The following is a 62,828-nucleotide window of genomic DNA, read 5'->3' on the forward strand; positions in this document are numbered from 1 at the left end:
TAAGCTTGTAACAATATCCTAAAGCAAAATATGTTTACTCCAATTTCATAAGTCCCCATAGTCTATCACAGTCTGAAAAATATTTAAAAGTTCAAAGTCTCTTCTGAGATTCATACAATGTCTCAACTGTAATCCCCTGTAAAATCAAAATTAAAAAACATATCACATATTTTCAACATATAATGACACAGGATATATATTGCCATTCCAAAATGTAGGGAAGGGAGCATAGTGGGGAAATACTGGACCAAAGCGAGACTGAAAACTACCTGGACAAACTCCAAACTCGGCATCTGCATGTCTGATGTCAAAATGTTCTTCAGCTCTCCAACCCCAACTTTGTTGATTGCAACACATTTCTTTCTCTTGGGCTAGTTCTTTTCCTTGTTAGCAGCTCTCCTCAGCAGATATCCCACAACTCTGGCACCTATAACATCTTGGGTTCTCCAAGGCAATCCGACTTCAACTTCACAGCTTCATGCAATGGCCTCTGTAATAGGCTTCCTGGGACATGCCTGGCATAAGCCTGGATGCAGTGGCTTTCTTTAGGCACAGGGGAAAATTCCAAAACCTGTTTCTTCTATCCTTTTTCTATTGATATTTATTGAGCTCTACATTTTTCTCTGCTCCCCTCCCTTCCTCTCCCCTCCCCCCTTCAGTCCTCCTCCAAGATTCACATGATCCCAATTTACTCAGAAGATCTTGTCTTTTTCTACTTTATACTTCCCATGTAGATTAGATCTATGTATGATTCTCTTAGGGTCCTCATTGTTGTCTAGATTCTCTGGGATTGTGATTTGTAGGCTGGTTTTCATCATCATATGCTTAAAAATCACTTATTAGTGAGTACATGTGATAATTGTCTTTCTGTGTCTGGGTTACCTCATTCAAAATAATGTTTTCTAGCTCCATCCATTTGCCTGCAAAATTCAAACTGTCATTATTTTTTTCTGCTGTGTAGTACTCCACTGTGTAAATGCACCACATTTTTCTTATCCATTCTTCAATCAAGGGACATTTAGCTTGTTTCCAGGTTCTGGCTATGACAAACAAAGCTGCTATGAACATAGCTGAGCACATGTCCTGGTTGCACGATTGAGCATCCTTCGGATATATACCCAAAAGTGGTATTATTGGGTCTTGAGGAAGGTTGTTTCCTAATTTTCTGAGAAATCGCCACACTGACATCCAAAGGGGCTATACCAGCTTGCATTCCCACCAGCAATGCAGAAGTGTTCCCTTTTCCCCACAACCTCTCCAGCATAAGTTGTCATCAGTGTTTTTGATCTTGGCCATTCTTACAGGTGTAAGATGGAATCTCAGAGTTGTTTTGATTTGCATTTCTCTGATGAGTAGGGATGTTGAACATTTCCTTAAGTGTCTTTCAGCCATTTTAGATTCCTCTGTTGAGAGTTCTCTGTTTAGTCTGTAGTCCATTTTTTTATTGGATTATGTGATCTTTTGGTGTCCAATTTCTTGAGTTCTTTGTGTATTTTGGAGATCAGACCTCTGTCTGATGTGGGGTTGATGAAGATCTTTTCCCATTCTGTAGGCTGTCATTCTGTCTTGTTGACCATGTCCTTTGCTTTACAGAAGCTTTTCAGTTTCAGGAGGTCCCATTTATTAATTGTTTCTCTCACTGTCTGTGCTGCTGGGGTTCTATTTAGGAAGTGGTTCCCTGTGCCAATGCATTCAAGTGTATTTCCCACTTTCTCTTCTATAAGGTTCAGTGTGACTGGCTTTATGTTGAGGTCCTTGATCCATTTGGACTTGAGTTTTGTGCATGGTGATAGATATGGGTCTGTTTTCATTTTTCTACATGTTGATATTCAGTTATGCCAGCACCACTTGTTAAATATGCTTTCTTTTTCCATTTGATATTTTTTGCTTCTTTATCAAAGATCAGGTATTCAAAGATGTGTGGATTGATATCCAGGTCTTCTATTCAGTTCCATTGGTCCTCCTGTCTGTTCTTATGCCAATACCAGGCTGTTTTCAGTACTGTGGCTCTGTAGTAGAGTCTGATGTTTCTTCTATCCTTAACTCTAAAGCTAGAACCATGTGGCCGTAGCTGCCAAGTTCTGCTGCTTATGGACTGGAACATGATTCCCTCATTCAATTACATCTTCATCAACTTCCCATCCTTCATTGTCTAAGCTTGACTGTCCTAAAACTTGTTCTGTAGACCAGGCTGGCCTCAGACTCAGAGATTTGTCAATTACATCTTCACCATAGGTTTCTTTCCTTAGTTTTCTTTTTATTTTTTATAGTTTTCTTCACTGCCTAACCTTGCTATCCTTGAATTTGCTCTGCAGACCAGGCTGACCTCAAACTCAGAGATTCGCTAGGCTCTTCTGGGATTAAAGGCATGCACCACCTCTAAGTACACTAAGACTTTCTTTACACTTGGCAGTGTGCAGGCAGATGTGGTGCTGGCTACATCTTTGCTTGTGGGCAACAGGAAGTTGATTTAGACACTGAGCAGTATCCTGAGCATAGGAAACCTCAAAGCCCACCACCACAGGGACACACTTGCTCCAGCAAAGTCATACCTAGTAGTGCCACTCCCTATGAGATTATGGGGACCAATTACATTCAAACTACCACAACCTACCTTGTTGCTTGTTATGCCCACCTTGTAACCATGTGTTTCAGGAAGGTTGTTATGATCAACTTGTAATACTTACATTCTGCATCTGTAACCCCACCTCTTTACCTGACAAATCCCCCATTTGGAAACCCCTACTCCTGAGCTATAAAAAACCTTATCTTCCCTTTGTCCAAGGCTGATCTCTTGAATTCCACTTCTAGGGAGAGACAGACTATGTACATGAATTTAAAACAGCTTGCTTTAATTAATTTGTCATGATTTGGGTTGGTGGTCTTTCTCCTCACATCTGCAAAATTAGCAGTCTTTCATCCCAGCATTTAGGAGGCAGAGGCAGGTGGACCTCTGAGTTGGAGGCCTGCCTAATCTACAAAGTGAATTCCAGGATAGCCAGGGCTACACAGAGAAAACCTGTCTCGAAAAACCAAAAGAATGAAAGGAAGGGAGGAAGAAGTGCATTTTAAACAAAATATAGGGTCTCCCTAAACAACCCACGTTGGTATGGCACTCAGGGCCAGGATTACAGGTGTGTGACGTTATGTGTGCCTCGGGAAACATATTTACTGAAACGACTGCACGTGTATTTGCTGGTGTGTGCCAGGGACAGAAAGCACTTCAGTGGCGCGTGCCTTTAATCCGAGCACTCAGGAAGCAGAGGCAGGCGGATCTCTGTGAGTTCGAGGCCAGCCTGGTCTACAAGAGCTAATTCCAGGACAGACTCCAAAGATACAGAGAAACCCTGTCTCAAAAAGCAAAACAAACAGACAAAGCATGTCAGGAAGCAACTGGGGTGGGGTGGGGAACCATCTGTAGTGGGGACTTTGCAGTGCATTCTAGAACTCAAATTCCTCAGATGTGGTTTTCTCAGGGTGTTGCTGAATACCATTATTGTTCTTAATGCCTTTTATAATGTGTGCCTGTTTGAGGTATTTCAAATACAAAGTCCGCCACTTTCTCCGCCATTCAGGCTGACTCACACTGAAAACCTAAATAGCTTTTCAAAGGTAAGGGAAAGAAAGGTCTGCTTTCTTATAAGGACAACCTCTGGAGAGACTCCGAACAAAATTGTGCAAGGTGGGAGGGTCTCCTGTTCTCAATAAAGAACAGGGTCTCTTGTTCTCAGCAAAGCTTGCAACCTTTAAGTACAAAAGCAAACAGCACACGCAGGTGCCTTCTCTACCCATACTGAGCAGTTCTGCCGGGCAGGGGGGCATCCAGAACTGAGCTGAGGACGCTGCTCTTCAGGGCACACTGAGAATCAGCAAACTGTCTGGGAGAGAAAGGGGCGAGGGTAGCACTGTCCCCTCCCTAAAGCCCAGGAGCCTAGTGGTTGTAGACCAGATCTAGAGCGTTCACTTCAGCAAAGGAAGGGAGTTCCTACGAGAGCGCCTGGAGGCCCCGCCTCTTTCTCGGTTCATCTTCTCATTTACTCTGCTACCCAGTCAGTTTTCTTTGACAGACAGTTCTTTCTACTCTGTTCGTGGAGTTTGTTTTGTGTCTTTGAAACACATCGCCCTGGAACTACGTAAACCATACTGGCCTAGAACCTTCAGCAGGTCTGCATCTGCTTCCCCAGGAAGGAACCAGAGGGCACGTGGCACCACGCCCACTTTAAAGGTTTCTGAAATTAAAGAACAACGTTTGTCTATCACTGATGTTATCTGTTTTGTCTCCCCCCCCCCCACCAGCTGAAGACTGAATCCAGGGTCCTACCACTTAACTACATTCCCCCAATTCCCACTGACCTAAAATCTTTACATTTTTTTAAAACAACTTTGCCAGTTGTAGAGGCACGCACCTTTAACCCCAGCCCTTAGGAGGAGGCAGGGTTTGTAAATTTTTATGAGTTCAAGGCCAGCTTAGGCTACACAGTGAGACCCTCTCTCAAAATTAATAATAATAATAATATAATAAAATAAAATTTCACCCTAGAAATTAAAAGGTGAAATTCTTGTTAATCTCAGCTCCAATAGCTGTGGAGGAATCTGGGCATTGTTGAAACAAAAATACAGCTCTCACCTCAGTAGGGATGAGTTAACTTATTCTGAAGCCAGATGTGAGTGACTGTGGCCTAAGAACACAGAGTCAGATTACCCGAAATTCCACATCCAATGTGGTAAATCTGACATTAGATCTCTGAGGGAGCGGAAAGAGACAGAAGGCAGGAGACCAGAGTCGAACTTCAACAGATGGGACTGTTTATTAACACACACAGCAAGGGGCAGTCTCTCTCCCAAGGGAAATGGAGAGGCCTGTGCAGGAAAAGATTAGCTGGGACCCTTGATGGAGGTTATGGGGGTCTTGGGAATAAGGAGCTGATACAACTTCAGGGGGTTACTTGTAGGTCTGTAATCTCCCCGTCCTGAAATTGTTTCCTCAAGGCATCATGGGAGACAGGCTGTCTCAGTAGACTTCGCTTTTTGGTCTGACCAATAGTGGTTGGTCAAGGTCAGCTGTGATCTCAGAGGAATTGTCTGAAAAACTGAGGCACTCTATCAGATAAAGTTTTTATGGCAATTGAACAAAGAAAGTCATAAACCACGGTGCTTTCAAATACATTGGTGGAAAGCTTACGTGGGCAGCTGCAGCAGAGTGGTCTCAAGGACAGGCTTCAGCTCTAGTCTGAGGGCGATGGGAGCTGTATCTGTTATTCAAATGACATTAGATCAGACACAGAGTGGGCAAGGAATGGCAATTTAAGAGCCTTTAGGTAGCCCAAGATAAAGAGTAATTAGGCTCTGGGCCTGCAACTTTCCAATAATCACTGAAATCTAATCAGTTAATCAGCCTGAAGTTGATTTGGTTTCTTTTTTTCTTGGTAATACAAACCTTTCCTGAAGACCTCCTCCATCATCTGGGCTGGATGGGTGAGGAGCCCTGGACGTGGGGCCATCCTCCCAGGGCCTGAAGCCTTCCCGCAGCTGGGTCCCCTGAAACAACCTTGGTAGTGCTGGTAACTTCCAGACTTCAATGGCTTGGATTAACTCTCACAGCAAGAGGACAATAGGGGACCATGTCAAGAAAATCTGAAGCCAATCAAAAGAATTGCTAGGGCAAAAACTCTGACGACAACTGCTTCTCCGGGCAGGAAGTCGGAGTGGAGGAGGCTCCGAGGGGCCTGCAGAAATATTCTGACATCAGAGCCACACAGGGGGAAGAAATAAGCCATCTTTTGGTGCTGAAGTGGCTTAGCTCAGCATCCCAGAATGCACTGGTCAGAACGTTCAAAGAAATCTCACCTTTCTCATGAAGACTGGAACCAGTGGCCAGTTTGCCTTGACAGGGTCAGTATGCCGCCTGTGTCTGGCTGCCTTCGCCACTGACTAGCAGGAAGGGTAGGGATAAGAGATGGAAGTATTCTATATTTATGTCCACAAGAGCCCACCCTTCTCAGCTGCCCAGGTGATTCTCCTTGTGCAGGAATGAGTGCCCCAGTAAGAGCCAGCGAGAGAAACACTGTGGGTGCTCACTGGGACCCAGATTGCTTTCTCTGACTCTCCTCAAAGCTACAGACCAACCTTGAGACACCCCATCCCACCCCCACCTCCACAGAATACCCCCAGATGCTTACAAAGCCCAGAGGTCCAGCAGGGCCACTGTAGCTATGCAGATGGAGCAGCAAATGATACTTTCAGCGCTAAGTCAAGGGCCCCATGGGTGCCTGGGAGGAGAGCGAGCATCTGGCCTTCCTCCCTGTGAAGTGGCAGATTAATTTCTCTCAGTAAGAAGTCACTCCAAGCCCCCAGAGATAAAGGGAGAAGGATTTTGAATGGCCAACCATAACCCTAACTGTCGCTCAAGGATGCGTCGTCCCAAGCAGAAATCGTCCATTGTTTCTATAGGTTTGGGCTATAACATAGTCTTATGCATGCTTTTATCTGCAGATGGTTTTGCAGGTTTCAGTTTAACAGGTTTCATGAAAACAGAAACTGCAAGTTTGAGTCATTATTGGGCAAATGGGAAGATTTGCACAGTAGAGATCTTATCACAGCCATCTTTTTGTTTGTTTTTCGAGACAGGGTCTCTCTGTATAAGTCCTGGCTGTTCTGGAACTCACTCTGTATACCAGGGTGGCCTCGAACTCACAGAGATCTACCTGTCTCTGCCTCCTGAGTGCTGGGATTAAAGGCATGCACCACCATCACATGGTGTATCACAGCCATCTTTGAGACCGAACAGAGATGCTCTTCTAGGCAGCTGATGGTCACGGTCATTCTCTTTGAACTTCCCGGCTGACCTGGGCTCTTTCTGGTAAGAGGAATAGGGCTGAATGACCAGGCAGACCTGGTGAGCAAATTCACCCAACCCCACCAAAATAGGAGGAGATACAAAACTGGGAGTCATGACCAAGTATTTTGGTCCCATAAATTCCTCCAGGTAATGGGGTCCTGAACCTATTGTAGCCTGTTTCAATTCAATTATGAAACTTGATGGTGAGTAATTTATTAGTGTTAATTGTCTGCTAATAGAAGCAGAAAATTTAAAAAAAGGAAAAAGAAAAGAAAAAGTAATCTGAACACTTGGGAAAAAGAGACAGAACAATTGCTGTTAGCTCAAGATCATTCTGGACAGCAAGTTCCATGTGGCCTGCAGCCCCCTTTCCAGGAAACATGTTCTTTGCTTGAGGCTCCACTCCATAGCTCAGAGAGCAATCCAGGAACTGAAGCTTCCTCTCTGCTTGGAGGGGATTCACCACTGAGGCCAAGCCCACCTCTTTCCATCTTGCTCACTCTTAAAATACACACACACACACACACACACGTGTGTGTGTGTGTGTGTGTGTGTGCTGTTCTCAGGCAGGCCAGGGGACCCTTGATGAGGAAGCAAGACTCATTCCCATAGTGGCTGCTGTACAGTTGGCCATGCAGTGGCGGCACATGCCTTTAATCCCAGCACTCAGGAGGCAGAGGTCTGTGAGTTTGAGGTCAGCCTGGTCTACAGAGCCAGTTCCAGGAAGGCTCCAAAGCTACAGAGAAACCCTGTCTCAAAAAAAAAAAAAAAAAAAAAACCAGGGTTCTCCCTTCAGTTCTTTATTTCCACACTTTCTCTCAGTGACTGGGTTTCTGCAGAAGAAATTCCAGTCATTACTGGCTCATATAAGTGTCCAGGATGTAAGTTGCCCCTTATTTCCTTAAATGAGCTGAACCCCCACATACACCTCTGCCTGGGTGTTTGTATTAGTTCCCACTCTGCAGAGAAACAGAACCAATAGCAGAAAGCCAGGGTGGATATGTAGCTCAGTGTGTGTGCCTCAAGCTTGCAGTTCCGTCTGAAACACTGCAAAAAAAAAACAAACAAACAAAAAACAGACCTGCGAATACACAGCTATAACCCCAGCTCTCGGAAAGTAGAAGCAGGAGAATCGGAAGGAAGCAGGAGAATTGGAAGGTTTCTTTGTTTTGTTTTGTTGAGACAAGGTTTCTTTGTGTAGCACTGGAACTCACTCTGTTTGAGCTGGCCTCAAACTCAGTGATCTACCGGCCTCACTGAGTGTTGGACTTAAAGGCGTGTGCTACCACTATCTGGCAAGTCAGAAAGTTTTATTTGGCTGCATGAGCACCCCCTCAACACACACACACACATACAAAGCTAGTCATCCATCTACGTCCAACTGTCCTATTTTTCTGTTGTGATAGACACCATGTGCAAAAGCAACGTGGGGGGGGGGAGATTGATTTCATTTTATAGGTAAGAGGTCATCATCCAGTTAACTAAGGTAGGAACTGAAGCAGAAGTCATGGAAGAATGTTTCTTACTGGTTTATTTCCTCAGTTAGCTTTCCTTTACAGCCCAGATCTACATCTACAGCTTAGAGTTGGTGTCACCCACAGCAAGCTAGGCCCTCCTACATCAATTAGCAATCATATAATAATAATGACAATGATAATGATAATATTAATAATAGGCCCACAGGCCACAGATCAGTCAATCTGATCGAAGCGACTGAGGGTCCCTCTGTCCAGGTATATCAAGTTGATACAATTAGCCATCACACTACCATAATGTTCAAGTGTTCAGTGGCAGAGAGGCAAGCAAAAATACACTAACATCATCAAACATTTAACATATTTGAAAGCCTAAGGCTGGGTAATGGTCTCTCTAGGGAGAGAAGAGTCTGGGATAACCATCTGGGGAATTTGGGTGAGTTCTGCTTCCACGACAGCAAAAAGCTCACCAGGTCATTAATAAAATGCACTCACTCTCAGCCAGCTTTCTTCCTGGCTGAAATGCAGGTATTTGGTTTTTATCTCCTCCACTGCGGAGACGCCTGTGTGATTAACATTGCTGGTTCTCTTGGTGCTTCCTTGTAAGTACAAGGACCTCTGTGCCCCCAACCAGGAGCCATCAGCAGCCTCTTACCTCCCCCACCTCTCAGCACACATTAGTTCGGGGGGGGGGGGGGGTGGGGGGTGGGCACACATCTGTTTAGAAGATCCTACAATGCAGCTGGGCGGGCGGTGGTGGCGCACGCCTTTTAATCCCAGAGTGCCCGGCTGTCATTTATTATTTCATTCTCCTTCCAGCTTCTTGAAGTTGTGTTTTCTTCTAAGTTTCCTCTTATGTTACCCTGAGTTCTGCTTCAGCGGCCCAGCTAACCGTCTACCTCTCCCTAACCCTTTCAGAGAGCTGGGTGTCTAAAGGTCAAAGTACCTTTTTTCTGGTGGGTCAGCTGAAACTAGCTAGATCCAAACTAACTTAAGATACAAAGAAGCTCTACCTTCATTATAATCCAAGCTGCAGGCTAAATAATACTTCCTATCTCCTGGCCATTAATAATTGTCAAGAATCATAAAAGGAATTAAGAGAGACACCCAAATTCCTGGAACTTTTCCAGAAGCCCCAGAAAAAAAATAATATTCCTCTTTTATTAGTCTATTCCCCTATCTTCCTTTTCTCCCCTTGAGATAGAGTCTGGCCATATAGTCTAGGCTGGCCTGCTACTAGATATATAACACAGCAAGGCTGGCCTCCAACTCTCCATCTTCCTGCCTCAGGTCCCCAAGTGGCAGGGTTATAGGCATGAACCATGACACTCAGCTTCCCTCATCCATCACAAAGCTATAATAGCCCTACACCCAAGAGGTGAAAAGTTGATTTTCGAGTCTGTCTCTCATTCTTGGCAAGAACAGAAGTCCCCCTCACTTCTAAGCTGGCACTCTGACTGCGTAGTGGTAACAGAAATGGGTGATCATTGGCACAGCATGAACCAGTGACAACAAAGCAGGGTTTATACAGGCCAAATGCCTTCTTGGACTTCACCCGGAACTCCTGATGGAACCCTGGTTGTTCTAGAGCACAGTGCCTTCCTATGGCTTCCAGTGCTGCCCCAGAGTCCCAACACTTCAACTTCATTTCAAAGACCACTTTTGCAAGGATGTCTGATCCACTCTACCCTTCAATACAGTGAGGTAGCAACTCTCAGGCCCTGCTTGACACTCCTGTCTTGAGGCTGCCGGTCTGCTTTGGATTCTTCCTGTGGCTCAGCAAATCAGAGTCTGGTTTTGCTCATTATTTGCAATGATGGTCAGTGGTGTGTATAGATACGCCCAGTTCCAGGGATGGGAACTTCAACCTGAAGATACCTTGTAGAGGCGGTACACATCTCCTGAATGACTACAAAACGAAGCAGACGGCATCACCTGTCTTCTATCTGAGGCACCTGGGCACAGAAAGGCCATGCAGGCCCGAGACCACCTGACTGGGTCCCGACGGGCACGATTTAACACAGGTATTCTGATTCCCAAACCAGACGCTGGGCTCGGCGCAGAAGAAACACAAAATGAAGGCATATTTAGAGCCATAGGGGGCCACCACACAATGAGAGGGGACCTGAATGCTGAGAACTGTGAGAGCAAGGGAAGAAACTGAATTGGGGGTGGGGGGTGGAAAAACAAAACACATGAAGTGTGCCAGTCATCTCCTGGCCCTGCATTTTACCTGCTTAGGGCTCCAATAAGCAAGTGCAGGGATCCCAGTACTCAGCACCAGGCAGGAGCAGATCAGGCAGCAGTCCTTCAAGAGGCACTGCTGGGCCAGTGCACAGCTGGGCCAATTGCTGGGCTGGCCTGGGAGGGGGGTGTCTTTGGCTGCTCTAGGGCCCAGGGTCTAGGCTGTGCTTCCTGGCTGGTGTTCCAGGAAGGGATTGGTGAATCTGTACCTCTAGATAAGTAGATAAGTTCCTACTGCTCCCTGCAAGCCCTCAAGTACTAGCTCTGAGTGACCCTGCTGCACTCGAGGGATATATAACCACTCACTCACCTAACGTCACAAAATCTGGACATTTGGTTTGATGCTTACTAGTCAGAAGTAATTATCCCAGTTATTAGAAGGAAACAGAAGCACATAGATCCACAAGAATCAGTCAGTAGGTGACAGGGTGTCTCCATCCCTTCTTTATTTTAGGGAACAGATCTCCTTCCACGTACCCTTGAAAGAGGATCGTTAGAAAATCAGCACAGTAGCTCACTCCTGAGCAGAACTTCCTTTGGACAGTCCGTTTCCATTGTCCAGTCCTGGGGTACTGATTGGGGAGGATTTGGACTCTATTCAGTATAGGGTGGATACAGCAGGAATCGGTTCTGATGCCCTAGTTCTTGGTTACCCATCACCTTCCGTCACTGAAGTCTGCCCTGTCTCTATGCAGTGTATCAACCTCTTTTCACTAAGCCAGCAACAAGCTCCCTGACTCCCACTCTCAGGATTGGCAGCCTTCTCTCTCCGTACTCCACGACCGTCCTAGTGCTCAGAGGGACACAGGATGCTACAGCCTTCCTTAAACAGAGAAACAGCACATGATTTCCACACCCTGAAGGCCCTGGCCGATGCTTTGGCGTGCCCAGAGGATCGTCGGGTTTGTATTTCGCCATTCTTGCTGGCCTGGGTGGCTCTAGAACTGCCGGCTTTGAAATGGAATTTTGGCTGGAAGGGGCTGGGCCACACCGGCACAGACTGGATGCGGGTGGTCACAGAAAGATCCCCTTACACCTCATCTCTCCTCCTCCCAATTCTGGCATTCCGCCAGCGCCGCCAGACCGGCCCTTCCCTGCGCCCACACAAGAGGAGCGGGGAGAAGAGCGAGCAAGGCCAGCATCCCTGGCTAGTGGCCGCGCGAACTGACCCCCAGCGCCCGTGTACCGCCGGGACGCGCGCATCCCGAACGGACTGCCAAGGCCCACAAAGCTCGGGCCCCGCGCCCCAGCCGGGCGAGCACAGAGCGGGGCGGGGCGGGCCGCGCGGGCCGGGGGTGTCGGATGTCACCCGCCGCGTACACCTCGGCCGGGAGGCGGGGAAGCGAACCATTGAGATGAGGAGACCTCCTCGGTCCTAGAGCGGTGCAGGAAGTGTCCCAGGGGAGGGAGCCGGAGGGCTCCGGCCTTTCCTTTCCGCGGCGGCCCGGCCTGCGCGGCCCGCCAACCGGGACGCTGCTCAGCGGTGAGTATACCGTGGACCGCTCTCCCATGTCCTACTGCCTGAACCCGGATCCTGTTCCCCACTTCCCGCGCTCTGATCTCCAGCCCTGCGCCTGGGTCCCGCTCCCTCTTCTCCACTTCCCGCGCCCTGGCCCAGATCCCTGTTCCCAGAGCTACGTCCTCATCGTTGCCCTCGGGGGATGAAGCAATACGATTGTCTTTCAGGCGTCTCCCTACGCTCCCAAGCCCAGCTGATGCTTTCTAGATGATCCCGAGACAGGGTTGGCCTGCCCAGGGACGGAGTCTGGCCCCTGCAGAGGAGCCGCCTCGGCCAAGACACCAGGGAGACCGGGCTGGAAGGTGAGAACCTGCCGCCCTGCAGTCCCAGGCTTCGAGGCGAATAGCCAGCAAACCTGGAAGAGTGTAAGCGACAGAAACCCCATAGTTCTCCTGGCCTAAGACACCCTCCTCATTCCTTTCCTCCAATTCTGCTCCTTCAGTAGCAGCTTTGGGCAAGCCCCGCCCCTGGGGGAGCCCTCCCCTCACTAACGGTAGTTCATTCATAAAGCTTCCGCTCCCGAGGATCCTGCGCGCCAGGTGCCAGGGTGACAAAGAGGCACACGCCAGTCTGGCCTAGGGGCTCCCAGAGAGAGCAGTTCCACAGCAGAGCTGGGTGCCGAGAGTGGGACGCTGGATACCCACCATGGGGTTAGACCTGAGCTGTTCAGGGCCCAGCAGGTGGGAGATAGAGGGCGGAGGAAGCTGGGAAAAGCGCGGGCGGGGCGCAGACTGGGTTCTTAATACCGGAGTGAAATGTGAGAGTAGTCGCGGTTCACAGCCTGTTGCTTTCAGAGTTTCGCCCCGGGTGTCTGTTTGTCTTTGCTTCGGAAATCAAAGGAGTACAGAGAATTTGGGGTTTCAGGTGTTGTTCGGTTGCTTGGTGGCTTTTTTGGTCTCGCTTGTCTTCCTGCAAAGTGGTGTTGCCCCGCTAGGAATCTCTTCCAGGTGAGAGTGTGAAGGGTCCATCGCCCTGCCTGGGGTTCCCAGAGGCCTGTGTGTCTCCGTTTTGTGCCTTTTCTCCCAGTGTTCGGAAGTCAAGTGGAGTGTCCATGTTAGTTATGCTGTGCTCCTGGTGTGTGTTTGCTGGGTTTTGTACGTGGTATCTAGGGAGATCTAGAGGACCCCGGCCCCACTGCGGGTGTGCGGCAGTCTGTGGCACCGAGTTTCTTCGAGAGTGGAAAGTCATGCCGGGCGGTGGTGGTGCATGTCTTGAATCCCAGCACTCGGGAGGCTGAGGCAGGTGGATCTCTGTGAGTGAATTCAAGACCAGCCTGGTCTACAGAGCGAGTTCCAGGACAGGCTTCAAAAGCTAATCAGAGAAACCCTGTCTCGAAAAATCAAAAAACAAATAGAAAAAAAAGAGTCATGAAAGACCTTCCCGCATGGCCAGGAAGGTCTATGAAGTTGGTGTGTACCACTGCCTCCAGCATGACCTGGAGAGAACAAGGGATCAGAACCCATGAGATAAAGTAGGGTTTTTAAAACCACATTTTATATGCTAAAATGTAATTATTTCCCCCTTTCCCCCAAATATCCCCCTCCCTGCAAATCTTGACCTCTTTCTCTAGTTGTTACATTGTTTTCCACACACTTATTCACACCCACCCATGTCTAACTACAGGTAACTTTTTAGAATTTATTTTAAAGATTTTTTTTTAACTTATGTGTATCCCTGTGTAGACATCTGTGTATAGATATATACACTTGAGTGTAGTGCCCATGAAGGTTGGTGGAGACCCTGGAGTTGGAATTACAGGGCTCTGTGAACAGCTTGGGGTGGATGGTGAGGAAAGTTGTGTGTACCCTGAACCACTAAGCTGTCCCTCCAGTCCCCAGAACCAGATGGACTTTAGATGTACAAGAAAGACCATAGTTCCTATGCTGGACTCAGTGGGGTATAAGACTTGTCGTAAAGCACTGAGATTTAGGGAAGAGGAGCAACTTTGCTGCCACAACTAACCTAGGACCTTGCACCTCTTGCACCGCTATGGCTAGCGATGGTGTTTTAAAATACAGTGGGTATTTTGTTGTTTTTGTTTTTTGAGTTCCTTCTCTGCCTGCAAGTTTTTGTCCCTGCCGACACATAGAGGGCAGACCCTGTTGGGCTCTTGTCCAGCCATTCTGTCCTTGGCAAAGTGGCATCGCCCCAGGATGGTCTTGGATGGCTCATCCTTTGCATTTTTTTTTCAGTTCAGTTTGTGAAGATCTCAAGAACAAAGACAGTGACTTTGGTGCCAAAGCTTCAAGACTGTGGCTTGCTGGGGCTATATCCTCCAAGAGGACCTGTCCCCTAAAGGTATCACAAGCCTGGGTTACACATATCTGCATGTGGCCTTGTTCTCCTGGGATGCTGGAAACGTCAGTGTCCTGTTGAAATGCCACCACTTCTCTCCCAGATTTCCTGCCTTCACTGCCACCTCTTAGGGGAACCTACATGGAGTGATGCTCATCTTTCTTTCTGCCCCCATGTGTAAGAACCAGCCACACCAACACTTCATGTATTTCCCAGGGATTCCTCAAAGGGCTGGTGTCCTGTGGGCTTTATCTACCACCCCCCCAGAAACAACCACAGGAGACCAGAGCACAGAGCATTGAAGCCAGCAATTTCTGTTTGGAAATAGGGCCGTCTTCTGCCGCTGACCCCCATCAAATCCCATCATGCCCACAGCCCTATGCCCACGAGTCTTGGCTCCAAAGGAAAGTGAGGAGCCCAGGAAAATGCGAAGTCCTCCTGGAGAGAACCCTAGCCCTCAGGGTGAGCCTCCCAGCCCAGAGTCCTCTCGCCGCCTCTTCCGCCGGTTCCGTTACCAGGAGGCAGCAGGCCCACGGGAGGCCCTGGAGCGCCTCTGGGAGCTGTGCCGTGGCTGGCTGCGGCTCGAAAGGCACACAAAGGAGCAGATCCTGGAGCTACTGGTGCTGGAGCAGTTCCTGGCCATCCTGCCATGGGAGATCCAGAGTTGGGTGCGTGCCCAGGAGCCGGAGAGTGGAGAGCAGGCTGTGGCTGCAGTAGAGGCTCTGGAACGGGAGCCAGGGAGACCCTGGCAGTGGGTGAGCACCGGGCATCTGGGAGAGGGGAACCTGCTAACCTTGTGAGACTCCTAACCCCAAGATGAGAAATTCTGCTTAGACCCAGTGTTTTACTACTTAAGAAAGCAAACGTTACTCTTTATGAAGTCTAAGTTCAGCTGATTGTTACTGTCGAGTCCATGGGAGGCAGGACCAGAAGGGAGAGGGCCTACTCTGACCTGTGCAGAGCCTACAGGCAGGGCTCTGTCATACTTCTCTCTGCCTGGCCCTGACTTGCTCTCTCTGGGATTGCAGCTCAAGCACTGTGAAGACCCGGTCGTGATTGATGATGGCGATGTGCCTGGGCCTCAGGACCTCGAGCAAGAACGAGTGTCAGCAGAGTCCCAGAGCAACCCTGACACCCAACCTGTGGCCCTAGCACAGGGCCTGGGGCTCCTCAGCAGACCACCCGGCCAGCCCACTGAGGACCCAGGTATGGAGCCTGTAATGAGTTGGGTAGCTGAGTTAGTTGTACACCATCCGTGTGCTCTGATGTTGACTAAGGTGACAAACGATGACTTTTTAACATTCTTTTGTCTCCTGAACTGTGAACTATGATTGTGGTCTGGGTCCTTCCGCAGAGCAACCGACCCAGAGTCTCTTCTTGGTATTGAATCCTCCCAGAGGGAAGGCCTTGAGCAGATGGTGTGAGGTTATATGGTCTTACTTCTTTAAGGGTGCTCTCAGTGGAGTCATAGTCACTAGGACCGGGACCTGTGGCCTGATCTGAGCATGAGCATGGCTCTAGTTTCCATCCTCTCAAAACCACATTATCTTGTCTGGGTTACCCTGCAGCTGTAAGAAAATCTAAGCTCCCCTGGGAAAGAACAGTGGCCTCTCCTTCAGATGGCCCCAGTGCCTTGTGGCAGGGTTTGAGTATCTATTCAAAGCATCCAGCAACTGCAAAGACAGGGCAGTGTAATGCACACAGCCAGAGCCACCATTCCTTTGAGCTAGAGTAGGACACCTATAGGTTCCTTGAGGTTTGATCTCAAGGCCTGAGGACCATGTGTCCCTCTTAAAGATAACATTGACATAGGAGCATGGGGGTACACAGTTTTAATCCCAGTACTCAGGATGAATCTCTGTGAGTTGGAGATCAACATGGTTTATATAGCAAGGTCCAGTCCAGCTAGAGATACAGCCCTTGAGAGGGAGGGGCAGGCAGATCTCAGTGAGTTTGATGCCAGCCTGGTCTTCGAAGCATGTTCCAAGTCAGCCAGGACTTATACAGAGAAACCCTGTCTCCTAAAACCAAAAAAAAGAAAAGAAAGGAAGAAAGGAACAAGAGATAGCATGGCAGGTTTTGTTTTGTTTTCTGAGATGGGTCTAGTTGTGTTGTTGTGTTGCTCAATCTGCAGAAAACTCAATCCTCCCACCGTAACCTCCTGAATGCTAGCGCCGTTCACAGTATTTTTATAACTTAAGCATATACTGTGTACTTTAATTTCTTTCTTATTTTTTATAATGCCTACTACAGTGTAAATGCTAAAGGACCAGAAAAAAGTATGTGAACCGGGCAGTGGTGGCGCACTCTTTTAATTCCAGCACTTGGGAGGCAGAGGCAGGTGAATCTCTGTGAGTTCGAGGCCAGCCTGGTCTACAAGAGCTAGTTCCAGGACAGGATCCAAAGCTACTGAGAAACCCTGTCTCAAAAAAAAAAAAAAAAAAAAAAAAAAAAAAAATGTGCACAGCATTCTTTTTGTCCGATTTGTTGGTCGAGTCGGCCTAGTGATCCTGGAAGGTTTTGGCCCCTTGAGGTTTCAGACGTGTTTGGGTGGCCATGTTACTCTAATTATAATAAGGAAAGTACATTCTTGTGATTTTCAAAATTGTTTCTGGCAGTGGATTTTTGAATGAGCTGGAGGTCCCACTCTGTGGCGGGTATGTGCCTGTGTGTGTAAGTCTCCAGGTTCAGTCACCCAAACTAAGCACAAAGGCTGTTTTCTGGTTTTTCTTTTTCCTTCTTCTTTCCTTCCTCGTCCCATCCGTTTCTATTTCTTTTTCCACTTCCCCTTCCTTGGGTTAGCCTCAAATTCATGAGTCTCCTGCCTCAGTCTCTGTAACTGAGTGCTGCAGTTACAGACCTGCTTTATCATACTTGGTGGTAATAGTCTATTTTTTAAAAAGTGTGTATGTGTATTTTATATGTATAATTTTATATGTGTGTGTATACATATAAAATTATATAAATATGTGTGTGTATGTGTCTGAACATATACACACACATGTATATACAATTTTCCTGCCTGCAAACATTTCCTGACTTCTACACAAATCAGAACTCTGCAGTCCCCTGGCTAGAAGTGAAGGCAATGTTGATTTGGTGGGGCTGCCACCATGTTCTGCACACTGGATTGCTCCGCTAACAGCAGTTTATTCTCATAGCTAGCTGTGAGGCTGCAGGTCTGAAGTGAAGGACAGGTCAGCCTTGGTTCTTCTGGGCTTCCTTATGTTAGCAGGTAGACAGCCACTTCTTGCTGTATCTTTTGTCTGTACAATTGTCTTTAACTACCTCTCTTTAGTGACCGCAGTTATGTTGAATTTGGGCCCATCCATGCTCATGACCTCATTTTAACTTGATTCTTTGGAGAGCCTTCCTCCAAATACAGTCACATTCGGAGGTGTCTAGGGTTAGAATCTGAGCATGTAAATTTCCAAGGAACATAGTTCAAACATACCAGGAAACAGAAGGAAGAAGCCATTTCCCCAAATCACTAGTACTGTTTCATGCAGCCTGGGATATATGTGAGCAGTCTTAGGGAAGGAATGCCTAGGGAGAGGCCTGCTGTGAAGAATCTTCTAGATTCTTCTGAGATAACATAGCATTTACTCAGGCTTTGGGTTACTTACTTGAGCAATACTCAGTACAGGACTTCCTGGTGCTCAGCATTTGGGAAAACATTAAACACTAGGATTTGCTAGCGATGCAGCTTCTAATTGTGAGGCTCTTCCCCAAGGCTAGGCTTTGTTTGGGTAGAGTGAGAGCAGTCAGTCCTCAGATAGGTGGAGGGCATTAGGGAGCACAATTAAACATTTCCTCCAGAAACCATAAAGAACTCTAAAACTCTCTTGGGAAACCTATGATATAGCATGAAATAATTAGAAATAATACACTATATAGTCTCTATTGAGACCAGGTCTCATTAGCCTGTGTAGCTTAGGTTGGCCTCAGTTTGGATGTTTGTACCCAGCCTACCGAATGCCGGGATTGTAGCACCACCATACCCTAAATTTTAAATCCCATGTCTGAGCAAGATTGAGCTGTGCTTGTCATCCGCCTGATTCATTTTCTTAGGGTCACCATGATGCAGAAGTGATAGGATTTCACCTTTTCATGACTGGTATCCCAAGGGCCTATTTTTTTTGCATATTCTCTGTCTCCCCCTCTCTCTGACTCTTGTTTTGTTGAGTCAGATCTCCCTGAGTATCATGAAACTTGCTGTGGCCTCAAACTCACTGAAATCCACCTGCCTCTACCTCCCAAGAGCTGGAAAAAAATAATCAATGTTATGAGACATTTGCAGCCTGGTATGGTGGCACATGCCTTTAATATACATACATGTATACACACATGTGCATATAATATAGATACATGCATTTATATGCATATTGTAAAGTATTGGGTTAGATTATGACATTTCATTAATTTGTTCCTGTTGATTTCTTCCCCATCCTTCTGTCCATCTCTCCTTTATTCTACCTTACCTTTCCCACTTGGATGTCATGTGTCCCTTGTCCTCCCTACTCTTCTTAGCTCTTCTTTTCTTCTCTCTTGTAGGCCATGTTTTCTTTATCAGTTCAACTGTCAATAGATAATTTGTTCCCATAACAGCTATTATGACAAACTTCCCGGGTAGCATAAGGTTGACTTGCCCCTTTGAGGTTCCATTTCTTTTCTTTTGGGTTTATATTCATCAGAGGGGTTGTTAGGGTTTTTTTTTTTTTTTCCTCTGTAGCTTTTGGAGCCTCTCCTGGAACTTAAAAAGATATGCACCATGCACCACTGCCACCCAGTTGTTGTTTGTTTTTGGTTTTTTTCGAGATAGGGTTTCTCTGTAGCCCTGGCTGCCCTGAAACTCACTTTGTAGACCAGGTTGACCTCGAACTCCAAGATTCGCCTGCCTCTGCCTTCCAAGTGCTGGGATTAAAGGCGTGCACTGCTACCATCTGGCTGTTTTTCTTTTCTTTTCCTTTTTTTTTTTAAACATTGGCTGTCTAGATGTATTTGTGAATTTTTTTTAATTCTATCATATAATACATCCCGACTACAATTTCCCCTTCCTCCCCTCCCCGCGCCACTCCCTTCCACTGCTCTTCATTTCCCTTGAGAAGAGAGCAGGCTTTCCAGTTCTATCAACCATATACAGCGTAGCAAGCCATCATAAGACTAGGCACAAGGATGAATGAGGCAACCCAATAGGAGGAGAAGGGTTCTGAGAGCCATGCCCTGCTCATTCCTCTTCTCAGTAATGGTACCAGGGTTCTGATACCGCGGCCTCATTAACCTGGATAAGTTTTCTATGAAGCCTTGCAGGTGTTAAGCTTACAGATGTATACTGTCCCATATCGTCCTCACCTTCAGTGGACCATAGTGCCACAATGTTAGCCTCCATTTGGGATTTTTTAAATATTCATACATATCAGTGCAAACATGCTATGACATACATGTAAAATGGACCATAGTGCCACAATGTTTGTCTCCATTTGGGATTTTTTAAATATTCATATATATCAGTGCTAACATGCTATGACATACATGTAATGTCAGAGGACAGCTTGAAGGAGTTGGTTTTTTCCTTCTACAGTGTAGGTGTCTGGGACTGAACTCAAGTCATTGTGTTAGCAGCAAGCCCCCTTACTCATTAGGCCATCTTACTGACCCTGTGTTTATTTTTTAAGTTTCATAATAATTGAGGCTAGCTGATTCTCCTGCCTCTGTTTTTCAAATGCTGGGATTATGTGTGTAATTACTGTACCTGGCTCTTTTGGGGGTGTGTTTTAGATTCTGAAACAGGTCCCTGGATCCACTGATGTTGGATACCTAGTTGATCAGGCCACTCTAAACCCAGGCATTCCTTGGGACAATCCCCATTGTCGATCTGAAAAGACTACCAGAACCCTTGTGGTTTGCAAAGGGCTCATTTTGCAAGTTAAGGCAGAGTGGGGGGTTATGCAGAGCAACAATGGCTCCCTGTTGGTCCCTCTGCTTTTCTTTCCTTGCACAATTTGCAGCACAGAGCCACCCCTGGAAGTCTGGGAGGTTATGGGGCCTGAGGCCTGGCTACCTTTGGGACATCTTTTCCATCTCTTCCAGTTCCGCAGGATGGTTTTCTTGTTCAGGAGCAGAGTGTCAGGGATGCCCAGCCGGTGACCACCTGCCAGCTGCCCCCGGTGAGTGATTTCTAAAATAAGCTCATCTCTGAGCTACCCCACAGGACAGTTCTTCCGGGACTCTGGCCTGCTTACTGTTTGCCACAGGATGTTCAGCCTTAGCCCCAAGACCAAGGAGAGCAGGGCTGAGCTTAAAGATGCCCATTGCTTCTGCTATTGCTGCAGCTCAAAGGTCTGTTTGCCGGGACACTCCAGGAAACTGCAGGTGTACATAGAGAGCCCCTGTAGTAGCTGTCTCTCCTTTTCTAAATCCCCCAGGGAAGAGGATTTAGTTACTTTACAAGGGGTATCAGCAGCTAGGTTTCAGGAAAATCTATAGCAGTTGCAGCACTATCACGTGACCACATAGGGTCACGTGAGGCTCCCTGGTGTGTCTTGTCTGCTGTCTTCCGGGCCACGTGTGCTTGCTTCAGTGTTCTGAGGAGTTGCGGCTGGTGTTCTGAGAGGGTGCAGCCAGGCTCTGGTCTCGCAGGAGGAGTGCATTTCTTTCCAGCCCGATTTCCTCATCCACTGAGGTCCTCAGCAGATCTCTTAGCTTTTCCCTTCTGATTGCCCTTTCTGCTGCCTTCCCCCCTTCAGGGACTGCACCAGTAGAAGACTGAAGAACTAGAGATTGGCACATGTATAGTTGACAGCCCGACTCCAAAATGCTTAGGGATGTTAGGTTCGGGGTGGGTGTTGAAATATTTGCGTACATAAAATGAGAACTTGGGTGGTGCTGTGGTGTTGCACACCTTTAGTCCCAGCACTGGGATGCGATCTCTTGAGTTCAAGTCAGCCTGGTCTACAGGACAGCCAGAGCCATTACACAGAGAAACCCTGTGGACACACAGAAACAAACTAGAACTTGGAATAAGACTCATGTTATTCATGTAACTCTTTTTTTCATATGCATTATATATATAAACTGCAGGTCATTTTAAGCTTTCTTTGAAAAGGTTTAATTGAATGTTTTTGTCTGTGCCTCTTGCCATACTCCCCGCCGCTAATCATAATGATTTTGAGGCTAGCAGTACAGGGTATGGATTACAGCATTCCCCACCCTCTACCCTGAACTCTCCAGCCCAGGGGCTGGGCTCCCCTTCCCCCAGAGGCTCTTCCCCATATAATCCAGACATTTTGGTTCCCCTTCCCTTTAGAACCTTTGGCCTCCTGGCTGCTGCACCTGGTTCCCCTCTCTCTGTTTTCCTTCTCCACCCCACATGGTCCAGCTGAGTCTAGTCCTGTCCACTCTGGACTCTCCCAAATGCCCCTGTCTCTGCCTATGCTCTCCCACCTGTCTACACTAAACTCTCTCCTCCACCATACTGAGAGCAGTCGTGTCCTGTCCTTTCCTTTTTATTTCTTCTTTTCATTCACTTGGTGAGTTCCAGGCCAGTGTGAGGCCAGGCCAGTGTGAGGCACTTGTCTGTCGTTAAGGATGACAATAAAAAGCTATAAAGGCAGAGGGGAATAATAACAGCTGAGGTTGTCTTTGGTCTCTTTACACCCAGACTTAAGCAAATGTGTGCAGTGGTACAAATAGGCCTCAGAGGCTTGTTGTCCCTTCTGTCTCAGGACACAGTGAAAGCTGGCTCAGCAGTTAAGAGAACTGACTGATCTTCCGCATGACCTGAATTTGATTCCCTGCACCCACATGGCAATTCACAGCCATCTGTTAACTCCACGTCCATGGTATTCAACACCCTCTTCTGGCCTTCTTAGGCCCCGGGTGCTCAAGTAGTGCACAGACAGGCAAAGTGCTCATACACATAAAGCAAACTGAGTTTTTTTCTTAAATGTTTAAGAAGACAAGGAAGTATCACTGTTGAGATGGAAACTGAAGATGGAGGGTGTGATGCATTCACAGGACTTGAGGTTAAGGACTTCCATAATGAGATTTGGGGAGTAGGAAACTGGTGGTTCATACTGAGCCCTCACTGTGTAGATTACAAGGACAGGACAGGAACTGTCAGCTGTCACGGGGAGGAGACCAGTCATGCAGGGTGTTTTCTCCTGAGACTGATTCAGGCTAGCCTTGCACTTGTGGCCGTCTTCTGGCCTCAGGCTCCCAAAGCTAGTAGGATTATAGATCTGAAGGAGTGATGTCACCCCGTCTGGCTCTTAACTCTGCTGTTTCCTGGCCCCTGACCGCTTGTTTCCAAAAGAATGCTGTGACCTTGATAGAGTTTGAGCAGGAGAAAGGGCAGTGGACAGATTGTTTTCTCCTCTTTTGCTGGCTTAGCCTGAAACTGAGTTAGAAATGATCCAGGCTCTTTTCTGTTCTCTGACCTGTGTTTCAAACACCTCAGCTTTTTTTTTCCTACTGTTTCCTCTTTATTTATAATTTATCTGGGTTTGTTTTGTGTGCATGAATGTGTAACATGTGGGTGCTAGGAATCAAATTCAGGTCCTGGAAAAGCAATGAGGATTCTTAACTGCTGAGTCCTCTCCAGCCCGGCCCTTTCCACTAGACTCTTTCCGAGCAGCAGCCCAGGTGGCTGCTCTTTTCCTTCTGTTCAGGTCTCATCCTCTTTGGGAAAGGGCTCTTTCCTAGGAAGTTGTGTTCTATAGAGGAGGGGGGATGGTAGATGAGATCTGTGGCATCCTTTAGCCTGGCTTGCCACAAGTGGTCGGAGGGAGGAAGGTGGGAGAGAAAATCCACTCACCATGAGGCCTGGTCTGTATTTTTAGATGCGGCTTGTTTTGGAAAGGCTTATGTGGGTAGTTCAGGTTTTTTTTGTTTTTGGTTTTTGGTTTTTGAGCAAGCATATGTGGAATTTGGTCTACCAGTTTACATAGTTGGGAGAGAGAAACTTATCATCATTTAGAAATTAATAACAGTCAGAGGACTGCAACATAGATCTGTTAAGCCAACCTGTATTTTTTTTTCCTCTGAACAATGAAAATATTTAGTAATTAACTAAAAATCCACTAACAGACTACGACCGAGTAAGTTCTTGAGACCCGGAGAGCTGGTTAGCTTCTTGTCTAATATTTCCTACATGGGTCTTTGTTGCCCACACAGCAAGATACTCAACCAGTGTACCCCTTACTCTGCTAATGTGTACCCCTCAACATACTCAACCAGTGCACCCCCTTACTCTGCTAATGTGTACCCCTCAACATATTCAACCAGTGCATCCTCTTACTCTGCTAATGTGTACCCCTCAACATACTCAACCAGTGCACCCCCTTACTCTGCTAATGTGTACCCCTCAACATATTCAACCAGTGCATCCTCTTACTCTGCTAATGTGTATCTAATCCCTCAAGGCAATTTGGTTGTCTAGCCACTGGGAGTTTTTGTTTGTTTTCTGAGACAGGGTTTCTCTATGTAGCCCTGGCTGTCCTGGAACTTGCTCTGTAACCAGGCTGGCCTTGAATCCACAGAGATCCACCCGCTTCTGCTTCTTTAGTGCTAGGATTAAAGGTGTGCTGAGCTGCCACCAGCCAGTTGCCACTGGCTTTTTAATCACGTTGTAGTGAAGTGGCTACCCTGGCATCAAGCTGAAGGGAAGGCTCTGACCCATGTTGACATGAGAAGTATCAAATTATCATTGCAAAAGGGCTCCTCCATAGGAGCTCAGCACCATCTTCCTGTTCTAGAGTCCCCTTGAGATGAATTGCTTGGTTTCCTCTGAGTCAGGTATGGATACATGCAGGTACGTTGTCCCTTGTGATCCATCCTGTGTTGTCTCCCCAAGCATGACAGATTTGTTATGTTTTATATGACTTGGTGATTAAGTTGTAGGTCACACTGCAGCATCCAGCTTACTCTGGACTTCCATCTTAGACAGTCCATTGAGGCATTTTCTTAAAGTTTTGTTCTTAGTTCAGTGTCTGCCTGTTTGATAATATTGTGGTAAGTTTTCTGTGGGTAGCGAGAGTGTAGTATGAGCCCCTGGCATGAATTGACAAGAGCAGAAGATGTGAGGTTGGATCCAACATCTTTTGGCTTTGATTGGTGGTCAGTAGGAGGAGGAATTACTGTGAGAGCTTTGCAGGTGGTGGCAGATCTAGCATTTGTTGGAGATGGTGAGATTCTGACTGAGCAATCAACTTTCTGTGTAACAACTGTCCATAAAAAACATGACAAACCAGCATAATAGTACACACCGTTAATCCAAGTGCTTGGGAGGCTGAGGCAGGTGAAGTGGCTCTGCGCACTGAGACTCTGTTTCAAACAGCAACAACAAAGAAGCTGGAGATATGCTTCAGTGGTTAGTACTGGCTGCTCTTCCAAAGGACTTGGATTCAATTCTCTACACATACATGGCAGCTCACCACTGTCTGTTAACACCAGTCCCAGGGATATGATGCCTTCTATAAGCACTGCATGCATGTGGTGCACAGGCATATATGCACGTAGATCACCCATACAACAAAATATTTTAAGATTTTTTTTTTTAATTAAACCTTTAGTTATTTTTAGTGGCTTAGAATAGCAGTCTAAAACACAAGGGCACTAACTGGCTTTATACAGCATAATTAAAATAAAAAAAACCCTCAAGAATAAAATTAGCGTAGTAAATATGGAGTGGGCAAAATGAGGAACTGGAGAGATGGCTCAGAGATTAAGAACACTTTTTGCTCTTGCAGAGGACCTGGATCCAGTTCCCAGCATCTACATGGTGACTCAACCGTCTGTAACTAGCTGGGAGATCGATGGCTTCTTGACCTCTGAGGGCACCAGGCACTCGCTTGGTACAGATGTACATAGGCAGACAAAACAGTCATACACAAAAAGTAAATTAAGAGAGAATTGTTAAAAGAAAAAAGAATCAGCAGCTCAAGACTCCCCCAGACCTTGGGCAAAAGTGTCTTCCTCAGGCCAGCACTCATTTCTCCAGTCAAAGATTCTCAGAGCCAGTGCCAGTATCCCAGTGACCTCGGCAGGTGGGCTGCTGGCATCCTCTCTGGGAGCGCGTTTCTTCTGAGATCTGTTTCCTGTAAATGAAACCACCAACCCGGACTTGGCTAGGTAGAAGGTCACTCTCCTTACTACAATACAAAAGATGGTTCTTTGTTTTCCCTTAACAGCTTTAATGAGTTCTTGGCATCACCAAAGACTTCCCTTTTCAGTGGCTAAAGAGTCTGGAGCCCCAGAGGAGGGTAAATCTGAAATTGTAGAGAACTGAAGGTCAGGCTTTGGGCCAAGCAGTTTTCCCCTAAATTTAGCTGAGTCTTAATCCATTTGTCCTTTCTACAACCCAGAGGGCTGGAGGCGGTAGGCAGGTGAAGACGTAATAGTACTGGGTAGAGCTCAGAAAGGTGCTTTGCTCTGGGTCTTTTTGTTGTTTTGATTTTTCGAGACAGGGTTTCTCTGTGCAGCTGGCTGCCCTGGAACTCACTCTGTAGCCCAGGCTGGCCTTGAACTCAGAGATCCACCTGCCTCTGCCTCCTGAGTGGTGGGATTAAAGACCTGTGCCACCACTGCCCAACAAGGAGCCTCGGTCTTTAAACCACTTAAAAAAAAAAAAATGAGGCTCTTACCAGAGACCCATCTGCTGCACCCCCCTCTTAATTTCTAGCCTCTGAAGTCATCAGGCATAAGTGCCTCGTGTTACATGCCACCTGACTATGGCATCTGGTTATCACAGCTGAGAGACACAAAGGCCCTGCTCTTCCCCAGCTGACACAGCCCTGCTCTGCACTTTCAGAACCGAGTTTCTCCATTTAAGGACATGATCTTATGCTTCTCAGAAGAGGACTGGTCCCTTCTGGACCCAGCGCAGACTGGTTTCTACGGAGAATTCATCATTGGGGAAGACTACGGGGTCTCCATGCCTCCAAGTAAGACCTAGCTTCTCAGGCAGCCAAGTATATGGAAGGTGGGTGGGGGCCTCACTCTGACTGAGAAACACCACCCATGAGGTTCAGGTACTGTGGCTAAATCTGATCTTTCTGTTTTACCCTCTTAACCTTGACAGGAAGGTAGCTACCTGTACAGCACCCACAGGTAACTTGTGGGTGACCTGGCTATCCTAACACATATAGTTAGGCTCTTGGGCTCTGTCCCAAATATGACATTATTTCAGTGTTTCCATCGCTTCCAATCATTCTTGCCCCAGTGGCCCTTTTCTGGGCCTCAGAGGGATGATCCTGGCTTGCTCTTGACACATGGTACCTTTCACCCTTCCCCAGTTTCCTGGCCTTGCTCTCCTCTGTACCCCCAGCTGTGCTTGATACAGCTCAGTGGCTGTCTTTCACTGTCTCTTTGGCTGGACAAGAGTTACGTCTCTGGGCCTGCCCTGGTCACCTGCAATAGCAGGTCACTGTTGACACTGTTTTGTCCTCCCTCTTTGTGAACAGACGACCCTGCACCTCAGCCAAACCTCTCACCTGAAGAGAACGGGCCACGGGTTATAGAGATGACAGACCTCCAGGGTAAAGACGCACCCCAGGTCTCCTGCCTAGGTGAGTGACAATCCAGAAGTGGGTAGGCAGGAAGGTAGTAGAGAACTGTTACAGCCGGAACATCCCCAGTTTTCCCCCACAGCACCCCCTGTCTTGGCATTCCATGTCTTGCCTTGCCTCTAACTTTTTGTAGAGAGTGGGAAGTCTGGATTTTGCTGTCCGTTGAGACTGTTCCTCAGCCAGAGACTAGTAGAGAAGGGAAATGTCTTCTGCTGTCTGTAGTAGCCTATGTTTTAACAAGGTTCTCTAGAAAAGTGGGCAGATGCTCGTGGCTGAGGACTGAGCACAAAGCACAACTCCTTTAGACACTGTGCTTGCCTGTGCCCCACCCACACCCCCAGATTCTGGGAGAATTCCGTGGGGAGAGATGGGTAAGATTGATCTGCACCACATGTCTTTATGCCCAGGGTGCACACGTGTGTGTGTGTGTGTGTGTGTGTGTGTGAGGGGAGGTGTAGCTGTGCTATGCAGGGAAGTAGCACTGAACAGAATCAATAGTAACCCTGGACCTCCATCCCCTGGGGCCTCAGAGGATCAGCACAGTCTCTTTGTAGAGGGACTGTGACCTAAAGGACTGTGCAGGGCCTGTCAGGGAAGGTGTTGCTTACCTGTTGCAGAACTAGAACCTGGGTTATTCTGTCCAGTTTCAGACCTAGGTTCGTGGTGTTTGCTCATTTGCCTCCGGGTTCATTCACTCAGTGGAATGACCCTTTCGCACCAGACCCCAGGAGGGAGCACACTCCCACAGATGCTAGCCTACCTCTTCCTTAGTTGTTTCTAGGTGGTGACGCATATATATATGACAAGTTGCTTTCTCCATTTCTTTGGAAAGACCTTCCCAGTCTCCAGCCATTCCAAGAAGAAGGAAGGAAATGGGAGGAACTGCAGGTGCCAGAGCTCCAATCCTGCCAGCAGGTGGCGCTCACTCAAAGTCCTTGTCCAGGTGAGGAGCCTTGTGGTCTTGTGCTTGTGGTAGTGGTGGTGGGGATGGTGTGTGTGTGTGTGTGTGTGTGTGTGTTGATTAGGACATTAGGAATGAGAGTGGCCAAGGTTCTTTCTGACTGCTGCTGGGGGTTGTCAGCCTCTTGTTTTGGTTTTGCCCTGCTGTTTCCCCATCCCACAGTGGTTCGTTTGCCGTTCCTGAGTGGATGTGGGGGCGGGAGCTAATGTGACACTGGTCTGTATGTAGTGAGTGTGTTTTTTACCTGATGATGGGTAACCAGAATCCCGAGATGGTCTTGTTGTAGAGCAGATTCTAGAATGCAGAAGCTGCACTGCTGCCCTCCCAGTATGAGTCTCGGTCACGATCCTCCAGAAGCCGACTGCAGTGTCCTGACTTTAACATCCTCGGGGACCAGATGTCCTCTGGATAGCACACGCGGCTCTACTGAACACATCCTCGGACCCAGTGTCGCAGTGGCTTCCTGTAGTTCAAACACGTTTGCTCACTTGTGACGCAGGCAGGATTGGTGTGTCCACCTCATGCAGTTCAGGGCATCCAGCCATAGTGCTCAGCTCCCCTTCCTCACGTGTAGACAGTGGATTTTAGAGCATGGTCCCTCAGCCTGAAAGGAGGAGGCCTCTCTACCAATACTTTTGTCTTTTCCTTTCCTGCATTTTTTTTTTTATGCATGTGTGGTCAGCTCTTAAAACTGTTTTCTGGCCTTTAATCCCAGCACTCAGGAGGCAGAGGCAGGTGGATCTCCTGAGTTCAAGTCCAGAGCGAATTCCAGGACAGCCAGGAATACATAATGAGATCCTATCTCCAAAAAGAAAACTAAACCAAGCAAGCAAAAATGTTTGGTCTGTCTTCTTTTTTTTTTTTTTATTTATTATGTATACAATATTCTGTCTGTGTATGTCTGCAGGCCAGAAGAGGGCACCAGACCTCATTACAGATGGTTGTGAGCCACCATGTGGTTGCTGGGAATTGAACTCAGGACCTTTGGAAGAGCAGGCAATGCTCTTAACCACTGAGCCATCTCTCCAGCCCTCGGTCTGTCTTCTTAAAATGTCCAAAGTCTCTTTTAAGCTACAAAGTCTCGTCGGCATGGTGTTGCATGCTTTTAATCCCGCAGAGCTACACAGAGACTTTCTTGAAATACCCCCCTCTCCCCCCCCAAAAAAGGTAGAAAGTCTCTCTAAAATCACAGTGTCTTGAGCCTGGCAGTCGTGGTGAACACCTTTAATCCCAGTACTCAGGAGACAGAGGTAGCAGATCTCTGTGAGTTTGATACCAGCCTGGACTATAAGAGCTAGTCCCAGGACAGCTAGACACAGAAAAACCCTATCAAAAAAAAAAAAATTTTTTTTTACAAAGTCTCTTAACTTTAGGCTCTTGTAAAATAAAAAATAAGTTCCATACTTTCTTAGTGCAAGACAGAAAAACTAGGGCACATTCAAATCAAACTCCTAAGTCCGACACTGTAAAACTCAATGTTAGACGTCTGGGACTTAAGATCTTCTGGACCTAGGCAGCTCTGCTTTCCAGCTCTTCTGTCCATAGCCCACACACAGTTTGTCTTATGGGCTCCACTGTACTCCCTTTCTTAATATGCGGACAGCTGATTTGAGGTGATGGCCCCCAACATAGATGTAGCACACCAGCGCACAGATATCACATACATAGACCAGACTCACTACTAGGTGGAAACTGAGGCCAGAGTCGTGGGGAGCAAAAATTTGTACAAGTATGGTGTGAGCAAAAGATATGTTCATCCTTAGGGAGAGTAGCCTAGGCCCTCAGGAAAGTACTGGCCCTCTTTGTTGTGGGTTGGGGTTTATATGGGAATTGAGCTGTATGGGAGAAAGGACGAGAGCCTCTGGAGGTTGCAGCAACTGTCTGGAAGCTATTTACCTGATTGTGGAACAAACGAGAAGCCATTAGCTTAGGAATAATTTTGTTCCGGGTTTTTACCAACACACACCGCAGAGGACCATGTATATACACTACTACTTATGTACCATTCACAGACTTTACATATCATAGAAATACCGTACATACCGGCACATAGTATACATGTTGTACAAATACCACTTACATCTCTGTTTTTGCCCTCCCTTGTGGAAATGTACAGTCTGGAAGTCTGCATACACTTTTTACAGCCTTACCTTGTCCATTTTTTCTTCAAGGAATTTCTCACAATGTGTGGGTATACATTCCAGCACAACTTAGTGTGGGAGGGACCGGGTATGTTTCAAGTTATTTTAGCTTTTGAATTTCAGCACTATTAGAAGGTTAGTTTTCTTTTGGTTTGAGTTTTGTTTTTCTTTTAAGACATCCTGACTGTATAGCCAGACTAGCCTGGAACTTGCAACTTACTGCTGAAGTCTCCTAAGTGTGGACTTAATCAACAGACCTCTTCTGCATAGACTTCTCTTTTCCTCTTATGTTTGTTTCAGATCCACCGGTATAGTCTCATTTAACCTCTTGAAAGGTCCCACCTTCAACTACAATCACATTCTGACATCTAGGGAATTAGGATTTCAATGTGGGACTTTGGGGAGATGTAGTTAGGCCCACAACACTCCCCTGGTGTCCTCAAGTTCATGTCCTTAACACGTAGAATATATTTATCTATGTCTGGCACAGTGGTAGAGGCCTGTAGTCCCCACTGAAGGCTGAGAAGAGAAGGTCACTTTAGGGTCAAAAAGGTACAAAGTCTCCAGCCAGGCTGGGGGCAGTGGTGGCGCACACCTTTAATCCTGACACCCAGGAGGCAGAGGCAGTCCGATCTCTGAGTTTGAGCCCAGCCTAGTTAATAAAGCAAGTTCCAGGATAGTATTGAAAATCAAAACAAAACCAAAAAAGATAGTGTCTCTCCCTGGAACCTAGGGTTTATCAATTAGCCTAGCACTGGCTAGCCAGCAAGCCCCAAGGGACCTGCCTGTCTCCATCTCCCCACCGCTGTGATTACTAACACATCCCATGAAATCTAGCTTTTATTTCTGTGAGTCTTCGTATTTCTGTGGTAAACACTTTCCCTAGCCATGGTATGCTCTCTGGCTCTGACGTCCTGCCATTGCTATCATCTGTCAGTGATATGGCCAGGGGAAGCTCTCACCAGAGCCTCTGCAAACAAAACTAAACAAAGCTTTACTTTGTAAGCAGCTGCTGCGGGCGTCTGATTATTGCCATGATGAAACCAGACTACAGCAGCTGCCTGAGGACTTTCCCCTCCTTCACTTCAGTGTCCAGATTTTAATGAAGGCAGGAAGAAGAAAACAGTGTCTCCAGCAATCTGCTTAGAAATCTCTTCAGCCAAATATCCTTGCTGTCACTTAGCTTCTGCTTGTCACAGAACACCTAGCACGCAGTTTAGCCAAGTTTTTCTGCCACCTTGCAAGAATCACCTTTCCCTTACACTTCAGCACCTTGTTCTGGCTTCCATCTGAGACACATCCAGAAGCCTGCTAAATACCCGTTTCTACCAGCCACCTCTACACATCTGTCGATAACATGCACCTTACACACTCCCAGCCTATCCATGACCGGGCTCCAAAGCCGCTTCCACAGTTCTTTGTGTTTCTTACAGCTGTTCCCATACTTTCTGTTACCAAAAGCTGTGAGACTGAAACTCTCTTAGTGTCTTACCATAGGTGGAGCTTCCCCCTTTGTGTGTGGATGTGCTGATGGAGGCCAGAAGAGGGCATCGGCTCCTGGAAATGAGTTACAGCACTAAGTCCTCTGGAAGAGCATTCAGTATTTAACCACTGAGCCACCTCTCTGGCCTCACATGGACCAAACTTTAACCACATAAAAGTTTCTCTCAGTTCCAGAGGCCTTAGTGCAGGATCAAGGTCTCATTAGGGTGGGCTTCCCCCACCCACACAACTACCCCTTTCCTGTGACCTGCATGGTCTTCTCTCTGCATCAGCTTTCCTGTTACAGAAACACCAGTTGTGTCGGGGCTCCCTATATAGTGGCCTCATTCCAGCTTACCTCTGTCTCCCTAAGCTAGCTCTGGGGTGACATCTCATCCTTTCCTGTGTGTGCTGTGTCACATTGTCTCCTGTCGTTTTCTCCTCCTGCTGGTCCCTTCCCCCGTACAAGTAGCTTTCTTTCTGCTGAAGGTGTTGAATATTGAAGGTGAAGCCTTGTGTGCGCTAGGCAAGTTCTTATACTAAGTTAGCCAGGCTAGCCTTGGATTCACTCTGTAACACTGAAGATTCTTAAACATTCATCCTTCTGCCTCAGCCTCCCGCAGTTCTGCAGCTGGCATTACAGGGTGTCCCACTAGACTCGCTCATCTTTCTTTCTGAAAAGATTTATTTTTCACTTTTTATCTGTGTGTGTATGTGTATATATGCCTGCATGTGGGTACTGATGGAGACCAGAAGAGGGGCATCAGAGTCCCTGGAGCTCGAGTTCCAGGTTGTAAGCCTCCTGACCTTAAATCAGGTCCTCTGGAATAATAGCAAGCACTCTTGACTACTAAGCCATCTCTCCAGCTTTTTATAAAGTACTAGGTTCTATATATACGTCAACTTGCCTTTTGAAAAACTATCTCCAAATACAGTGTCATTCTACCATCCTGGAGGTCACTTTGAGTTGGGGCACAATGAGTTCATGGCGTAGACTTCCCACTGTCATAATGTCATCTCTAGTGAATAAAGGAGAGACTCTGTAGGCCACTGTAGTGCTTTGTCTTCCTCTGAAAGCCAGTGGTGATTAAGGTGTCACTAGCAAGGGCTCAGCAGCACCTTCTACCTGGCCAGTCAGAGGTCGAGAAAGTGTTTCACAGCTGGAGTTGCCCCACCAGCACCCTGAGCAGCTGTGGTCATTTCAGTCACGTAGATATGGCTGCACGGGCTTAGAAAAGTAACCTGGCCAGGATGAGCCCTCAGCTGGGAAACCCAGAGGACCGCTGAGCTTTGAGTCCCTTCTAGCTCTGTCAAACAGACTTAGGTTGGGTAACAATGAGGATCAAGTCCATCCCCTACCCTTCTCCCTTGAGCATGACCCTGTGGCTGTGAGTTTACATCATAAGCAGAGGGGGCTATGCACACCATAACTCTGACACGGCCCCTGAACCTCCAGGGTCCTTGGTGGGGTGCCTAGTTAAGTACTATAAATGGTGTGGCAAAGGTTTGCATAGGGAAGTGCCAGCTCTTAGAATTTTAAGGTCCAGTGACTCCAGAAGAAATGCTTGGAAAGGAAAGGTTTAGGGGAAGACAGCAGGAAAGTCAGAAAGAGATACAGTTACTACACCAGCAACCTATGGAGGGCAGCTAGACCCTCAGGAATTGATAAGGAACACTACAACCCCAGGGTGTCTGGATCCCCTGTTAAACTTGTCTGCGCAGGCTTCCTAACGGCTGGGACAGGAAGTAGTCTGAACAGTTCCACTGAACATACTTGTATTCTGTAACAGGAGGTGATCCACCACCCCTAAAGAATAGCCCGGACCAGGAGGTGACCATTGAGATTGTACTGTCCAGTTCTGGGGATGAGGACTCCCAGCACAGCCCATACTGCACAGAGGAGCTGAGGAGCCCTGCAGAAAAGCCCCATAGTCTCTCGACCCACCGCAACAGCACTGAGGTTGGGGGCGAGGTGCAAACCTCACAAAAGTCTTATGTGTGTCCGAACTGTGGGAAGATCTTCCGCTGGAGGGTCAACTTTATCCGCCACCTGCGCAGCCGCAGGGAGCAGAAGCCACACAAATGCTCAGTGTGCGGAGAGTTATTCAGTGACAGCGAGGACCTGGATGGACACCTGGAGACCCATGAGGCCCAGAAGCCCTACAGGTGCACTGTCTGCGGAAAGAGCTTCCGCCTCAACTCACATCTGCTGTCCCACCGACGAATCCATTTGCAGCCAGACAAGCAGCCACCAGTGAAGAAGAGCGAGGAGGATGCCTTGGAAACAGAGGGCACAGGTACCCAAGCCCTGCTAGAGAAGAGCAAGGCTAAGCTGGGCTTCCAGTGTGAGAACTGCGGGAAGGGCTTCCAGCGACATGACCATCTGGTGAGACACCGTAGCCACTGTCGCCTGAAGAATGAGGCTCATGCCCTCCAATGTCGGTACTGTGTCAAAACTTTCCAGCAGAATTACGATCTCCTCCGCCATGAGCGCCTGCACATGAAGCGCCGCTCCAAGCAGGCTCTGAACTCATACTGAGCAGGACGCGGCCCTACAAATTAGTCCCTGCCCTAGCACAAAGCCCGAACCACCTGCCCTTTGCTCTCAGGTAGTGTCCGACTTCTGGTGCCATGCCTCTTCCTCCCCAGATAAAAAGTAGCCACCTGAGCATTCCTTCTACTGTGCCAAAACCCAGGGAGGTGAGGCAACTCTGCATCTTAGAGACCTTTAGTCACATGCTCCAGCCCTTAGAGGGACTGGGCTGCTCCATCCCATGCCTTGTAGGGGTGGGGTATGTAAGTGGGGAGCTGGCCTAAAGCCCTGACCCTGGTCCTGTCCTCAGAAGTCAGTTCAAGGTCATTGTGTCTAGGAGAGTATCCCACAGATGCCCAGGGGGGCCTTTGGGGTCTGGGGATTGTCATGAGACCCACAGGGATCAGGAGCTCACATTTTAAGTGTGTGCACCTATCCCGACATGTCTTCATTGTGCCCCAAAGATCCTTCATAAATCTATGATGGAGACTGCCTGTCACCACCCTGAGTCCTCTGCATTCTGTCAGCCCATCAAGGCTCTGCTGGGCGGGCCAAACCCTGGGACAGAAGCTTCCGTGAAGCTGTGTCCTTCAAGGGTACCCACTCTAAGGCAGCCTGTTGTTCCCTGGCACTGTTGTTAACTACTAAACCTGAGCTCTTCTAGTACCAGCAGGGGGCACTGTCCAGCTGGGAGGCTGCAGAGGCCGAGGTCTGGTGTCCTCAGGGTTGGTTCTCTGAGGCTAGAAGAGGGTATGAATCATCCTGGGGCTGTGTTACTAACCCTTGTCTGGAGCCCTAGGCTACACACTGCACAGAGGAGCTGAGGAGGGAGCCCTGCACAAACGTCTTTGCCTCCAAAATTAACCTTTTATACAGGATCCCAGTTTTTGGGTTGGGGTGCTAACCCTGTCTGTTACAGCTGAACCCCGTCTGTTACAGCTGAACCCCACCTACATCTGAAGTGGCCGTTTCCAAATAAAGTCACATCTTGAGGTGCTAGGAATAAGGACTTCAACCCTGGAGTTTGAGTGGACATAGCCAAACCCCAGATGATCTCGTGGTGCTGTTACTCCCGCCTCAGATGAGACGATTTGGATTTGGGGTAGCTTGCTTGCCATCCCTTTGAATGCCGGGCTCAATCCGTTGTCTGCTCTCAGAGCTGCTGTCATCTGCAAGGAAGACTCTTCATCCATGGCCTTTAAGTTCAGAGCCTGGGATTCTGGGAGTGGTTGTTGGTAGGAAACCTCAAGCAATCAAAAAATGTGGTCTTACTGTCTTGGCCCACTGGTGTGGACCTCAGTGTGGCTATGACTGGACCCGAGAGCTGCAGCCAGGCTGGTTCTGTAGGCTGTACCAGCTCTCAGCTGTCAGGAAGCCTGAGAAAATGAATTCACGGCCTCTGGTGCTCTATGTCCTGATTTTCACATCGAGAAGCCTCTATTCTAGACGCAATCAAAGAATTTTGAGACTTTCTTTTTCTGCTCAGTGCATTGCCCAGAAATAGTAAATGCAATAAAACCATCACACCTTGAACAAGAAATAAACTGTCTTAGTTTCTCAATAGTTCTCTTCTATCCTTGTGTCTGAAAAAGGGAGAAATTGGGTCTTTATGGTCAAGGGAGCAAAGACTTCCACATGGAGGCCAGGATCTTTGTATTCACCCGGCACCCTAAACGGGGGAACACGGTGCTATTCATTTATGTATTTGACAATCAACTAATAAAAGTGCAGGGCTTAGAGGAGGTATCCCAGGTCTACAGCCAATACTGTCAGGGAGCCCTCGTTCCTCATCCAAAGACCAGAAGTCCTAGGTTTTTTCCCAGGAGTTAGCTGTGAGGCTGATTGGTCCTTGTCTCTCTCTGGCTGCTGATGTCTGTAGTCTCGGCTGAGAAGAGCCAATTCACTTATCCCTCCAGGTCTTCTCGTAGTAGCCCACAGAAGGCTGCATGCAGGTTGAGACCCTGCATCTAAGAAGCCTCCTACCGTGCACCCCTATTCCTTGGCTTCCCACAGTTGGCGCAGGTGTGTTATCAAAGCTCATTGAGTTAAAATTTGTGTTAGATTTCATTAAAAATAGTATGAAGCTGGTCATGACAACAACTATCCCAGCAACTCATGAATCGGAAGCAATAACTACACAAATTGGGGAGACCAGCTCTCAAACAACTTTTTAAATGGTGGAAATAGTTTAATGGTAAACACAGTTGTCTGATGTGCTAGGCACTGACCTCAGTCTGCGGAACCACAAAACAGCATTTGAAGCATAGCCATAGTGGTGAATGACTTAGGAGTAAGTGACTTTTAGAAGAAGAAGGGAAGTTTCTGGGGGTACAGAAGGTGGTTCCATTCCCAAGCATACAGCCGAGGTTTTACTCCATTGTTCTGCTCATCTCCCCAACTCGCAGTGGCCCAAAGGTCCCTGTTAATGTGGCACAAGTGGAGAAGAAGGTAGTAAGCCCACGTTTGTGGACATCTGGGTCCAGTGGTTTCCCCTCAACCAAAAACAACTCAGATTAGTCAGTAGGAGGATAATTGATAGCGCCTTGCCAGTTCCATCTATATTATCCAGACTGGCTTTGAACTTGTGAACTGCCTCCTAAACTTCCTGAGTAACTGGATTGTGGGCCCTGCTTTGGGCTTGTTCATAGGATGAGCTATCCAGTCTCCCAGTGATAGAGCTCTCTCTTGAGAAGCCCGGACTTTGAGACAGGGTCTTCTATACGTCCCTGCCTGTCCTGGATCAGGGTGGCCTCAAGTTCACAGAGATCTTTCTGTCTCTGCCCCACAAGTGCTGGGATTAGACATGGACCACCACACTCAGCTCAGACTCCTTCTTTTTAGGTTTAATTTTTAAATTTTTTAGACGTTTTATGTGTATGAGTATTTTCCTCTGTGTGTGTGTGTGTGTGTATGCACCTGTACGCCGTGTGCATGTTTGGTGCCTGCAGAAGCCAGAAGAGGGGGCCGGGCAGTGGTGGCACATACCTTTAATTCCAGTAGAAGCAGGCGGATCTCCATGAGTTCGAGGCCAGCCTGGTCTACAAGAGCTAGTTCCAGAACAGTTAAACAGAGAAATCCTGTTTCAAAAAACAAACAAATAGAAGCCAGAGGAGGGTAATGGGGCACCTGGAACTAGAGCTGCAGACAGTTGTAAGCCACCATATGGGTGCTGGGAAGTGAACTCAAGACCTCAGACTCTTAAATTGTGTTTTCTTTCTACAATAAAATCAGTTCTTTGCTTTGTCCCATCTCTGAATTCTTTCATATATACATGAGCGAGAGCCTAGTGTTGTTTGCATTCCTGTGCATGTAAGGCTGCCCACCAGAGTGTGGACAAACTGCCAAGAGTCTCACCCAGAAAGCAAACCAACTCTCCCCCAGCAGCGTTAGCATCTCTACCAGGAGTGGGGTGTGGTGAGCACACTCCCCATCCATGCTGATCTTGGGCAGGTCTTGTGTAGACAAACACAACTGTTGAGAGCTCATGACTGTAACTGCCTATGTGTCCAGAAGACACCGTCTCACAGCAGCTCTCCCTAGTCTCTGACTCTTAGGGCCTCCCACCTTCCCATGACAGTCTCTGAGCCATGGGGTGGAGGGCCTTCGATACAGATGTCCTATTTGGGGTTGAGCACGCAACAGTTACTTATCCTTTACACTCTGATAATTTGTGACTCTTTGTGCTCTGTCCATTGCAAAAAAGATTTTCTGAGGTGGTGTATGAGCTAGTCTCATGTATGAGTGTAAGAACACATAGGAGGCAGTTAGGTGAAAAAAATATCAGTTCAACAAAAGAATAGTGGTCACTTCTTCCCTGAGGTTTATGATCATAAGTTGTTGGCAGGTTTATAGTCCCAGGCTCAAATTCTCTCCCAATCAGGCAGCTGCTGGTTACCCAAGATATTTGGGCCACTGTTACACCCATGAGCATGTCTTATTTTAGGTCACAGAGTTCACAGCTGAGTTAGACTCTTAGTACCCCTCGCTCCCAGAAGCCTGCCTAGCACCTTGAGGAATTGTGGGAGCTGACCATCAGAGGTGTACTGTTCAGTCCCAGCTCAGCTGCTCCGAGTTCTGCCTGTGATCTCCAGCAATAGGGTCATACTTCCAAGTTCTGATGGGCAAGCAAATGCTATAGCAATAGCCTGTATTGTTCTGAGGTTTCTTAGACTTCCCCGACCAGCAACTTGAAGGGAGGTGTCCCACACTTGGGACTGAGCTTTTTTGTTTGATTGTTTGTGGTTTCCGGGAGAAGCATTATCCCTCATGTGGAGTAATTTCAATTAAACTTTTAAAAAAAATGATTTACTTTTATGGGTATGGGTGTTGGTTTATTGTATGGGTATGAGTATTTTGCCTGTGTGTATGTCTGTGTACTGTGTATGTACTTGGTGCACACAGATATCAGAAGATGGCATTGGTTCCCCTCTATCTGTAGTTAGAGAAGATTGTATATCGCTATGTGGATGCTGGGAACTGAATTCTGGTCTTTTGTAGAGCAGCTGGTGCTCTTAACTGCTAAGCCATCTCTCCAGCCCCCCAATTTTTTTTTCGAGACAAGGTTTTTCTGTAGCTTTGGAGCCTATCCTAGAACTTGCTCTGTAGATCTAGCTGGTCTCGAATTCACAGAGATCTGCCTGTCTCTTCCTCCCGAGTACTGGGATTAAAGGCACGAGCCACCACTGCCCAGCTAAATTTTTTTAAAAAAATTTTTTTTTAGAAAATTTACTCAAAGCCAGTTGGAGGTGGTATGTGCCTTTAATCCCAGCACTTGGGAAGCAGAGGCAGGCAGATCTCTGAGTTAAAGTCTACAGAGCAGTTCCAGGACAGCCAAAACTACACTGAGAAACACTGTCTCAAAAAAACAAAAAGAAAAACAACAAAACAAAAAGAACCTTAATACAATAGTAGGTTTCCATATGACTTTTTCTCTTCTCTTTCTTTCTGTTTCTTTTCTTTCTTTTTTGCTTTCTTTCCTTCCTTCCTTCCTTCCTCCCTTCCTTCCTTCCTTCCTTTCTTTCTTCCTTGTTTTGTTTTTCGAGACAAGGTTTCTTTGTGTAACAATCCTGGGTGTCCTGGAACCTTACTCTATAGACCAGGCTGGCCTTGAACTCACAGAGATCCACCTGTCTCTGCCTCCTGAGTGCAGGGATTAAAGGCGCGCGCCACCACCGCCACCTCCCGGCCCATATGGCTTTTTTCAAACATCCTTAGTGTTGTTATCTGTTCTTCTGTTCTTCCTCTCAGCCCCGATTCGCCACTCTAACTTTCTACCCCACTTTCCACTTAATTGCCCATTCTTTGTACCTGTATTCTGCCTACTATCCCCATTCCTTAAGTTCTCCCCTCCATCCACTTTAACCTACTAAATAGCCATTCCTCACCCTACTGTGTAGGACTTAGCATCCTGTAACTTGGAGAACCTAGTTCTAACATAAAAACAAGACAAAACTTTTTGAATATATTAACTTAGCCAAGCCCTAACTTTCCATCAATCAAAGGGCTTAGTGTCATTGTGTAGCTTCTAAGGTCTGTCTATGCCTATGGTTGAGATCCTCTGCTTGGCTGTAATTACCTAGCTAATGCTTCCATGTATTTTAAGCGTCTTGATATATTGCTTTGTTCTATAATTATAAAAAAAAATCATGAAACTCCTCCCTTGTTGGAACATGGAATTTTGGGTAACCTAAACTTGTTTCTGGACCTTGCCCACTCATATTTGGCTCCAGAATAAACTGTTGTTCCCATGTTGAGGTGAGAGCTATGTTTTTGTATCAGCACTGGGTGTATTGTTTCAGGCACTATATAAGAGTATCCATCAGACCTTTGGTAGCTTTCAGTCTTCTGCCATTTCCCCAGTATCTAACTCTATTTTTTCCTATTTCCTTACGCTTGTTCATGGGAGGAGGGGTGGATCCCTGTGAGTTTGAAGCCAGCCAGGTTTATGTAGTGAGTAAGAGATTCTGTCTAAAAAAAAAAAAAAAAAAAAACCACTAACAAAACAAAGCTTCAACAGAAGACTATCCTTTCTCTCACAGAGGCCTGAACTCAGAGCAGAGACAAAGATGAGGGAGAACTGGTTTCTGCCTTTCTGGGTGAACCAGTGATGTTCCTTCCAATCAGGCCTGGGGAATGTTCTTCACTGGAGGGCTTTCTGCTACCTGTGTTGAACTCACGAAGTTTTCGGTCAGCTAGAAACTATCCCACGAACTGAGAGGGGATTTTATCTCTTTTGGTTTTCAACTATTTTAATTGAAAAAAAATTGGATTTTGTGGGGGATGTACACCTGAATGTAGATGCCTGAGGAGGTCAAGGATTGGGATCCTCCTGGAAATGGCTGCTATGAACCACCTGACGCTGGGGGCTTTGAACCGAGCTCCAGCTTTCCTCAAAGAGGTATGTATTCTTAACCACTAAGCTATCTCTGTAGCTTCTGGGGTGGGGGTGGGGGGAATCCAATTCATCGCCATTTATCAAACAGGGAGTCACCGAGATCCAACTTGCAGTTATACAAACAACCACACGATGTCGCCATGAGATCAAAGTATTTTAGAGTAACAGCTGGTAACCTGGATTGAAAAGAAAACAATAAATTTGACAAACATGGAAAATGATAATATCGGACTTGAAAGAACGTTCTCAACTAACCGCATCTAGATTGACAGTTTGTCCTGGCAGTCCTGGTGAGTGCCTTATGGATGAGTCCAGAAACCAGAAATCGGAACAGACTACCCAATAATTTCTCACTGTGGCAGCCTTGACATTTTGAGACTTGGTTTCAGGGCCTTAGAAGGGAGGAAGGGGGCCAGTGCTCTTGGCCCTGGCTGTCTCAAAAGAGTCCCGTGTTGAGTAGCAATGACTGCTACTGAGGGAGAGCACTCCTTTTTCCTGCTTTGAAGGCAGAGCCCTGTGTTGGAACTCCTAGAGCAGGGTGAGGCCTCTTGCCTAGGACCAACTACAACATTGCCACCAAATATGTCAAATCAAAGTTTTAGAGACCAGAAGATATAATAATAAAAACCATGTTTGTTCAGCTATAACAAGTGCTGGGTAATAGGAAGGGAATGGTCCTGCAGCTATATTGTAACCACCAGCAGCGAGGAAAAGTATTTACATGGTCAACAGAACATTGCATCAGGAAAATCTGAGCACAAAACATCTTACAGTGACCCTCCATTGTCTGTCGTTAAGAGAGTGAAGACAGCAGGCACTGGACAAAGCCTCGGGACAGGATAAAGTGTGAATGAGATGGGGTTAAGTCAAGTGCTGCTGCTTCTTGGTTGGCTGGTTGGTCTTGCTAGCAGTGTGTGGAGTTCTCATGATGGCAAACCTCTGACTTATAGGCAACAGTTTTCTTTTCTCTGTTTAGCCCAAGAGTATGAGTCTGACTCACCTCCTTCATCTTCTCCTTCCTTCCATTCTTCAGCCTATAACAAGGACATCTTGGGGTTTTTAATATTATTATTATTATTTTAGAAATTGGATTTATGCATTTTATTTTATGTGTGAGTGTTTTGCCTGTATGTATGTATGTATGTATGTATGTGTGTATGTATGTTATGTGCACCATGTGTGTGCTTGGTGCCCCTAGAGGGCAGAAGATGGCATTGAATCCCTGGGAACTGGAGTTATGGATGGTTGTGAACCATTATGTGGGTGCTAGGACTCATACTCAATTAAACCTGTATCTCTACAAGAGCAACAAGTGCTCTTAACCAGTGAGCCATCGCTTCAGCTGCCTTGGAATTATTTTCATTCTTTTCTCCCCCAGCATCCAAAGCTTTTTTGTTTTGTTTTGTTTTATTTTGTTTTTCAAGACAAGGTTTCTTTGTGTAACAATCTTGGGTGTCCTGGAACTTGCTCTGTAGACCAGGCTAGTCTCGAATTCACTGAGATCTGCCTGTCTCTGCCTCCCAAGTGCTCGAATTAAAGGGGTGTGCCACCACTGCTGACCCAAAGCTTTTTAAACAGTAAGATCCAAGGTTAGTTTTTGTAGCCAGGCTGACCCTTCAGCCTCTGGGTGTGCAAACTTTAAGCACTTGGAACAGACATAGGGTTTGGTATGGCTTTATGGTTCCTGGGCCTTGCCAAAGTGCCAATACATCTCTTAGCCCTTCCGAGGACTAGACAGGAGCCCGGTGCTGTGGCCCTCGGGAGACTCCAGGTCAGCTGATTGATGGTGGAACTTACCCTGCTTTGAGGATGCGACTTCAGTTGGTTGCTCACCCACAGTGCACACACCTTCAGCTTGGGCACTTGCAAAATCCGCAGGCCGTCTGGAACTGTCCCCAACCATAGCTCTTTTGTTCTCTCCACAAAGCAGCTTCATCCTTTGGATCATTCGGGACAGGGACAGAGGTGGCCGGTTAGTGTGACCCATAAATAACCTTTTCAGTACCACTTGTTTGATGGAGGCGTTCATCTGGCCAGAAACCCGTGGAGCTTCCCTAGCAGCCACAGGCAGATGTCTGCTCCTGGGCTCCTTGTGCCGAGCCTTTCAGTCCTTGTGGCAATGTCAGCTCCTACGGCAGTGCCTCCTACATGGAAAACTTATTTTAAATTTTTAAGATGATACTTGCAACTTTTAGTCACTAATGGGGAAGGTGGCATGCATAGTAACTCTCATATAGGAAAGGCTAAAAAGTCAACCTGACTGTAAAATAGCATATAATAACAAATAGAAATTGAAAAGGATGTGTGGTGGGTAGGCTGGATAAAGAGAGATCATATTTACAGAGTGTGAGCTGTATGCATGTGTGGGACTATGACACTCACTCCCATGAATTTGTATAAGTTTCAGATGTTAAACAAAATATTTATGAGTTAAAATAAACATATACTGAGATATGTGTGTGTGAATATATATAAAATATTTAACTTTATTCTTTACACATGTTATGTGGCAATTCCTTCTAACTGAAACATTCCATCCTGGAGAAAAGCTCATTAAGAGGAAGTATGGGGTTGGAGTGATGGTTCAGCAGTTAAGAGTACTGGTTGATTATCCCAAGGACTCAGATTTGATTCCCAGAGCAGTCCACAACTGTCTGTAACTCCAGTCCAGATCCAGTGTCCTTCTCTGACACCCAAGGGCAGCAGGCACACATGTACACAGACATGCATGCAGGTAAAGCACCCATACACAGTAAAATAAAATAAATAAGTTTTTTTTAAAGAGTCAAGAAGTAGGGCTGGAGAGATGGCTCAGTGGTTAAGAGCATTGCCTGCTCTTCCAAAGGTCTTGAGTTCAATTCCCAGCAACCACATGGTGGCTCACAACCATCTGTAATGAGATCTGGTGCCCTCTTCTGGCCTGCAGGCATACACACAGACAGAAAATTGTATCCATAATAAATAAATAAATATAAAAAAAAAGAGTCAAGAAGTAGAGATTGGGGCTGGAGAAGTGGCTCAGAGGTTAGGAGAACTGACTGCTCTTCCAGAGGTCCTGAGTTCAAGTCCCAGCAACCACATGATGGCTCACACCCATCTACAATGAGATCTGGTGCCCAGAACACTATATATATATACACACACAAAATTTAAAAGAAAAAAAAAGAAGTAGAGATTGAAGAGATGACTTGGTGGTTAGGAGTGCTGGCTGCTTTTCTAGAGGACCTGAGCTCATTCTTCAGCACCCACATGAAAGCTCAGAAGCATCTATAATTCCAGTTCCAGGGGATCTGATGCCTTCAACTGGCCTCCAAGGGTACCAGGCACATAGTACACAGGCATACATGCAGGCAAAACACCCATACACATAAAATAAAATAATACAAAATATTTTTTAAAAGACTTGAGAAGTAGGCAAAGCTTACAAGGCTCAGCTAGTAAATACTCTCAAATCTGAGGAAATTCCCACAACTTAAAAGGATCCGGGGACCCTCGCCAAGGTTATGCAGCTATAAAAGCAGGTTATAAAAGCAGTAAGAGCTGCTGGAGCAAAGGAATCTCTGACCCGTCCAGCTGCCTGAAATTGTGCGTCTTCCATAGGTCAGCACCTAGGCTAGGACCTGCTGTTAGTCAGCTCCCGCTGCATCATCCGTGTTCCTGTAGTAACTACTTACCCATACTCTCTTATGGAGCCCTAACAAACTCACTGGCTCACCAAGTTGAATTTTGATAGAATCATTTCGTCGATCTGTTGTCAGCGCCCTGTCTGGGGTGAGTAGATGCTTGTCTCTCCCCAAGAAAAGCCACATAACATAATAAATGTCCAAATAGGGAGGAACAGAACAAAAAAAAATGAGTTCTGGAGGAGTGGCTGCACAGTGCCTGCAATGGTGCCGAGACATGCCGAGACATGCAACTGAGGCTGATCCATGCGATGGCGGAGGAGCTGCAGGGAACAATTCCCTATGCGCTACCTTTCCCCACCTTTTGTAGGAGATGATGCACCTCCTTGCTGGTGGTTACAGGCTCCATGTGATGGGTGGTAACACATGCCGCCAAGGCCAAGTGATCTGAGAACGGAACGCCATTGAAGGAAGTCCCAGAGTAGCATCTCTCTCCATTCAATAAGGGGGTGAAGCCCTCATGAGGACTACAGAGGAAAAACAGCCATTACTGAGAAAATTGGGTGTGAGAGAGGCAGCGTTTGATTCCCAGTTCACTGGGCCGTGTAGGATGATGTTCACAGGAACATTCAGAAAACATTGACTCAGCAGGGTCTTAGGGACTAGTTTAGGGCTTTAATGGCTTTCTATTTCTCTAGGAAAGTCTCTTAATATTCCCCTCCAAGGTGGACATGGTGACTCAAGCCTGTAACCTCAGCATTGGAAAGTAGAAGCAGGAGGATCATAAGTTCAAAGTCAGACTGGTTACTTAATACTTTCACATCAAGACTAGGTTGCAAGCAACCCTGGCTGAAAAAAAAAATTCGAAGGTACCCAGCTGGGGCTGGAAAGATGGCTCAGTGGTTAAGAGCACGGACTGTTTTTCCATGGGACCTGGGTTCAGTTCCCAGCACCCACATGGCGACTCACAACTGTAAATCCAGTCCAGGGGATCTGACACCTTCACACCAGTGAACATAAAATAAAGTTAAATAAATCATAAAAAATTCTTTGAAAAAAAAGAAAGTTACTGAGCCTCTGGGTAGCTGCAGGACTATGGGCATGTTCCTTGACTTGGAGTGCTTACATAAACCTGATATTCAAATAATGCACGATGATTACAGACCCAAGAATTTCTTCATCCCTCCTTGTATCAAGAATTTTGGCAATGTTCTTTTACAGCTGAATGTCAGATTGGGATAAGCCTTGCTTACTGTGGCCAGTAGATCAGCAAATATGGCAGTAGGCTAGATCTGTATGTAGCATACAAAGGTCTTAAATGCTTCTGGTTTGTTTGTTTGTTTTAAGATAGAACCAGGCCATCTCCATGAGAACAGAGCCTGCATTAGCCTACAGAAGATGAGATGCCATAGGGAGAAGAAGCAGGGCATCCCAGTCATCACTCCAGTCCTGTCACCCCCAATGATGAGAAGAGGAAGTAGAAACTGTCTAGACAGTTCAGGATGAGAAGTCTCCAAAGAAAGCCGGGCTGTGGTGGCGGATGCTTTTAATCCCAGCAGAGGCAGGCCAATCTCTGTGAGTTTGAGGCCAGTCTGGTTTACAGAGCGAGTTCCAGAACAGCCAGGGCTACACACAGAGAAACCCTGTCTTGAAAACCAAACCAAAACCAAAAAGGTCTCCAAAAAAGTAATCTGTTTATTTCTGAGTTAAAGCTAGAAGCACCTTTGATTCTTAGTAGCTTCATTTTTGCCAGAGGCCAGAAGTGCCAAAAGTACTTTAGGGTTCTAAGCTGATTCCTTAATAATTTTAGGGTTACCTAGATCATGAGATCATTAATTGACCCAGAACAGACAGAATATCAGGTACTTATTTTCTTTTCCCGTTGTTGAAGGATGAATTCTTGTTTGGTGGCACCGAGTTATACAGAAACTCATGTAGACATACTGGCATGTGATTGGTGCTTAGACTCGGTAGTTACCTGATGATAACGTGTAGAAACGGATGATCAATGCATGAGTGTGAGTCCCAGGGCCAATTACATAATAATAATAATAAAACTTGCCTTTTTGGGGACTGAGGATGTGGGTCACATGATAGAACACTTGTCTAGCATGAACAGAGTCTTAGGCTGAATCAGCAAAACTGCCTAAACTGGCTGTGGTCTGCACGTTGATCCCAGCACTTGGGAGGCGGAGGCAGAGTGTCACCGCTCTAGAGGCAGTGGGACCTGGGAGAATGGAGCCGATAAATGAGGCAGACTAAAGTCCCGTGCAATAGCCAACTTTATCCAGAGCATCGGACAGTTTATACTCCGAGGGTCAAAGAGGAGTCACCTGAGTAAGTGTCCAATCACAAGGGCAAGCCATATGTAATGAGCAAGTCATACTTGGCAAAAACATGCTTTTCTATGTATAAAAAAATAACAATAGCCTGTTGTAAGAAGTAATCTGGAGTAAACTCATTCTATCTTCTACACCTAGAAGGGGCATGAAAACAATCCAAGAACAGCTCCGCATTTTTGAAGAAGCTGAGATCACAATACTCTTCTCTAGTTTCTTGGGAGTTTTCTCACTAGTACTCAAAAATCTTCCGTGACTCCATTCTTGGACAGCAGAGGATCAAAAGTTCAAGGCCATTCTTGGGCTCACAGCAGATTCAAGGCCAGCTGGGATTCACCATATCTTAGAGAGGGTGGAAAGGAAGGAGGAGAGAAAGAAAGAGAACTCACAGAGAGCATCATGGCCGATGGGCCAAAAGGCACTCAGCAATTAGGATGTTCTCCACAAGATTTGCCTTTCTAGTCACATGAACCTTCCTTAAAATATCACGTTAATGTAAAAGTTAAACAGACACCTCACCAAATGGGGAGCAGGTGTTTGAGCAGAAACGCTGCCGTAGGGTTCCACTGGGGAGTCTTCTCCAGTGAGCACACTTCAGAAGCTTGCGGGCTTGAACTATGTCTGCTGTGAAGTCCTTCAGCTCTAGCAGGCAGGAAGGATGGAACGGATGGGGGGGTTCAGAAGGTCCTTGAGAGAGGGTGCAGACCAACAGCTAACGCTGACAGGCTGGCCTGTGTGGGCGGGCCAGCAGCAGTGCGGTGGGGGGGGACCGTTGTCATTGAGGCACGGGCCTCACACAGAGTCTCAAGTTCTCTTGCTGGTGGCTATCAAAACAGGCTGGAGAAGAGATGTCAGGTGAGCATGGCAGTGAGATTCTACAGACCATTCCTATGTTGTGAGGTAACTCTTTCAGAGAACACAGGGACTCTTAAAGCCAGTAGGACGTCTTTATTTGTCGACTGTGGGCTACATGGGGAATTTGTAGCCCTGAGTCTCACTGTTCTTTGCTTTTTAAGGACAAAACACACATCCTGGTTGACACATTTTGGTTAGCAAGAAGAGTTAGCGAGAAGCCAAACTACAGAAGCCAAAAATCAAGGTTACTACATTTCCTGGAACTATGGACTTTGTTCCAGGATTAGGTCTTTGTTATGGATTAGGTCTTTGTTCCCATTTTTTGGCAGGTGTTGGGGCTTTCATATTGGGTTCTAAAGTCAGAATAGTGCTTCAGGCATGGCATCAGTGTTAATCCCAAAGACAGGAGGAGAAAGATCTCCGAACCAAATTCTCATGGCCAAATTAATTAAAGCAAACAACTAATTAAAGCAAGCTTTTTTATTCATTTGCACAAGCTGCCTGCCTCCAAGGCTGGGTTCAAGAGGTCAGCATTGGCTGTGAGGAAGACAAGGTTTTTACAGAACTCAGGAGAAGGGGGTTTCCAAAATGGGGGATTTGGTGGGCAAAATAGTTGGGGTTACAGGAGCAGAACAAAATCATAACAAATCAGTCCCTCCTGAAACAAAGACATGGTTGCAAGGAGGGCATAGGGACAGGTAGTTGTAACAAGGTAACTATAACAAACCTTTTGAAACGAAGGTAGGGTTCCAAGATGGCAATTAAAATTTTTTTGAAACAAAAAAATGATTGCCATTCCTGGGACAGGCAGTACAGAACCATTTGTAGTTAAAGATACAAGCGTAGCCCAATCCTTGAGAAATAGAGGTTTAATAGTAAACAGAAATGAGCCTAGTTTGTCTTTACTGTAAGATGGCCTTTAAGCCTAAAATGGAGGCAAGCTGGTTCTTTACCAGTTGTGCTAAGGTCTGGGAGCCTGTTACACACAAGTTTCAATTTTTGTATCATTTCATTGGATAGTAGCTTTGTGTTATTATTAGGGGATGCAAATCAACACCACCTTGGGGTTAGTTCATTAGACTACCAAGGCCTGCCTGGAGCTTGCTTCTGAAGCCTAGGTCTTACCAGAGCTGCATGGTAGCAACCTTAGTTATCACATTATTCCAAGTCACACAATAAGACTTTTGAATTATAGAAAGTGATTTCTAAGATATGTTCTTCACACACACACACACACACAGAGAGAGAGAGAGAGAGAGAGAGACAGAGAGAGAGACAGAGAGAGAGAGAGAGAGAGAGAGAACCATACACAGAGAAAGAGAGCAGTGGTTCCCACCTGTTGGCCCATCGTCCTTTCTTCCTGCTGTCTGATCAATAGGAAGGGAATGAGCACCATCACGCAATGTGGGAACGGAGACTGGTCGTTTGCATGCTCTGCTTTCTTGGGCATTGTTTCAACCTGAACAAAAAGGTTAGCAGGGAAAAGATGTTCTCTCATTTCTGGCACACAATGAAGGCAATGGTCAAAGGTGGTGCACACCTTTAATCCTAGCTCTTGGAAGGCAGAAATAAGTACATTTCTGAGTTCAAGGCCAGCCTGGTCTACAGAGTGAGTACCAAGACAACCAGGGCTACACATAAAAACCCTGTCCTGAAAAATTTAAAAAAAAAAGGATGGTGGTGGTGATTGAGGTGCGACTGTGTGTGTGTGTGTGTGTGTGTGTGTGTGTGTGTGTTGAAGAGACTGAGATTCTTACCTGTGACTGCCTAGAGAAGGTGGGAGGTGGGATTTACTGAACACCTGGATTGTGGTTGAGATGTTCAGAAATGTTAAAATGTAGAGTAAATTTCACAGAAATTAGCAACAAATAAAGAAGTATTTTTTTTAAATGAAAATGAGGGCGGAAGAGATGACTCAGAGGCTGTTCTTCCAGAGGTCCTGAGTTCAATTCCCAGCAATCACAGAATGGCTCACAACCATCTGTAATGAGATCTGGTGCCCTCTTCTGGTGGGCAGGGATACATGCAGACAGGGCACTATATACATCACTAATAAATAAATCTTTTTAAAAATAAGATTAAAAGAAATAAAAAAGAAAATGTACCATATATTTCACGTGTGTTTTGCAGAAACACACTATAGAAAACAAGGAATTTTGCTCACATCTCTTTGGCCTTTATGTGTTCTTTGGTTTGTTTGGGTGTTTGATGAAGATCAGCTCCCAAGCCTTCTATCATCACCACCCATGAACTTAACCTGTTCCTTTTTAACTTTGTCATGTTGTTTCTAGAAATTATAAAGCTACAGATGTGGCCCTTCATTAATTTCTATTATCCATTATTATTATTTCTTTTTTTGATTTTTTTTCTCACAATGGGGTTTCTCTGTATAACAGTCCTAGTTGACTTGGAACTCTCTTTGTAGACCAGGCTGGCCTCAAACTCACAGAGATCTGCTTGCCTCTGCCTCCCTCGTGCTGGGATTAAAAGCATGTGCCACCATTGCCTGACCTATTATTACTATATCTATTAGTCTTAAAGGACTGCCTTCCCTTCAAGGCTTAGGCTACCTCCTTGTATTAGTCAGGAGAACGCTAGAATACTGATTCTCAACCTGTGGGTCACGACTTCTTTGGGGTTGCATATCAGATATTTATGTTATAATTCATAGCAGTAGCAAAATTACAGTTATGAAGTAGCAAGGGAATGGGTTTTTAAAATGTTAATTGATTAATTAATTAATTAATTTATTATGTATACAATATTCTATCTGTGTGTATGCCTGCAGGCCAGAAGAGGGCACCAGACCTCATTACAGATGGTTGTGAGCCACCATGTGGTTGCTGGGAATTGAACTCAAGACCTCTGAAAGAGCAGGCAATGCTCTTAACCACTGAGCCATCTCTCCAGCCCGCAAGGGAATAGTTTTATGATTGGGGGGCAGTCACCACAACCTGAGGAACTGGATTAAAGGTTTGCAACGTTAGGAAGGTAGAGAACCACGTCTCTACAGGCACAGAACTGATAGCAGATATAATTTATTAGAGTGGTTTGAGGTTTACAGACTGTGGTCCAACAAGTTCAACAATAGCTGTGTTCCAACAGGAAGTCCAAGAATCTGATCGTTGTGCAACCCATGAGGCTAGATGTCTCTGCTAGTCTTCAGCATTCACCAGAATACCAAAGAAGTAGGTTCTAACACCAGTGAAGGAATACTTCAGCAGCGGGATGGATGAGCTCACCAGTAAGACTGAGGCCAAGCAGGCAAAAGGCAAAAGTTCCCTTCTAGGCTGCCACCGAGGTGTGGCCCAGATCTAGGGTAGCTCTTCCAATTTCAAATGATCCAGTCAAGAAAAATCCCTTACAGGTGTGCTCAGCTGCTTGGGTTTTAGCTGATTCCAGATGCAGCCAGCTTGGCAACCAAGATTAGCCATCCCACTTCCAAAGCTAGGGAGATTACAACATCTAAATTTTCAAAACGAGGACTGTGGCGCAGTTGGCAGAGTTCATGTAGGCATGCTTGAAGCCCTCCGCTGGATCCCTGGTGCTACATAACCTCTCATTTAACGGCACGCGTGACATCCTAGCATTCAAACGGTGAAGGCAGGCCCATTAAGAGTCCAAGGTTGGCCTGAACTGTACTTGAGGCAAGCTATGTGAGACCCTGTCTCAAAGTATTTAGGATACTTTTTTTAAAAAAAATATTTATTTAATGTGCTTTGGTGTTTTTGCCTGCATGTATGTATAAAGGTGTTAGGTCTTGGAATTACAGAGAGTTGTGAGCTGCCATGTAGGTGCTGGGAATTGAATCCAGGACTTCTGGATGAGGATCCAGTGCTCTTAACCACTGAGCCATCTCTCCAGTTCCTTAGAATAAGATTTTTAAGCAGTTGTCATATTAGCAATTTCCAGTTGTGAATAGCATGCGTGTATTTACGTTATTAACTCATGGCTATGCCTTTTATAGATCAAGTGCAAGTGTGTCCTGGCAGGGCCATCACTAGTGTGCAGAAGAAATCTGACCCTCAATCTCTCTAATTCAAGGGTTGGATTACATACACCCTTTGTCACTCAAGCCTTGGGGGGCGTGTCCTAGGACTTGTCTATCAGGGTGGAATTGTCCAATTAGACTTCAGCTGGAGGAGAGGGGCGGGGCAGGTGGCTGCACTCTCGCGGTGTTTGGTTCTTTTCACTATTTAGTCTTGGCTCGCCTTCTGTTTCCTCCGCTAGCTTCTGTGTCTTTAGCTCACCGTAGTCTTAGGTGGCCCCTCTGTAGCCAGTGTCCCTGTGAGGTGCAGACGGCGCGGGACGCCAGAAATTCGGAAATGGTGAGCGTTCTGGCCGACGCTGGCTACATCCAACCAGAACCAGCCTCGGGAAAGGCCTCCGTAACTGGGGTCCGTGGCCCGATCCCTCTGCTGTCCCCCCGGTTCTGTGTGGTCTGGGCGGCGGGTCCCCCGCGTCCCATCGGCCCCCGCGGCGTCCTGGCCGACCCACCTCAGGACTTGGGGCGCTGGCTTCTCCTTGTGCGCTGCCGCCCGTCAGCCACGGCTGAGCTTTCCTGAGGCGTGGGAAGCAGGGTCTCAGTCCACTCTCCTTCAGCCTGGCTGCTCCCGGGGTCCACAGTGAATCCCCCAAATTCCAGGTTTTTCCTATTTCAAGAGTCTTTAGGGCAAAACTCCAGCTAGTCTTGGGCCATCCGTCCCAGTATGCCTGTTAGAGAGATGGGTAGTGGGGATTTCGTCAGTGTGGGTACAGTGGGAAGAGGGACAAATGAAGGGTTCAGTGACATCCGCTGCCCCAGCTCATCTTCAACAGGAGCCTTGAAAATAGAGAAGGGCCAGACCAGAAACAAGCTTAAAGAGCAGCTTCATGCAAAGTGTGGCTCCGCCCATCATTGTCTCAGCTCACTTAAGACCTCTAGGGGACTAGGTGGCTCGCTGGAGATAACTTCTGCTTCTGTGAGGTTTGTTCTTCCTTGGATTCTAGGTGACTGCAGGTTAAGGACAATAACTTACCTCTGTGGCTTCAGCCTTGAAGATGGAGTAGGTTAGACACTACTTGAATGATTACATCTTTGGTTGACCCAAAAAGAGGTATTAGGCGCAGAGTGAAGGTAGACATGTCAGGCTTTTGTCCCGCTTTTATTTATGTGTGTATGTTTGCACACACGTGTGTGGGTGTCTGTGGGGGTAGGAGGAGGGCCTCAGATTCCCTGGAGCTAAAAAAGATAGAGGCAGTTATGAGTTGCCCCAAGTGACTACTAGGGACTGAACTCCAGGTCTCTGAAAGAGCAGCGAATGTTCGGAACCACTGAGCCAGTTCTGCAGCCCCGCCCCACAACGCGGTTTCTCAGTGCCTGTTTCACTCCCAAGATTCTCAAGTGCCAACTTCTAGTCTAAGAGGTTTAAAAAGTGACAACCATTACTTTTTGTTTTCCATGCTCAATAGATAGAAATGGACGCATTATTTTTTATTTCTTCTTAGTAGTGGACCGAGGTTTCAGAACTGCCGGAGGCTGGCAAGTTACGTATAGCTCCCATATGTCCTCTTAGACACCAGTCTGAAGTCTTGGGTGAAACCTCTCAGGGGAGCAGTTGGAGGCCCTGGGGCTGAAGGAATCTCCTGGAACAGTCCGGTCTCAATAGTTAATTCTTAGAGACATTATATCCCCTGAGCTTAATTCCACTCGTAGGACACATTGTTGAGTTCGATGCTGGTGAATGAGGGTCTGCAGAGTGATATATCCTGCCCTCTCGGTTGTTAAGGGAGGAAACTTTCTCCCAAAGGAATGGGAAGAAAACACCACTACACACAGTGCAGTGGGGGCAAAAACCAGAGAAGCAAACTGAGTATGCTTGAGTCCCTCCGGAGTCTCCGAGGAGGTGTTGAGCATTCATTCCAGCAGCACTAGGGTGAGAGAACGGCCTTTTGCCCGTGGATCCCAGCAGATCTGTGTTGTCTTCGGAATCGCTCCTTTGCTAGACTCATCACCTTCAAACAGTTGTCATTTATTTGAACGTTAGCTTTTCATTAAGTGTGAAAAGTACTCAGAGCTGAATAAGGTAAAAGTTTTTGTTTGTTTATCTGAGACAGGGTTTCTCTGTCCCTGGCTGTCCTGGAACTCACTCTGAAGATCAGGCTGGCTCGAATTTAGAGATCCATCTCCTCTGAGTGCTAGGATTAGAGGTGGGTACCACCACCACCTGGCACAGTAAATATTCTGGAAACTATAGAGAAACAGATGTCAACAGAAAGTAGAGTTTCATTTCCACTTTTTTTTTTTTAACTCTTTGCTTCCCCTGAGCATATATAGAAAAATTCCTGAGATCTCATGCCAAGGTGTGGGTGTGGAGATCAGAAGACAGCTGTGGAAGGTTGAAACTGAACTCATATCATCAGGTTTAGAGGAAGCGCCTTACCCCCTGAACCATTTCCTTGCCCAATCATTTGGTTTATTTATTTATTTATTTTAAATTTTTACGATTTATTTATCTTTATTTTATGTGCATTGGTGTGAAGGTGTCAGATCCCCTGGAACTGGATTTTCAGACAGTTGTGAGCTGCCATGTGGGTGCTGGGAATTGAACCCGGGTCCTCTGGAAGAGCAATCAGTGCTCTTAACCACTGAGCCATTTCTCCAGCCCTATTTATTTTTTTTTATTGTAAGCCATGGTCTCACTATGTAGCCTTGTCTGTCCTGGATTTTATCATGGGATTAAAGGTGTACACCACTGTGTGCAGCCTTTTTATTTCTTGTTTATGTGTGTGTGTGAGTTTCTGTGCCAGGACAGTGCCTGTGGAGGGCAGAAGGTATTAGATCCTCCTGAAACCGGGTTTAACAGGCAGTCCTGAGCTCCTCAGTGTGCTAGAAATCGCACTGACAAGTGCACTCTTAACTGCTCAGCCATCGCTCCAGCCCTGCCCCCCCATTTGATTTCTTAACTACAAATTCATTGTTGCCTCCTCACTTTCCCTGGGTTGATACAGACTGCCTTACTCGTCACTGAAGTTCCTGGAAGTGGAAGATTACGTGTTTGATTTTAAATGTTCAAGAATGTATGCATTTGATGCTCTGAACGTTTGCTGTGTAGCGCCTGTGCTGTGTCCCACAGATTTTCATATGATGAACTTGTCTCTTTTTCTTGAACCAGTCAGGTTCCTTCAGACGACTGTCTTTGATTCACACATGATTCTGTGTTTTGTGATTTAATCTCCAGTTTGGGGGTTTTCTAACTGTATTTCTGTTACTGATTTCTACCCAATGCTCACATGTTCTTAGAATGTGCTTTATGTTCTTGCTTGTTCCGGTGAGTTTAATCACTCAGAATGTGATTTATCATTTAGTTGTGGTGTTGACTGTAGCATTCTAGAAATATCAGTGAAATCCTTCTGGCTGATGTTGAATAACACTGTAACCATCACTGCTTTCTTGGCTATTGGTCCTGTCAATTATCAATAAGGAGTATTTTGGTGTTTCTAAGTGTAACTATGAATTTCTGCATTTTACATTTCAATTCTAGAAGTTTTTCCCAATGTAAATTGACCTTCTGTTTCACACGTATTAAAGACAGCTGATCATTTAAAAGTCTATTTAGTGAGCATAGCATTTATGGACTGTAGTGTCAAATGTTTCTCAAAGATAGTTTATCTCAAATTTTTTCCTTATTGTTTCTCTATTCTTCGTGACTTTTTTTTCCTTAACTGGAAAATGGATTTGTAATATGGGATAACTGAAAATCAGTTTCCCTACTTTCTCTATTATCTGCTCCTGTTTATTGAAGGCTGTGTCTATTTATGGACTGAAAATACTGAGACCAGGCTGGCCTCAAACTCACAGAGATCCACCTGCTTCTGCCTCCCGAGTGCTGGGATTAAAGGCGTGCGCCACCACTACCCGGCTTCAGCCACAATTTCCAAAATATTTTTGCAGAGACTGTATTGCATATGTGTAGTCAGTTTGTTATGTTGTTCTTTATTACTTATTCAGCCAGTGTGTTTTTTAAAATTTTTTAAATATTTATTTATTTATTATGTATACAATATTCTGTCTGTGTATATACCTGCAGGCTAGAAGAGGGCACCAGACCTCATTACAGATGGTTGTGAGCCACCATGTGGTTGCTGGGAATTGAACTCAGGACCTTTGGAAGAGCAAGCAATGCTCTTAACTGCTAAGCCATCTCTCCAGCCCCCTTCAGCCAGTGTTTTGACATATTTCTGTGACTGTCATAAACTAAAGCAGAAAAATTACAAGGTGACTCAAAAGGTCACCTCTTTCAGTTTTTTGTGGATGGTGTAAGGGGATGGGAACATGAGAACATTCTTTGTATGTGCATGGGGCATTTTGCCTGCGTGTATGTTTTGCCTGCATGTATGTCTGTGTGAGGGTGTCAGATCTTGGAGTTACAGACAGTTGTGAGCTGCCATGTGGGTGCTGGGTGTTGAACCGCAGTCCTCTGGAAGAACAGTCAGTGCTCTTAACCACTGAGCCATCTCTCCAGCCCCATGGGCATTTCTTTAACACATAATCAGGTTGGGTTTTTTTTTTTTTTTTTTTTTTTTTTTGTCCTTAAAATTTCTTGGAAAACATGGAGTTTTCTCAGTTTTACATTATACTTGGGTACTTTTGAATACTTTAATTTCTGAAAGAAACTGTCACTGTAACTTTTCCTGCCAGAGTTTAGGTGGTATATTATCATTGTGGATATAAACAGCAATTCATTTTTCCAGGTAGATGGAGGCTTTTGTTTACTCGATGTAAAATGAGATCTACCCTGCCCCTGTGCTGGAAACTTGGCTGTTGTCCAGTGGACTGTTAGCATATCAGAGCCAGGTTAAAACAAGGATGAAAACTGCACAAGGCTTTCTTGCCATTTTCAGATTTTTCTGTTTACATTCATATGGTTGATAACACAGTTTGAGAATATTTAAATTTTTAAAAAACTTGTTTCTGACGGTTCTGCTTGTACTTTTATGTTTCTGTGGAGGAAGTGTGTTTGTAGCATCCCACAGCCATTTTCCTGACCACATTCTTCCTGGACTCTTGTGGATGTTCATATAATGATGTTCTTTGTGTCATTACATATGTGTCGTTACATAATCATCTTGGTTACTATTGCTTTAAGAGGCAAATCTTGGCATTAGAAGTACTAGTCTTACTGTGTTCTTAGGATTCTTGTAGTATCTGAGTGCCTTATAATTTCATATGAAAATTTGTATTGGTTTTTCAATTCCTATAAATTAGTCACCCAGGATTCTAATTATTCTTAGTCACTCTAACACTTTGATTTTTAGAATTCCTCCCAAATCCTGAGTCCATGACAACATCAGCAAAGGTCCAGTTTTGTGAGTTGTCACTTCTAACAATAAGAACTCTCACAGTACAAACATTAGCAGGTAGTAGGACTTATTAGTCACATGTACTGGAGATGAACTGTACAATGATAAATTAGGGATAATCAAGAAATACCCTACTCCCTGGATTTACTAATGAGAAGGGTGTTTTTAGTCTGTTATTGCTTTCTGAGTGCTTCAATTGAATTATAATATTAGTACAGCTGTCTGTGAACAACTAAATACATAAGGTAAACTTCTAGATTACCAAATTATAGAATGACTATTTAGAAATCACCAAATCATATGACACATCTACATAGAGTATAGAGCCTTAGTGGTATAAGTTTTACCCAGCTGCCAATACACATTGTGGGATATTTTAGAACTCAGTGGCCTTTGACGATGTGGCTATAAACTTCACCCAGGAAGAATGGGCTTTGTTGGATCCTTCCCAGAAGAATCTCTACACAGATGTGATGCAAGAAGTCTTTAGAAACCTGACTTTTATAGGTAAGAATCATAACGTTTCTTTACTTACTAGTTAAAAAAAATCCTAGGACTTTTTTTTAATCAATTTGAAATGTGGAAAGGGACTGCTTTTTATGAATAAATGGGAATATTTTCAGTGTACAGTAAACTTCAAAGCTACTATTAATCTTTTGAAGTTCCTAATTAATAGTGCTTTTCCTTGGTCTATATTTTAGAGAACGGGTGGGAAGACCAGAACATTGAGGAGGACAAAAATCCTGAGATAAATCTAAGGTAATTTGTATTCACAAAAGGGTATGATGTTCCCCAGGGAACTTTAGCATGTCATGTGACCTGTGGTAAACAAACCAAACAAATAAGCACAACTTTAAGCGTTTTATTACTAGTTGTTTCCGATCTCCAATTTAACACAGTTCGGTGTTTTCAAGGTAGTTGACTTCCACATAGTACTCAGAAACTATATGAATATCACTGTTTTGATAATAGATTTGGGAAAGTCATGTTTCAAAGAGATTATTCCATTTATTTCTAATAATTAAGACATGCCAAGATATGTCTTATTCTCTGATATTGGTTATAATGTAGGTCCAAGACATTAATGAATAGAAAATCAGCAATAAACCAACCATTAATAATGTTCTTGTCTCTTTTTGTATAGAAGTCATATGGTAGATTCTGTAAAAAGAAAGATTATAAAAGTCAGTGTGGGCAAACTTTTAGTGAGAGTCCAAATCTGTTTTTGTTTGTTTTGTTTTTCGGGACAGGGTTTCATAGTATGACTATGGCTGTTCTGGAACTCATGCTGTAGACCAAGCTAGCCTCAAACTCGGAGCTCCCCGGAGCTTCCCAAGTGCTGGGATTAAAAGTGTGTGCCACCACAGCCTGGCTGAGATTCCAAATCTTAACCTGAAAAGAAAAGTTCTTAGTTGAGTAAAACCGTGTAATGTGACTTGTCTGGAAAAGTCTTCATGTGTTGTTCATTCCTTAATAGGCACATCATAACTGACTCCAGATACAACCTATGTGCAAGTGAAGAATACTCAGAGAAGCCATATAAATTTACACAGTATAGGAACTCTTTCATTTCTCTAATGAGTATTCAGAGACATATGACAATGGACACTGGAAGTAAACCTTATAAGTGTATGCTCTGTGGGAAAGCCTTTCATTTCCCCAGCGAGTTTAGAATACACCTAAGAACTCACACAGGAGAGAAACCCTATGAATGTAAACGATGTGGGAAAGCTTTCAGTCATTCCAGTTCCTTTAGAAAACACGAGAGAACTCACACGGGAGAGAGGCCCTATGTATGTAAACAGTGTGGGAAAGCCTTTAATTGTTCTGGTTCCATCCGGAAACATGAAAGAACTCATACTGGAGAGAAACCCTATGAATGTAAGCAATGTGGCAAAGCCTTCAATTGTCCCAGCTATCTCCAGATTCACGAAAGAAGTCACACTGGAGAGAAGCCCTATGAATGCAAACAGTGTGGGAAGGCCTTCAGCTGTTCCAGTTCCCTTCGGAAGCACGAAAGAACTCACACTGGAGAGAAGCCCTATGACTGCAAACAGTGTGGGAAGGCCTTCAGCTGTTCCAGTTCCTTTCGAAAGCATGAACGAACTCATAGTGGGGAGAAGCCCTATGAATGCAAACAGTGTGGGAAGGCCTTCTTTTCTCTCACGAGTGTTCGGACACACATGATAAAGCACACTGGAAACGGGCCTTTTAAATGCAGTGTATGTGAGGAAGTGTTTCCTTTCTCCAGTGTATTTAGAAGACACCAAACCTCTCATGCTGGATCGAAGCCCTATAAGTGTAAACACTGTAGCAAGTGGTTTAGTTCCTCCACTTCACTTCAGATACACGAAAGAACTCATAATGGGGAGAAGCCCTATGTGTGCAAGCAATGCGGCAAAGCGTTCAGTTGTCCCAGTTACATTCGAAAACATGAGCGAACTCATACTGGGGAAAAATCCCACCCATGTAAACAGTGTGGCAAGTGGTTTAGTGCTTCCAGTTCTCTTCAGATACATGAAAGAATCCATACTGGAGAAAAGCCCTATAAGTGTAAACAGTGTGATAGAGCATTCAGCCGGTCCACCTCTATTCGAAAACATGAACAAACTCATACTGGGGAGAAACCCTATGAATATGATGTGGGAAAGCCTTCACTTCCAGTTGAAATTGATTACTAAGTAGTCTTATACATGTAAATTCTGGCAAATCCTCAGTTTCTCATGGGCTTTTAAATAAAAACGATAAAGCACACTGGAAATAAGCCTTTTAAATGTGAGGTATATCAGAAGCCTTTCACAGTCCCAGTCTGTTTAGAGCACATCAGGTAACTCGTGCAGGAAAGAAACAAGATGAATGGAAACAATGTGGCAAATCCTTCACTTCTTTCTGATATCCTCAAAACCATAAAGGAAGTTATGCTGGAGAGTATCCCTACTAATGAAAGCAATGGAGAATCACCTATTACAATCACCTTTGTAAACATAAATGAACTTGTACTGGAGAAACACCCTTTGAGTGCAAATAAATATGGTAAATATCACATTTTCCCATTTGCCTTCAAAGAAACTAAAATACTCATTGGACAACAAATCATCAGAAAGCGATTGTAAGGAATATGAAAAAACAGAGTTTTCTTGGTCCTTTTAAAGGACACAAAAAATTCACACTGGATGATAACCCTATGTATGTGAGAAAAATGGTTAAGACTTTAGATGCCCCAATTCTTTTAGATTATATGAAAGAATACGTACCAGATAAAACTGAATAGGAACATGGGGGAAGCATTCAGCTTTTCGGTTTTCTTTAAAGACATTAAATAGGGGGGAAAAGCCTGTACCTTTTGGTAATGTGGTTAGGTTTTCAGTTTTCTTTTATAACCATGGGAGAACTCTGGAGGAAAGGTTGAGTGTAAGAAATGTCAGAAGGCCTTCAGTTTTTCCATTTCCATTCAAAGACATGAAAGAACTCGTTTAGAAGAAGACTGTTGGGCACACAGAAAGTCTCCCAACTTAATTTCTCGTTGAAAGGTACATGATAATGCACACTGGAGATGGATATGCATTACATTGACTTTACAATGTGAAAACTTTGCTTTTTTGGGTTAAAGCATGGAATGTGTCTTTTTATATTAGATACAATTTTGTAGTATTTTGTTGAGACTTTTTACAATTGTATTCAAAGAGATTTGTGTATCTTGGAATAATATAGTATATTTAGTACATACAGTGTATGCATGTATATATGTGTATCTGTAGGATACAGTATAGTTTGTACATGAGTAGTATATATTATATAACTAGTTTATATGGTATGTAATTAAAATATGTGTAACCACTATTTTACTACATTGGTTGCTATTGAAATCTTATCAGTGTGTAGAATAAAGCAGTTCAGTTGCCTACACCACTCCCCACCCCCAGCTACTTCTTGCTCCCGGAACATGGTTACCAGGACCCCCAATATTCAGCACCAGCTGTTTTCACCAGGTAGAAACCAGGGATGGTTTCCTTACCAACCCATGGCCTTGGGACTGCATCTGATATCAAATCCTCAGCATCAACTGGGTGCTGTGGTACCCGCCTTTAATCCCAAAACTGGAGAGGCAGAGATGGGAGTGAGTTTGAGGCCAGCCTGCTGCCTGGTTTACATATGGAGTTCCATGACAGCCAGGTATATAAAAACAATCTCTCTCTCTCTCTCTCTCTGCATATATATATGCATACACACACACACACACACACACACACACACACACACATACACACACAAACTTCAGTGTCACCCATTCTTGTTCCTGCAGATTACAGAAGGCCCTATTCTGCAGCTCTGGGAATATGGCTATCAAAGCTTTAGATCAGGTCCCCACAAAACTACCAATATATGATCTATAGACATCCCTATCCACCTCCTGTAGCATTGCACATACTAAAGTTTTAAGGCCTAGCACCATCTTTACTCAAAGGATGTAAGAAGGTCTCTCATTTTACTCCTGCAAGAGATTGGACACCAGAATCATAAATTCAAATGTTTCCTTTACACGTCCCATATTTCTTAGAGAAGATTTTCAGAGCAAACAGACTTGAGATTCTGAAAAAAGTCCTGGCACTACTTGGGCTTATACCATGAGGCTTTCAGAGGGCCTCATCTAGGTCTCACACCCACAAAAAGTGGTTAAAGTGCTACATGCCCTGGTACCTACTTCATCTTACACCTAAGGAAGGTACCCTTTGTGTTTCAAAACCTAGATTCTGGGATTACCATGTCACACAGTACAGTCTTATCTCGCAGACCTGGTGTAGGTTCCATGGCATCCTGCGACATCAAAACTTTGGCCAGTGGTGCCACAATCCCATACATCTCCTGTATTTATCGTGGGTCCCATGGAAGGTCTTCGCATGACTGTAAAGCGTCAGCTCATGACATCATCTGTGTTTGTCCTTGGGGAAGACTCAGGATAGTTTTCAGTATCCTGTAGCATGATAGTTGCCACCAAAACATCTATTATTAGTCCCGCCTTTGAAGTCTGAGAATCCACACATCTTTGGATGCCTGTGTTCACTACATAATTATACAACTCTTTATGAACTGCTGTGGTCCAGACTGTCAGGATACTCGTGGCCCCTGCTGACATCAAGCAAAGATGAAGAAAACACATAGGCTGTGCTCAGTTGTAGGCAAAGATTGGGATCTAGAGGGCACCCTACAAGGAACTGTACAACAAATAAAGTTTATAAGGAAGAGTACTTTCCAGAAGGGAGGTGGGCCATAGCTGGGGAAAGGTCAGAGGCTGAATGTTCCCGCTATGCAGCACATTGGGATCTTCCTATATTATTTATGCAGTGTGCTCTTGTAAGTATGCTTGAGCTTCAGTTGGGAGGTTGTTTTTCTTACTTTTCTTACATTTACTAATTTGTATAACGTACTTCATATGCTCAAGCTCTATTCTTCTGCCACAGCTTTACTATCAAACCTGATAGATATGGGGATCACAGACATCTGCATATTTATTTCCCCCTGTCTCAATTGCCTTTCCTCCTCACCAGCTAAGCAAGAGACCACCCTAAGAATCAGTTTGGGTATATAAATCTGGCTGCAACCAGGACACAGATTTGCAAAGTTGAGCCTATACGATGGGAAAGCAGAGACTTCTACTTGGGAGCTGTGGTTGGACTCTGGGAGGAAAAGTTAGACAACCTTTGTATAGATGAGTAGGAGCTGGAACAGAACACTGGTATGGCAGGGTGTAGAGAATCACTCAGTGTCTGCTTCCTCTTAAGATTGTTTGGTTGTTTTTTCCAGTCTCAGTTCCTCAGAGGTTTGGTAGAAATGCAGCCACTTCTTAGGAATTTCCCACACATGCACTGGCAGATCCTGCCTGGTGTGAGGAAGCAGCTGGGTGTGGTCTGTGGGTGAGTCAACGTGACTGGAAGGCAGCTCCCATATTCTCCCCCATTGCACTTGTAGAATTTCGGCCTCACGAGGTCATTTATTGTCTGAGCTTGCATGCCTCAGCTGACAAGGCTGAACCTGGCCCCATACAACACGTTGTCCTGTGGATCTGATGGAAAGTGACTCACGCTCACCTGTCATGCCTCATGAACTCCAGCACTGAGAAGCAGGAGAAAAAAGCGAAATCTCCTATTCTCCTTAGTGAGAAGGCACCAGACCTGATGATGGACACATTCTATTGTTCCATTCTTTCCCTCCATCATTCGTAC

The 62,828-nt window shown here is 45.7% G+C and overlaps 2 protein-coding genes across 7 annotated transcripts; both read left to right on the forward strand.

The window, feature by feature from the left end:
* Positions 1-11,928: 11,928 nt before the first annotated feature.
* Positions 11,929-35,617, forward strand: Znf496 (zinc finger protein 496). 6 transcript variants are annotated; one of them, XM_048440064.3, is made up of 10 exons: positions 11,929-12,040; positions 12,244-12,441; positions 14,269-14,374; positions 14,700-15,126; positions 15,400-15,577; positions 20,462-20,538; positions 26,181-26,313; positions 26,833-26,937; positions 27,770-27,880; positions 33,312-35,617. In XM_048440064.3, the coding sequence occupies exons 4-10, from the start codon at positions 14,737-14,739 to the stop codon at positions 34,058-34,060; spliced, it is 1,743 nt and encodes a 580-aa protein (XP_048296021.2). In that variant the 5' UTR covers positions 11,929-12,040; positions 12,244-12,441; positions 14,269-14,374; positions 14,700-14,736; the 3' UTR covers positions 34,061-35,617. The 6 variants fall into 6 exon arrangements, with proteins under 6 accessions (XP_048296021.2, XP_085551121.1, XP_048296020.2 ...); XM_085694995.2 differs by having other exon boundaries at positions 14,747-15,126; XM_048440063.3 differs by having other exon boundaries at positions 12,244-12,378.
* Positions 35,618-51,461: 15,844 nt separating this feature from the next.
* LOC125404209 (uncharacterized) lies at positions 51,462-60,516 on the forward strand. The gene is made up of 4 exons (XM_048440003.3): positions 51,462-51,593; positions 56,988-57,114; positions 57,309-57,366; positions 58,085-60,516. Exons 1-4 carry the CDS (start codon positions 51,591-51,593, stop codon positions 59,286-59,288), a joined length of 1,392 nt encoding a protein of 463 aa, XP_048295960.2. The 5' UTR covers positions 51,462-51,590; the 3' UTR covers positions 59,289-60,516.
* The last annotated feature ends 2,312 nt before the right edge of the window (positions 60,517-62,828 follow it).

The sequence above is a fragment of the Myodes glareolus genome, chromosome 9 (assembly GCF_982192425.1).
Source record: "Myodes glareolus chromosome 9, mMyoGla1.1, whole genome shotgun sequence".
NCBI classification, from domain to species: domain Eukaryota; kingdom Metazoa; phylum Chordata; class Mammalia; order Rodentia; family Cricetidae; genus Myodes; species Myodes glareolus.

Bases quoted from the DNA above. Each gene is read 5' to 3' on its own strand.
- Znf496 (XM_048440064.3), top strand. From the start codon at position 14,737: ATGCCCACAGCCCTATGCCCACGAGTCTTGGCTCCAAAGGAAAGTGAG. The intron at 20,539-26,180 runs GTGAGTGATTTC...CTGCACTTTCAG, and splicing joins CCACCTGCCAGCTGCCCCCG to AACCGAGTTTCTCCATTTAA. The intron at 26,938-27,769 runs GTGAGTGACAAT...TTCTTTGGAAAG, and splicing joins ACCCCAGGTCTCCTGCCTAG to ACCTTCCCAGTCTCCAGCCA.
- LOC125404209 (XM_048440003.3), top strand. The intron at 57,115-57,308 runs GTAAGAATCATA...TCTATATTTTAG, and splicing joins TAGAAACCTGACTTTTATAG to AGAACGGGTGGGAAGACCAG. The intron at 57,367-58,084 runs GTAATTTGTATT...ATTCCTTAATAG, and splicing joins AATCCTGAGATAAATCTAAG to GCACATCATAACTGACTCCA.